The sequence below is a fragment of the Salmo trutta genome, chromosome 40, assembly GCF_901001165.1.
Source record: "Salmo trutta chromosome 40, fSalTru1.1, whole genome shotgun sequence".
Classification (NCBI taxonomy): domain Eukaryota; kingdom Metazoa; phylum Chordata; class Actinopteri; order Salmoniformes; family Salmonidae; genus Salmo; species Salmo trutta.
The window spans coordinates 20,455,258-20,527,346 of record NC_042996.1 but is presented as its reverse complement, the minus strand read 5'-3'; the positions used below and the strand labels follow the sequence as shown (position 1 = coordinate 20,527,346).

Here is a 72,089-nt window from a genome sequence, read left to right as displayed (position 1 = left end):
TATAATGTCAGCTCTGCTTCAAGGCCCCCCCCCATGCCAAGATTGATGTTATACCTTGGAAATGAACGATCGTTCACTGCTGGTGGGGTACACACACACACAACAATGGCTTTTTCTCTGACTGCAGACTCATTTCAACTGTATGAACAAAAATATCAACGGGACAAAAACCTGTCCGTGTGTGTGTGTGTGTGTGTGTCTTGTGCCAAACTGTCTGCTATTCAAATCTCTGACCAGACTAATTGTATTGTGTGTCTTCCTCTTGGTTTCCTCCTTAGTGACATGCTTGTGCCTCCGTCTCTCTCTGCCTCCACAGACAAAGGCCCTGTACTGTATACGATCCTCTCTCTCTCTCTCTCTGTGTCTGTCTGTCTCGTCTCTCCACTCCGCTGAGCCTAGACTCGTGTCAAATCAAAATAACATCTTGAAAGATTCAGTCAACATAGCCCTACAAACAGCAAGGCCCCTGGTTTTGTATTCATGTATTCAGGTGTACATTGTATCATGGTATAGGCCGTTCTGTTGCTCGGGAGAGGAACATGGCGATTCCCATCAAAATTTTATGTATTCAATTATAGTCACTAGTAAGTCTGTTTGTTTACAGATAACGGTGATGTTTACCGGTCCAGACCTGCCAGGAAGGAGTGACTACACACATGCAAATAGGTGTCTTATCGTACAAGTGGTCACCTATATACACACCTGCAGGTCATATGTCTTCTGGCGAAGAAGACAATTCCTACATTCTCATTTTCCAAATGCTCTCCTTCATCTCTCTCGCTCTCGCCCTCCCTCCCTCCCTCTCTTTCCCTGTGTCTGTCCCTCTCCCTCTGAGTGGAGGTCTGTCTATCAGCACATACCTGGGAGAGGCCATGACAGTGGAGCCAGGTTGAGCGCATACAGGCTGGTGTGTGTGTGTGTGTGTGTGTGTGTGTGTGTGTGTGTGTGTGTGTGTGTGCGTGCGTGCTTGCGTGCGTGCGCGCACGTCAAGATCCACAATATAGCCCCAACGCACGGCTGTGACAAAGACCAGATGTGCCCAGCGTGAGAATTATTGGCTCCCTCTCCTCCTTTCCCTCTCTCTCAGTGTATTTACATCCTTGTTTAGTGTCATCCTCCCAGGGTCAAAATAAAGTGCTTTGCCTGGGGCTGGCTCCGAGGTTTGTGTACCACTGTGTTTGCTGTGCGTTCGCACAGCCCCATCCTGCCTGGTTCTTTTCCTGACATTTTTTTTCTCAAATGAGTTATTATAAAATACCCGATGGCGGTCTCACTTTCAGCCTGCAAAGATCTGGAATAATATGTAAATAGAGAGTACTGAAAGTTCATTTAGTGCATTCGCAGACAGCTTACTAAATCAGGAAGGGGGAGCCCCCTCCTCTTGCCTGGCCCACATTTCCATTGTGCTCTTTTTTGGATCCATCCCAAAAATTCCTTTTGTGTCAAAATGCATTACGAACATCAAAACATTTCTGTTTACAGCATCACAGTCATGTCAATTAAATCTGATAAATTATTCAAACATTTATCTTTTCCCCGGCCTGGGGAATTTTTAATCAAGCTTCGGTATTTGCTTTAAATTAACACTGTCAAGTGTGCCTTTCTGTAAAATCCCTCGTATCATTAAAGATTTATCAATTGAAGTCTGTTTGGGTTTATTTTGCTGTTAATTGGCTAGCAGGCGTATGGAGGCTGACTGGGGCTCCATGTTCCGTGCCTGCTGCTGCAACAAGTGGCTCAGAGCCAGAAGCCAGAGCCAGACGGAGCATTGCAGTGGAGGACAGATGTAAACCACATGTGAGGGGTTGGCATGCAGGTCACACAAGGGTCAAATGCCATACCGGCTCTCTCTCTCTTTCTTCTCTCTCTTCTGTCTCTCTCTCTCTTTTTCTCTATCAAATTCAGATTGCTTTATTGGCATGAAGTACAATTTGTAGATATTGCCAAAGCAGTATAGTGGTACAGCATTTCAGAAAATACAGTACAATGTAATGAGGTTAACATCAAAATGTACATGGATGATGGTTGCACTATGCATTACTTGTAAGTTATATACAATGTAAATACTTCCGGGTATGAATGTTTTAATTCCATCTCTCTCTCTCTAAGGGGTTTTCTCTCTCTGTTTGTGCCTCTCCCTCTCTCTCTGCAGATCACACCATCCACTCATTCCTGCCCAAACGTCTTACATGATGTGTTGTGCAGTGTACTTCTTATACTTGGCATGTTTGAAGCAATATCAGTGATGATATGTTTTGACAACATTTCAAACCCCTCTCTTTGTAATGCTAATCTCACTGACTCAATAGGAAAATATGGACACATGCTAAATGGATAGCTGGCAGATGGTTGAAGTCTTAAACATTGAGGGTTGGACTCCACATTAGTGAAGGATAATAATATTAACTGGTTGTGAGGGTTTCACTGGTTCCTCTCACCGCCCGGACCCAGGGGTCATTGTTGGGGCTCCCTCCGTGTGCCCCAGACCTGCAGCTTACATCTGGCTGCAGCGCGGCTCCTGCTCCACTAAACGCGGCCAGTTGTTGGCCCACAGCGACGCTCACGTCTTCAGGCTCGCAGACACTGATGATTGCTCTTTTCATTGAACTGTGAAAAATGAAAAGGGAGATAGGCACAGAAGTGTGCGTGTGTGTGTGTCTGTTCAATGCCTGTGTCTGTTTGTGTGTGTCTGTCTCTATGTGTCATGTGAGTCCTCTCCCCAGAGAAACAAGGTGGCGTTGCACTATAGACGAGATGATGTGAGGGCAATATCAATTAATGTATTCATGATATTTATATATTTAAATATATTTATAAGGGAGTAACCCATAGGGGGTGGTGGCCTCCCATCTTCCTAATGATATGCAAATGGAGTGTAATACCTAATGTTTTGTTCTGTCTCAAGCTCATCCTAGTGTGTTCAATGGGGTTGTGAGTGACACAGCGGACAGCAGACAGAAGATGACTAGATGACTGGCCAATCCGATAACGCCACGAAAACTTGATGCAATGGGCAGTTAGGAATCACAAAGGAGCTTCACCAAAGCAAATAGCAAAACAACCATTTCTAATGCAAAACCATAGTAAGGAAGATATTGAATAATAATTTGTGAGTTAAATGTGTTTTATATTGCATGTAATTAGATCTCTTATCGATGGGTGGTCTTATCTCCTCCTGTAATATAATACAGCGTCATAAACACACACACACAAGCACACACACACACACACACACGCGCACACACACACACACACACACACACACTCACACAGTACACACACACACATACAGCCTCATCAGGATGCTGAACCGAACACTCCCAGGTTAGCCACATAGGGAGATATAATTAATCAGATGTAATCTTCATTTAACTGGAAACCACAGGGGATCTCAGACAGGTAATGCTGCATTCATCGCCTGGTGAATTAAGGATGTTGTTGTTCGTTTTAAAATGCAAGGTTCTCAAATCCAAATTTCATAGGGGGTTATTTGTCACGCCTGCTCCCGCTTCCCCTCTCTGGCGCTCGAGGACGCCAAGCTGCCCTTCATTACGCAAACCTGTCACCATCATTACACGCATCTGCGCTCATTAGACTCACCTGGACTCCTTCATGTTGTTGATTGCCCCGTCTATATCTGTCTGTTCCTCAGTTGTGTTCCCCGTGTCAGCATTATTGTCGTAATGTAATTTTGTTCCCCCTGTCCAGACGCTGTTCTTGTTTTTGTTATATGTCCGTTTTCCATTAAATGTTCACTCCTTGTACTTGCATCTTGTCTCCAGTGTCGGTCCTCACAGTTATTATTATAATAATTTTTTTAAAAGCTATTAACTCATTTTACATTACATTTTAACTCCAAAGTCAGACATCAAAATATCATAGGGTTTAAAACTGTAAACATTGAAGAGGTATTAGATTGTGTGACACAATATCGTCTTCCTCTGTTCCATTTTAGAGTGTGATCAATCTGCTACCAGGGATGAATGTCCTCTCGGTGAGTCTACCTGTGTGTTCTGTGTGTTGAGGCTGAGCTGTTGTGGTGTTAGTGTACAGTACAGTAGCTACAGTATGTGACAAGGGGAAAAAAAGGTCACCATGTTGGCTCCCTATCCTGGTCCCAGATCTGTCTGTTCTGTCTTACCAAGAAATGGCCATAAACGTTGACAAGACAGCACAAACTGATTATTTTACTGGAGCATAGGTTAGCCACATCTACATTCCTCTGTCGCCATGACGCTGGCAGGAGATACACACTAAACAGGAACAGAGCTGGAACAGACTCTGTTCTCTGTGGATCTGTCCAAAATGGCACACTATTCCCTACATAGTGCACTACTTTTGAAAAATAGTGCACTATATAGGGCAGGGATGGGCAACTCCAGTCTTATTGGTGTCACACTTTTGCCCCAGCCCCAGCCCCAGCTAACACACCTGACTCCAACGATCAACTAATTGTGATATTCAGTTTAGAACGCAATTAGATGAATCAGCTGTGTTTGCTAGTGAAGGGGGAAAAGTGTGACACCGAGGACTGGATATGTGGTGAGGAATGCCATTTCAGACACAACCAGGAACAGACTCTGCTCTGTGACCTGAGTGAATGGCTGCAGCGCTGCAGATAGCATCAGCCAGCAGCAGGGTTGTCATTTTGTTTTGTCAATGTGGTCATTGAGGATGTTTTCCAAAGAGCCCCCTCTTCCTTCTGATGTCTGATAAGATTTCTCCAGAGCGTTTTTTCAGTTCTATTCTGTTTCAACGTCCTTCCATTTCTAGGAACACATGAACAAAGCTCCTGTAATTAACAAAGACCATATTTTTGCAGAATCTTTGCTGAGGATCAAATTTATTTTATTGAGTTGTTCCTTTAATATTAATACATTTTTCAGTTCGCGGTCAATACGTATGTATAATTAAACCTCAAAGTTAGTATATTTTTTAATGATGGTTAATATTAAATATATTGTATTGATTAGGCAAGCTGATTGGTGATTTATCGTTTACCTTCTCAAATCCTAATCCTTTTTGTTAATGCTGACATTTGGAGAATTCTTGATTTACATAATTAGACATCTTTGATCTGAGATTTGTGAATTCCCCTCTTTCTCCCATCCTGCCTTGTTTCCTTCCACATCTCACAACCTTCACATTAATACTGTGAGTCCTTGGCTTAGATTTGACATTTGAAAAGGCATGTTTGACTGTATGAAAAGAGAAAAATAGCATCATCACATTCTGAATGGATACAGGCCAACTCAGGCTTGTATTTACGTGAGATGGCGCTGGCACACACTCAAGCGCACACACACACACGCACACACACGCGCACACACCTACACACAAGCACACATAAAAAAACACACTCACAAATACACATATAATCACAACATTGGGCCTGACTGCTTTGAATAGTGTAAAGATGCCCGTGGACTTATTTCCCCTCTAAATGAGTTATCAGTCTGTGTTGTGAGCAGGGGCTTCTATCATCCATAGAGAGAGAACACATACACACGCGCAAACATAAACCCACATTTCTACTCTATGAAGGAGACCACAGCTACAGTGCTTTATTGATTTTTTAGGTGCAGTCCTCTTATTCTTCCCAGAGGGTGCTGAGTGGTGCTCATCGGACACATACCTCGGACTGTGATCCCATGTCAGTGAGACCAATGCCTTCTCAACAGGCCACCCCTTACTATACTAATAATACCCATTCTACCTGTCAATAACATAAAGCACTGTGCATCAAGGTCAATGGATCTTTGTCATTGACAAACTACGGTAAGGTGTAATTGACTGGCGTGCATAGTAATGGCAGATAATGAGTTGAGAAGGAAGACATGGTTGGGGAATTTGGATGAACCTAGGTGCTTAAAGGTTTGTTTGGGGATTTTAGGACTCTAGTTTAAACATCTCACTCGGCGTGTGGAAGTGCTTGACCTGATTCTACAATCAAGGTAAACAGCCATCCGGACACTTAGAATGTCTCGTCAGAACACATCAAACATTCTTAACAGGAAATATCTAACTAAAATTCAACCTCAATGCTCCCACAGTATCAACTAGCTAATACTGTTGCGCTGTTGCGCTGTCCACTATCGTGCCAGCTATTCGTACCAAGCCATATGGATGTTACACCGTTTCGACATTGATGTCATTGGGTCTCACCTTTAGCTTGGTTTGTCTTTAATTATTGTCAGAGCAGCCCACAGAGCCAGACCTCATCAACTGGATCAATATTTGACTGCTATTCCATATTGCGTTGGGTTTATTTTATATCTGCACAGTCAGCCAAACCTAGACACAGTGGATTGGCTTCTTTGCAGGTGACCACAGTCCATCTCCACATGAGGTAAATTAAAAACCCGCATTTGTTAAAAATGTGATATTCCTTCACTTCCAGATTTGCCTTATTTAATTCCAATATATTTAAAAGTCTAATCTGAGGCTAAGGCAGGGCCATTCAATTAATCAAAAATAGGCAAAATTGTAGTTTTGTGGGATATTATGGCGGCTTCACAGCATTGTGTGTGTGTGATGATATGCCTCTAGTCTTGCCCTGCTGCACTCAGGGGGGTACACTAACAGGACTCTGGGGTATGTGTTTGGCACCGTGTGAGACGGCTCAAAGCTGGACACACCGACTGTGTGGCGTCACGCCTTCACAAGTAAGTAACCTACTGTGATTTTTTAGCCAGTGTCTCCACTGTATATCTTTGGCTTAGGTTTATGCTAATGATACGTCTCTGATGAATCAGAAAGATCCAAATATTGCGGTGGTGTTCAGCTTTGAAAACAAAGTCAATCAGATCCAGCCAAGGACAAGAAATGCTAAAAAAAACTGCTCAAAAACTTTAAAGGGGCAATCTGTGATTGCTACATCCATTTTTTGACTTTAAAAAAAATATAAACCCATTGATTCTTGACAAATATAACTTGTGAATGCCTCATGAGCTTAGTTCAACTGTCATACCCCATCAGAACCCAAAATATAAGCTTGTTTTACTCCATTGTTTGTAAATAATATACGGTAATTGTAAACGTATAGCCTCAAAACATGGTTAAAACTCTAATTTTGATATCATGGACAGTCAATCCTTGCATCCATAGCTCTGTCAATTCATTTGAAAGTGGTTACATCTCCTCAGCCCCACCCCGTTACCAAAACAGTGGTGGGAGAGTTTGCTTTGTTGGGGTTTGAACTGCAGATTGCCCCTTAAAGTTAACAAATTGTATATTTTATATTAAGTTTTACATATCTTTGGTTAGCATCGTGATGGAGTCATACTGAACATAGACAACATGTACCTTCATCATGACCACATCAGCTGTGACACGCTGTCCACATCAACATGCAATCTGTAGCTTATAAAAATAATGTTAACGTTAAGGAAATTAGCAACGCAACCCCTCACGTGTCAAACTCTCTCTTACTGTGATGTCATTGGACATGTTGTTGGTCTCACGTACTATAACTCTGCTGCAGCTGTGAAAGTGAGAAACTAACATTAGAGATACAGGCTGGTGGTGGTAGAGGTTAAGGGGGTTGGTTGTGTGTGTGTGTGTGTGTGTATACGTGGGTTTGGGGGTGCTGATGAGTGTTGCAATGATTCCCACAGCCAGGGGGTCCAGTTCCACATTTAGAGCTAACTGATACTGACTCAGATTGACTACTTTTTCACTCTCACTCTCCGCTCATCTGTATCAACAGCAGAAAATGAGTGCAGGACTGCGATGGATTGGATGATTTGACACATTCATCTGTGGCTTGGGGTAGAATGTCAACAAGGTTAATTTAGCAGCACATGGGCCTCAACTTTGATCTTTGGATCCCATCATCAGGAGCTGTCAGCCATATTGTTATAGCCTAACTGTCACTTTGTCCTGCTGCTGTACATGTGGACTATGAGTCATCTGGCCTTAGTTATCATCATGAAAACCTGCCGAGCTGTCTTTTGTTTTTTAAACATTAGTTTTCCATCAACTTCTCTTTTGCTCAGACCAAGGGCCATTTTTGATTGGAGAGAGGGATACATATTCATGAACTCATGACTAGTCTGACCCAGTGTGAACATTTGCTATTGATTACGTGCATTCTTCATCCATTCCAAAGTTTGAGTCCAGATGTGTACAAGGCAAGCGGAGAGGAATATTACTTCTTCTTCTTCTTACTTCCCTTGACGGAGTTGAATCACCAATCAATTATAGTAACTGCCCAACAGTGCTTATCAGCAGGAAACTTGTTTTTTAATGAGTTGCATATCTATTCATGTCATATTCGTTTCAAGCAGACAGCTCCAGACTTGCTCTGTGAAAACAAAGTCTGTCTCAGTGTCTGACAGTGCGACCAATATAAAGGGTGCAGAGTGTTGATCAGAGAGTACTTCAAACGCCGTCAGAAATGACCATAATGCCGTTAATCACACAGGGCGTCAAGGGTCAAACAATGCCACGGTCATCTTGGTCTGTGGATGGCTGGTGTTTATTCCTCTGTTAGCTTCAAAGCTCGACTTATTAAGTTCCTCTCATTCTAGCCATCGACTTCCTTGTGAGTCTCTTTGAAGGTTTGATCAGTTACGGGTGTGTATTGTGGCTGTGCCCTGGTGTTTTGGTTCAAAGTGTCACCTTCTCATTTTGCTTGGCCATTAAAGTCAAGACGAGGACCCGGCTCCGTCGGTAAGTTTCACATTTCTAGTCCAATCACAGCGCCGAAGAATAAGCTCATTAGGCATAATTACAGGTTTCCAGTTCCACTGCATTTCTTTTACACCGTTTGGTGTGAAACTTTAATTCCATAAGAAGAACCAAATGCGTCCACCACAGGCCGCTGGTGAGAGCGATGCATAAGGACCATGGTTTACCTCTTAGTTAACTATGAGTACATGAGCAGGTCCAAGTTAAGGGCTATTCAACTCTGCGCCTTAAAGTTCTCCTCAACACTGCTAGGTTTCCTTTCTTTCCCTCTAATCAGGGACTGATTCAGAGTTGGGAATGAGTGGACTTTCTGGCCAATCAATTACATTAATCCATTACTCAACCAATCATGAACTACCAAGAAGAGAATAAAAACAGCATGAGGCCCAGATCTGAATACCACTGACCTATTTCCATCCCCTAGCTTTAACAGTTTGTTCATACACAGGAGCAACAACATAGCCTACTGTAATTAAGTGACACTTTTCTCATTTGGCTTGTATAGTCATTGATTATCAGTTAGGAACCCGTTGCAAAGCACGTGCCTTGACTCTCAGAAAGAGTGGCAAATACAATGTAAATCAAATCAAATTGAATTTGCGCCGAAAACAACAGGTGTAGACCTTACAGTGAAATGCATCCTTACAAGCCCTGATCAACAATGCAGTTAAAAAAATAAAAATAATTAAAGAGCAGCAGTAAAATAACAATAGCGAGGCTATATACAGGGGGTACTAGTACAGAGTCAATGTGCGTGGGCACCGGATGGTCGAGGTATTTAAGGTAATATGTACATTTAGGTAGAGTTACTAAAGTGACTATGCATAAATAATAAAAGGGGGGGGGGGGTAATGCAAATAGTCTGGGAAGCCATTTGATTAGATGTTCAGGAGTCTTATGGCTTGGGGGTAGAAGCTGTTTAGAAGTCTATTGGACCTAGACTTGGAGCTCCGGTACCGCTTGCCATGCGGTAGCAGAGAGAACAGTCTATGACTAGGGTGGCTGGAGTCTGACAATTTTTAGGGCCTTCCTCTGACAACCCCTGGTATAGAGGTCCTGGATGGCAGGAAGCTTGGCCCCTGTGATGTACTGGGCCATACACACTACCCTCTGTAGTGCCTTGCGGTCAGAGGCTGAGCAGTTGCCATACCAGGCAGTGATGCAACCCGTCAGGATGCTCTCGATGGTGCAGCTGTATAAACTTTTGAGGATCTGAGGACCCATGCCAAATCTTTTCAGTCTCTTGAGGTGGAATAGGTTTTTGTCATGCCCTCTTCATGACTGTCTAGGTGTGTTTGGACCATGTTAGTTTGTTGGTGATGTGGACACCAAGGAACTTGAAGCTCTCAACCTGCTCCAATACAGCCCCATTGATGAGAATGGGGGAGTGCTCGGTCCTCCTTTTCCTGTAGATCACAATCATCTCCTTTGTCTTGATAACGTTGAGGGAGAGGTTGTTGTCCTGGCACCACACGGCCAGGTCTCTGACCTCCTCCCTATAGGCTGCCTCGACGTTGTCGGTGATCAGGCCTACCACTGTTCTGTCATCGGCAAACTTAATGATGGTTTTGGAGTCGTGTCTGGCTGTGCAGTCATGAGTGAACAGGGAGTACAGGAGGGGACGGAGCACAGATCCCTGATGGCCTCCCATGTTGAGGATCAGCATGGCAGATGTGTTGTTACCTACCCTTACCACCTGGGGGTGGCCCGTCAGAATTTATTTATTTATTTATTTCACCTTTATTTAACCAGGTAGGCAAGTTGAGAACAAGTTCTTATTTACAATTGCGACCTGGCCAAGATAAAGCAAAGCAGTTCGACACATACAACAACACAGAGTTACACATGGAGTAAAACAAACATACAGTAGAAAATAAGTCTATATACAATGTGAGAAAATGAGGTGAGATAAGGGAGGTAAAGGCAAAAAAGGCCATGGTGGCAAAGTAAATACAATATAGCAAGTAAAACACTGGAATGGTAGATGTGCAGTGGAAGAAAGTGCAAAGTAGAAATATAAATAATGGGGTGCAAAGGAGCAAAATAAATAAATAAATACAGTAGGGGAAGAGGTAGTTGTATGGGCTAAATTATAGATGGGCTACGTACAGGTGCAGTGATCTGTGAGCTGCTCTGACAGCTGGTGCTAAAAGCTAGTGAGAGAGATAAGTGTTTCCAGTTTCAGAGATTTTTGTAGTTCGTTCCAGTCATTGGCAGCAGAGAACTGGAAGGAGAGACGGCCAAAGGAGGAATTGGCTTTGGGGGTGACCAGAGAGATACACCTGCTGGAGCGCGTGCTACAGGTGGGTGCTGCTATGGTGACCAGTGAGCGGAGATAAGGGGAGTCTTTACCTAGCAGGGTCTTGTAGATGACCTGGAGCCAGTGGGTTTGGCGAAGAGTATGAAGCGAGGGCCAGCCAACGAGAGCGTACAGGTCGCAGTGGTGGGTAGTATATGGGGCTTTGGTGACAAAACGGATGGCACTGTGATAGACTGCATCCAGTTTATTGAGTAGGGTATTGGAGGCTATTTTGTAAATTACATCGCCGAAGTCGAGGATCGGTAGTATGGTCAGGTTTACGAGGGTATGTTTGGCAGCATGAGTGAAGGATGCTTTGTTGCGAAATAGGAAGCCAATTCTAGATTTAACATTGGATTGGAGATGTTTGATGTGAGTCTGGAAGGAGAGTTTACAGTCTAACCAGACACCTAGGTATTTGTAGTTGTCCACATATTCTAAGTCAGAACCGTCCAGAGTAGTGATGCTGGACGGGCGGGCTGGTGCAGGCAGCGATCGGTTGAAGAGCTTGCATTTAGTTTTACTTGTATTTAAGAGCAGTTGGAGGCCACGGAAGGAGAGTTGTATGGCATTGAAGCTCGTCTGGAGGGTTGTTAACACAGTGTCCAAAGAAGGGCCAGAAATATACAGAATGGTGTCGTCTGCGTAGAGGTGGATCAGAGACTCACCAGCAGCAAGAGCGACATCATTGATGTACACAGAGAAAAGAGTTGGCCCAAGAATTGAACCCTGTGGCACCCCCATAGAGACTACCATAGGCCTGGACAACAGGCCATCCGATTTGACACATTGAACTCTATCAGAGAAGTAGTTGGTGAACCAGGCAAGGCAATCATTTGAGAAACCAAGGCTATTGAGTCTGCCGATGAGGATGTGGTGATTGACAGAGTCGAAAGCCTTGGCCAGGTCAATGAATACGGCAGCACAGTATTGTTTCTTATCGATGGCGGTTACGATATCGTTTAGGACCTTGAGCGTGGCTGAGGTGCACCCATGACCAGCTCTGAAACCAGATTGCATAGCGGAGAAGGTGCGGTGGGATTCGAAATGGTCGGTAATTTGTTTGTTGACTTGGCTTTCGAAGACCTTAGAAAGGCAGGGTAGGATAGATATAGGTCTGTAGCAGTTTGGGTCAAGAGTGTCCCCTCCTTTGAAGAGGGGGATGACAACAGCTGCTTTCCAATCTTTTGGAATATCAGACGACACGAAAGAGAGGTTGAACAGGCTAGTAATAGGGGTTGCAACAATTTTGGCAGATAATGTTAGAAAGAAAGGGTCCAGATTGTCTAGCCCGGCTGATTTGTAGGGGTCCAGATTTTGCAGCTCTTTTAGAACATCAGCTGACTGGATTTGGGAGAAGGAGAAATAGGGAAGGCTTGGGTGAGTAGCTGTGGGGGGTGCAGTGCTGTTGACCGCGGTAAGGGTAGCCAGGTGGAAAGCATGGCCAGCCGTAGAAAAATGCTTATTGAAATGTTCAATTATAGTGGATTTATCAGAGGTGACAGAGTTTCCTATCCTCAGTGCAGTGGGCAGCTGGGAGGAGGTGCTCTTATTCTCCAAGGACTTTACAGTGCCCCAGAACTTTTTTGAGTTTGTGTTGCAGGAAGCAAATTTCTGCTTGAAAAAGCTAGCCTTGGCATTTCTAACTGCCTGTGTATATTGGTTTCTAACTTCCCTGAAAAGTTGCATATCACGGGGGCTGTTCGATGCTAATGCAGAACGCCACAGGATGTTTTTGTGTTGGTTAAGGGCAGTCAGGTCTGGAGAGAACCAAGGGCTATATCTGTTCCTGGTTCTAAATTTCTTGAATGGGGCATGCTTATTTAAGATGGTGAGGAAGGCTTTTTTTTTTTAAATAACCAGGCATCCTCTACTGACGGGATGAGGTCAATATCCTTCCAGGATACCCGGGCCAGGTCGATTAGAAAGGCTTGCTCACTGAAATGTTTCAGGGAGCATTTGACAGTGATGAGTGGAGGTCGTTTGACCGCTGACCCATTACGGATGCAGGCAATGAGGCAGTGATCGCTGAGATCTTGGTTGAAAACAGCAGAGGTGTATTTAGAGGGCAAGTTGATTAGGATGATATCTATGAGGGTGCACGTGTTTACGGGTTTGGGGTGGTACCTGGTAGGTTCATTGATAATTTGTGTGAGATTGAGGGCATCAAGCTTAGATTGTAGGATGGCTGGGGTGTTAAGCATGTCCCAGTTTAGGTCATCTAGCAGCACGAGCTCTGAAGATAGATGGGAGGCAATCAGTTCACATATGTTGTCCAGAGCACAGCTGGGGGCAGAGGGTGATCTATAGCAGGCGGCAACGGTGAGAGACTTGTTTTTAGAGAGATTGATTTTTAAAAGTAGAAGTTCAAATTTTTGGGGTACAGACCTGCATAGCAGGACAGAACTCTGCAGGCTATCTCTGCAGTAGATTGCAACACCGCCCCCTTTGGCCGTTCTATCTTGTCTGAAAATGTTGTAGTTAGGGATGAAGATTTCAGAGTTTTTGGTGGACTTCTTAAGCCAGGATTCAGACACGGCTAGGACATCCGGGTTGGCAGAGTGTGCTAAAGTAGTGAATAAAACAAACTTAGGGAGGAGGCTTCTAATGTTAACATGCACGAAATCAAGGCTATTGCGGTTACAGAAGTCATCAAAAGAGAGCGCCTGGGGAATAGGAGTGGAACTAGGCACTGCAGGGCCTGGATTCACCTCTACATCACCAGAGGAACAGAGGAGCAGTAGGATAAGGGTCCGGCTAAAAGCTATGAGAATTGGTCGTCTATGACGTCCGGAATAGAGAGTAAAAGGAGCAGGTTTCTGGGGGCGATAAAATAGCTTCAAGGTATAATGTACAGACAAAGGTATGGTAGGATGTGAATACCGTGGAGGTAAACCTAGGCATTGAGTGATGATGAGAGAGATAATGTCTCTAGAAACATCATTGAAACCAGAAGATGTCATAGCATGTGTGGGTGGTGGAACTGAAAGGTTGGATAAGGTATAATGAGCAGGGCTAGAGGCTCTACAGTGAAATAAGCCAATAAACACTAACCAGAACAGCAATGGACAAGGCATATTGACATTAAGGAGAGGCATGCTTAGCCGAGTGATCATAAATGTCCAAGTGAAATTCAGACAGCTAGCCGGCAGCTAGCAGGTTTACTCGCAAGCTGGCAGAAGATGGAGGGAGGTCTGTTTTTAGCCACCTCGTGCGTTTCCGTCTGTAGATTAGTGGGATTCCGTGTGGTAGGGGGGACCAGTCCAATTGGCAAAATAGTTATAGTTATAGTGGCCCAAGAAAATTGTCCGATCGACCTATTAAGATAGCAGCCGATAAGACAGCTAACGATTAGCGGGCCGCAGAAGTCCAGGATCCAGTTGCAGAGGGAGGTGTTTAGTCTCAGGGACCTTAGTTCCCTCAAAGCTCATCACTAAGCTATGATGTTGAACGCTGAGCTGTAGTCAATGAATAGCATTTGCATCACCTGTGGATCTGTTGGTGCGGTATGCAAATCGGAGTGGGTTTCTGGGTGTTGATGTGAGCCATGACCAGCCTTTCAAAGCACTTCATGGCTACAGACGTGAGTGCTACGGGTCGGTAGTCATTTAGGAAGGTTACCTTAGTGTTTTGGGGCACAGGGACTATGGTGGCCTGCTTGAAAAATGTTGGTATTACAGACTCAGACAGGGAGAGGTTGGAAATGTCAGTGAAGACACTTGCCAGTTGGTCAGCGCATGCTCGGAGTACACGTCCTGGTAATCCGTCTGGCCCTGCGGCCTTGTTGACCTATTTAAAGGTCTTATTCACATCGGCTGCGGAGAGCGTGTTCACACAGTCGCCCAGAACATCTGATGCTCTCATGCATGTTTCAGTGTTGCTTGCCTTGAAGCGAGCATAGAAGTAATTTAGCTCGTCTGGTAGGCTCGTGTCACTGGGTAGCTCTCGGGTGTGCTTCCCTTTGTCGTCTGTAATAGTTTGCAAGCCCTGCCACATCCAACGAGCCTCCTAGCCGGTGTAGTACGATTCGATCTTAGTTCTGTATTGACGCTTTGTCCGTTTAATAGTTCGTTGGAGTGGGATTTCTTGTCAGCTTCCGGGTTAGAGTCCCGCTCATTGAAAGCGGTAGCTCTACCCTTTAGATCAGTGCGGATGTTGCCTGTAATCCATGGCTTCTGGTTGGGGTATGTACGTACAATCACTGTGTGGACGATGTCATCGATGCAATTCTTGATGAAGCTAGTGACTGATGTGGTGTACTCCTCAATGCCATCAGAAGAATCCCGGAACATATTTCAGTCTGTTCTAGCAAAACAGTCCTGTAGCTTAGCAGCTGCTTCATCTGACCACTTTTTTATTTGATCGAGTCACTGGTGCTTCCTGCTTTAATTTTTGCTTGTAAGCAGGAATCAGGAGGATAGAATTATGGTCAGATTTGCCAAATGGAGGGTGAGGGAGAGCTTTGCATGCGTCTCTGTGTGTGGAATAAAGGTGGTCTAGTGTTTTTTTCCCTCTGGTTGCACATTTAACATGCTGGTGGAAATTTGGAAAAACGGATTTAAAGTTTCCCTGCCTTAAAGTCCCGAGCCACTAGGACCGCCTCCTCTGGATGAGCATTTTCCTGTTTGCCTATGGCGGTATACAGCTCATTGAGTGCGGTCTTTGTTCCAGCATCGGTCTGTGGTGGTATGTAGACAGCTATGAAAAATACAGATGAGAACTCTCTAGGTAGATAGTGTGTTCTACAGCTTATCATGAGATATTCTACCTCAGGCGAGCAAAACCTTGAGACTTCCTTAGATATTGTGCACCAGCTGTTGTTTACAAATATACATAGATCGTCGCCCCTTTTCTAACAAGAGGCTGCTGTTCTATCGTGCCGATACAGTGTAAAACCCGCCTGCTGTATGTTGTTCATGTCGTTGTTCAGCCACGACTCGGTGAAACATAACATATTACAGTTTTTAATGTCCCGTTTGTAGTTTAATCTTGCTCGTAGGTCATCGATTTTATTTTCCAATGATTGCATGTTTGCCAATAAAGCTGATGGTGGTGGAAGTTTACTCGCTCGCCTATGAATTATTTTTTACTCGCTCGCCTCCGCCCCCTTTTTCTCAGTCTTCTCTTCATGAAAATGACAGGGATGAGGGCCTGTTCCTGGGAAAGCTGTATATCCTTCACATAGGACTGGTTAAAGGAAAAAGCTTCTACCAGTTCGTGGTGAGTAATCGCTGTTCTGATGTCCAGAAGTTATTTTCTGTCATAAGAGACGGTAGCAGCAACATTATGTACAAAATACATTTAAAAAAAAGTTACAAACAACGTAAAAAAAACTAACAGAATAACACAGTTGGTTAGGAGCACATAAAACGTCTGCGCCATTCTACTCATACAGTAGCTGTCAAAAGTTTGGACACACTTACTCATTTCAGGGTTTTTCTTAATTTTTACTATTTTCAACAAGTGCTCAGCAAATGTGGGAACTCCTTCAAGACTGTTGGCAAAGCATTCCAGGTAAAGCTGTTTGAGAGAATGTCAAGAGTGTGCAAAGCTGTCATCAAGGCAAAGGGTGGCTACTTTGAAGAATCTCAAATAGAAAATATATGATAATTTGTTTAATAACCTGTTTGGGCTAGGGGGCAGTATTGAGAATTTTGGAAAAAATATGTGCCCATTTTTAACTGCCTCCTACACCAACTCAGAAGCTAGAATATGCATATTATTGTTCAGGTTTGGATAGAAAACACCCTAAAGTTTCTAAAACTGTTTGAATGGTGTCTGTGAGTATAACAGAACTCCTATGGCAGGCAAAAACCTGACAAGGTTTCATGCAGGAAGTACCCTGTCTGACAAGGAGTCGTGCGTCTTGCATCTGTTTATTGAAAAGTAAGGATCTTAGCTGTAACGTGACAATTCCCAGGGCTCCGATAGGCTCTCAGAACCCGGGAAATACCTGAAGGTTGACGAGGCAGCCTCAGGCTGAAACACATTATCGCCTTTGGTAAGTGGCGGATCAGAGGACCTTTGAATGAGGCGCGTTCACGATTCGCCCCTGTGGAGAAATTTAACTCGGCTGTTTAGGCTCATTGCATATTCCCGGTCGGAATATTATCGCTTTTCTACGAGATAAATGGCATAAAAATTGGTTTTAAACAGCGGTTGACATGCTTCGAAGTACGGTAATGGAATATTTAGAATTTTTTTGTCAAGCCATGCGCCATGCGCGAGACCGTGATTTAGTATTCTGATAGTGTCTAGAACTCACGAACAAAACGTCGCTGTTTGGATATAACGATGGATTATTTGGGACCAAACCTACATTTGTTATTGAAGTAGAAGCCCTGGCAGTGTATTCTGACGAAGAACAAGCAAGGTAAGAACATTTTTCTTATAGGAAATATGATTTTGATGAAGGCTAATCTTGCCGGGTGTCTAAATAGCTAGCCCGTGATGCCGGGCTATGTACTTAGAGTATTGCAAAATGTGCTTCATCCGAAAAGCTATTTTAAAAATCGGACATATCGAGTGCATAGAGGAGTAATGTATCTATAATTCTTAAAATAATTGTTATGCTTTTTGTGAACGTTTATCGTGAGCAATTTAGCAAACTGTTAGTAAATTCCCCGGAAGTTTGCGGGGGTTATGCTTTTTCTGAACGTCACATGCTAATGTAAAAAGCTGTTTTTTGATATAAATATGAACTTGATTGAACAGACATGCATGTATTGTATAACACAATGTCCTAGGTGTGTCATCTGATGAAGATCATAAAAGGTTAGTGCTGCATTTAGCTGTGGTTTGGGTTTATGTGACATGATATGCTAGCTTGAAAAATGGATGTCTGATTATTTCTGGCTGGGCACTCTGCTGACATAATCTAATGTTTTGCTTTCGTTGTAAAGCCTTTTTGAAATCGGACAGTGTGGTTAGATTAACGAGATTCTTGTCTTTAAATAGCTGTAAAATAGTCATATGTTTGAGAAATTGAAGTAATAGTATTTCAAACGATTCAAAAATCGCGCCACTGGATTTCAGTGGCTGTTACGTAGGTGGGACGAGTTCGTCCCACATGCGCCAGAGAGGTTAACACTTTTTTGGTTACTACATGATTCCATATGTGTTATTTCATAGTTTTGATCTCATCACTACTACTCTACAATGTAGAAAATAGCAAAAATCAAGAAAAAAACCCTGGTATGAGTAGGTGTGTCCAAACTTTTGACTGGTACTGTATTTCTGTATCAGGACTTTATAACTTTCTCTAAACAGTGGGCCTGGGCTGCACAGTATGTATGTTGTGATGTTTACAACATTACAACACCGGATGGCCTTTTATCACTAGAGTAGTGGCGGTGGTGACAGATGGTTTGGCTGCATTTTTTGCACTGTGAAGTAATGTGTTTTGGACAGTGGATTCAGACAGTGAATAGGGATTACTGACTGGCTTTGTCTGGCTCTTTTCTACTCCAGCAATCAGGCAGGCTGCCAAACAAACAGATGAAGTCAATAGAGACATTTCCTATGTCTTCTGAGATGTGACTGCAACAGATGCACAATGCTGACACGGCGCTGACACAACACAATGTGACAACCTGCTGTGATGTAGTGTGTACACAGAGGATTCCACCTCGCCTTATTTAGGCGCTGATACCGCACATGATCCCACACAAGCTAATGTTTGTCAGCGTGTGTCGCTCTGTAAAAAAAGGGGAAAATAGATTTTGCAATGTAGTCTGAATGAGTGAAAAATCACTGTCTCAAAGAGGAAGCTTGACTTGCGCAAGAAGTTATACATCTGAGATACAGCATTTGAGATATTTGCAGTGCACATCATTCAATCTTTGACTTGTACAATATCCATTCCACCAAGGTCAGTGGCCTATTACTTTAATGCGATTTATCCATATCCGTTCCCAGTTACCATCCATTGAAACACCCCAAACCGACAGGGGAAATAGCTTGGAAGCACAGCAACTGTGGTTTTCCGAGTTTTTACCTTTAGCAGGGAGTCAGGGTGTGTCTGTATACAGGTAATTACCATCTGTGAGGCACAGAGATTACAGATGAGCCCAGTAATAGATTCGACACTTAGAAACGGGGAATGCTGCATTCCTCCAGTCCGACTGCAAGCTGGGTAGGTATCTGCAAGATGGATTATGTGGGGTTTGTGAGTTCAACATTGACACAGATTCATCGTAAATCATTATGCCGGAGACCCAGAGTGATTTTTGCATTAGGAGCAGAAAATAGAGTTCACCCAGTCAATGTGGAGGGCATATTTCACATCAGTCACCCTACTTTCATGTTACATTTCCCTTCCGTTACCAAAAGGGTTCATATATAATAGCAATCAGCATGATACTGCGCTAACAATAGGCCCTATACGGCTCCTGCACAGGGGTCACTGCATGGGGTGCCATCTTTCTTTTAAAGCAAAGACAAAGTTCAAAACTAATGTTTAACTGAATAAATGCATGTCTAATGTAAAATCTTTAGTAGATGGTTTAGAATATAGCATATTGTCTTTTTAAGGCATTTGGCACAGAGATGTGAGGACAGTTCCCACTAAGCACGGACCAACGTCAGCGTCTTTTGGACGTCTTTTTTTAGTCCTGTCCGGACCGCCTGTCTTTTTTGGGGAGTCTTTTTTTGGTGCGCTCCGGACAGACCTTGATTTCAATGTCCACAGATGGTGCTTTTTGGTTCGGTCCGGACCAAATCTGAACCAATCTTAGACGTTTCTGTGTGGTTCAGAGTCGGTCTTGATTTCAACATCCACAGACGTCTGGTCTGGTCCGGACCAGCCTATATTTGGCTCAAACATAGTAGTCTATAATTGTTTCAGATTTGGTCCGGACCAAATCTGAACCAATCATAGACATCTATGCTTCACAAGTTTGGATAGCACAGTACAGTAGAGCACATTACAGTACACTATAGTACAGTACAGTTACGAAAAGTAGAGTATAGCACAGTACAGTAGAGTATAGAACAGACTACTAGAGTATAGAACTAAACTGTACTGTACTCTACTGAATTAAACTAGTCTGTACTACTGTACTGTGCCATTCTGTACTCCACTCTACTGAATTAAAATATACTGTACTGTACTCTACTGTACTCTACAAATACAAATAAAAAATCTAATCAATATTAAATCAAATGTTATTTGTCACATGCTACGTAAACAACCGGTGTAGACTAACAGTGGAATGCTTACTTACAGGTCCTTTTCCAAGAGTTAAAAATAAAGATTAAAAAAATAATAATAATAATAATAGTGACACGAGGAATAAATACACAGTGAATAATGAATAACAATAAAAAGTAAACATAGCATGGCTATATATAGGGAGTACCAGTATGTGCAAGGCTACGACGTAATTGAGGTAGATACTGTATCTATATATACAGTGCATTTGGGAAGTATTCAGACCTTTACTTTTAGCACATTTTGTTATGTTACAGCCTTATTCTAAAATAGATTTTCTTTTTATCCTCATTAAACTACACAAAATACCTCATAATGACAAAGTGAAGTGTAAAAGTGGACCTAGACTTTGCGCTCCGGTACCGCTTGCCGTGCGGTAGCAGAGGGAACAGTCTATGACTAGGGTGACTGGAGTCTTCGGCAATGTTTAGGTCTTTCGTCTGACTCTGCCTGGTATGGAGGTCCTGGATGGCAGGAAGCTTGGCCCCAGTGTTGTACTGGGCTGCCAGGATGCTCTCAATGGTGCAGCTGTATAACTTTTTAAGGATCTGAGGACCCATGCCAAATCTTTTCAGTCTCCTGAGGAGGAATAAGCTTTGTTGTGCCCTCTTCACAACTGTCTAGGTGTGTTGGGACCATGATAGTTTGTTGGTGATGTGGACACCAAGGAACTTGAAGCATTCAACCTGCTCCACTACAGCCTTGTTGATCAGAATGGGGGCGTCCTCCTTTTCCTGTAGTCCACAATCATCTCCTTTGTTTTGATCACATTGAGGGGGAGGTTGTTGTCCTGGCACCACACTGCCAGGTCTCTGACCTCCTCCATATAGGCTATCTCGTCGTTGTCAGTGATCAGGCTGACTTACCACTGTTGTGTCAATGGCAAACTTAATGATGGTGTTGGAGTCGTGCCTGGCCATGAAGTCATGGGTGAACACACACACCTGAGGGGCCCTGTCATGCCAAATAGTGTCCCCTGGCCAAATAGTGTCCCCCTCTATGTCACAATAGGATTCGATGAGTTGTAGTTTCTGTTGCTAGGGCGGTTGCTAGAATTTGCAACATTCTGACCCGATTACATAATGAACCAACACGTCCGTTGCAATGGTGGTTGCTTGGCTCTATTTGAACTCGTAGGAGGATGCGGGCAGTTCTAGTTCTATTTCACTGCATAAACGCTCACTCAGTCCGCACAAAATTATTACCTCAGAATTGTTTCCAAGGACGGTGTTTTTGATGGTGACAACCTGCTGACTTCCTGCTGCTTCAGAGGACCGAAAAGACTGGAAAGAGAACACTTTCTTACCATGTAGAGTTGAGGTCGGAAGTTTACATACTGTACACCTTAGCCAAATACATTTAAACTCAGTTTTTCACAATTCCTGACATTTACCACTTTATTTTAAGAATGTGAAATGTCAGAATAATAGTAGAGAGAATGGTTTATTTCTGCTTGTGTTTCTTTCATCACATTCCCAGTGGGTCAGAAGTTTACATACACTCAATTAGTAGTTGGTAGCATTGCTTTTAAATTGTTTAACTTCAATACTCCAATACCTTGACTTTGTTGTCCTTAAGCCATTTTGCCACAACTTTGGAAGTATGCTTGGGGTCATTGTCCATTTGGAAGACCCATTTGCGACCGAGCTTTAACTTCCTGACTGATGTCTTGAGATGTTGCTTTAAATTATGTGGATATATTTCCTCCCTCATGATGCAATCTATTTTGTGAAGTGCACCAGTCCCTCCTGCAGCAAAGCACCCCCACAACATGATGCTGCTACCCCCGTGCTTCAAGGTCGAGATGGTGTTCTTCGGCTTGCAAGCATTCCCCTTTTTCCTCCAAACATAATGATGGTCGTTATGGCCAAACAGTTCTATTTTGATTCATCAGACCAGATGACATGTCTCCAAAAAGTATGATCTTTGTCTCCATGTGCAGTTGCAAACCGTAGTGTGGCTTCTTTCTTGCTGAGCAGCATTTCAGGTTATGTCGATATAGGACTTGTTTCACTGTGGATATAGATACTTTTGTACCGGTTTCCTCCAGCATCTTCACAAGGTCCTTTGCTGTTGTTCTGGGACTGATTTGCACTTTTCGCACCAAAGTATGTTCATCTCTAGGAGACAGAACACATCTCCTTCCTGAGCGATATGACAGCTGCGTGATCACATGGTGTTTATACTTGCGTACTATTGTTTGTACAGATGAACGTGGTACCTTCAGGCGTTTGGAAATTGCTCCCAAGGATGAACCAGACTTGTGGAGGTCTACAATTTTTTTTCTGGAGGTCTTGGCTGATTTCTTTAGATTTTCCCATGATGTCAAGCAAAGAGGCACTGAGTTTGAAGGTAGTTCTTGAAATACATCCACAGGTACACCTTCAATTGACTCAAATGATGTCAATTAGCCCAACAGAAGCTTCTAAAGTTTCTGTACATATAGTATATGAGCGATGCGAAATATATAACATTTCAGGACTTTTGAAATTATATTATTTCATTGTAGATACGGGAAGGGCAGGTTAAAATAAAAACATGACAGCCAGACAAGCCAGTGTATGAATCAAATGGATTTACATATGAATGGAGTGGAAATTAGCTGACTTCGTGATCTGCAAGGTAATTAACTTTAATGTGTCAAGCAGATTACACGTTTTCTTTGCCATTTCCGAAACGTTGCAATGTTTAAGACATGGATTTCATGTTGTAATGTTAACAAGATACCCAAAAGTAGTTTGAATTAATGTTTTCTTTTTATTAGCTAAACAAAACTTATTTAAACAGGAAATTGTCACGGAATTCAGCCTTGTTTAGATAGCGATGATGAAAAGAGCGCCGTTTAGACTGTAATGATCTCCAAAATTCTAATCATTAGGTCATCACACTGTTGATATAACAACAGACGCTAATAGTTTATCAAACCCCATTGTGAAGTAGAAGGGGTGACTATCTGGCCGGTGGACAATATTTGGCATGACAGCTCCCGTGTTGAGGATGAGCGTGGCAGATGTGTTGTTACCTACCCTCACCACCTGGGGGCGGCCCGTCAGGAAGTCCAGGATCCAGTTGCAGAGGGAGGTGTTTAGTCCCAGGATCCTTAGCTTAGTGATGAGCTTTGAGGGCACTATGGTGTTGAACGCTGAGCTGTAGTCAATTAATGGCATTCCCACATAGGTGTTCCTTTTGTCCACGTGGGAAAGGTCAGTGTGGAGTGCAGTAGAGATAGCATCATCTGTGGATCTGTAAGGGTGGTATGCAAATTGGAGTGGGTCTAAGGTTTCTGGGATAATGGAGTCGATGTGAGACATGACCAGCCTTTCAAAGCACTTCATGGCTACAGACGTGAGTGCTACAGGTCGGTAGTCATTTAGGCAGGTTACCTTAGTGTTCTTGGGCACAGGGACTATGGTGGTCTGCTTGAAACATGTTGGTATTACAGACTCAGACAGGGACAGGTTGAAAATGTCAGTGAAGACACTTGCCAGTTGGTCAGCGCATGCTCGGAGTATACATCCTGGTAATCCATCTGGCCCCATGCCCTTGTGAATGTTGACCTGTTTAAAGGTCTTACTCACATCGGCTACGGAGAGCGTGATCACACAGTCATCTGGAACAGCTGATGCTCTCATGCATACTTCAGTGTTGCTTGCCTTGAAGCGAGCATAGAAGTAATTTAGCTTGTCTGGTTGGCTCGTGTCACTGGGCAGCTCGGTGCTGTGGTTCCCTTTAGAGTCTCTAATAGTTTGCAAGCCCTGCCACATCCGACGGGCGTCGGAGCCGGTGTAGTGCGATTCAATCTTAGTCATGTATTGACGCTTTGCCTAGTTGATAGTTTGTCTGAGGGCATAACGGGATTTCTTATAAGCGTCCGGGTTAGAGTCCCGCTCCTTGAAAGCGGCACCTCTACCCTTTAGCTCAGTGAGGATGTTGACTGAAATCCATGGCTTCTGGTTGGGGTATGTACGTACAGTCACTGTGGGGATGACGTCCCCGATGTACTTATTGATGAAGCCAGTGACTGATGTGGTGTACTCCTCACTGCCATTTGAAGAATACTGGAACATATTCCAGTCTGTGCTAGCAAAACAATCCTGAAGCTTAGCATCTGTGTAATCTGACCACTTCTTTATTGACCGAGTCACTGGTGCTTCCTGCTTTAGTTTTTGCTTGTACGCAGGAATTGGGAGGATAGAATTATGGTCAGATTTGCCAAATGGAGGCCGAGGGAGAGCTTTGTACGCGTCTCTGTGTGTGAAGTAAAGGGCTTTTTCTGGTTGCACATTTAACATACTGGTAGAAATGAGGTCAAATGGATTTAAGTTTCCCTGCATTAAAGTCCCCGGGCCACAAGGAACACCGACTCTGGATGAGCGTTTTCCTGTTTGCTTATGGCCTTATGCAGCTCATTGAGTGCGGACTTAGTGCCAGCATTGGTTTGTGGTGGTAAATAGTCAGCTCCAAAAAATATAGATGAAAACTCTGTTGGTAAATAGTGTGGTCTACAGCTTTTCATGAGATACTCTACCTCAGGCAAGCAAAACCTTGAGACTTCCTTAATATTAGATTTTGTGCATCAGCTGTTGTTTACAAATATACACAGACTGCCACCCCTTGTCTTACCGGAGGCAGCTGTTCTATCTTGCCAATGCAGCGTAAACCCCGCCAGCTGTATTTTATCCATGTCATCGTTCAGCCACGACTCGGTGAAACATAAGATATTACAGTTTTTAATGTCCTGTTGGTAGGATATTTGTGATTGTAGTTTGTCTATTTTGTTATCCAATGATTGTACGTTGGCTATTAGGACTGATGGTAGAGGCAGATTACCCACTCGCCGTCGGATCCTTACAAGGCACCACAACCTACGTCCCCAATATCTCTGTCTCTTTCTCTTGCGAATGACAGGGATGTGGGCCTTGTAAATCCTTCACATCCGACTAGTTAAAACCTTTTAAGGATAAGCCCCTTTTTCAATTTTTGCCTAAAATGACATATCCAAATCTAACAGCCTGTAGCTCAGGACCTGAAGCAAGGATATGCATATTTTGGATACCATTTGAAAGGCAACACTTTGGAGTTTGTGGAAATGTGAAATGAATGTAGGAGAATATAACACATTAGATCTGGTAAAAGACAATACAAAGAAAAAACAATGCGTTTAAATTTTTTTGTACCATCATCTTTGAAATGCAAGAGAAAGGCCATAACGTATTATTCCAGCCCAGGCGCAATTTAGATTTTGGTCACTAGATGGCAGCAGCATATGTGCAAAGTTTTAGACTGATCCAATGAACTATTGTATTTCTGTTCAAAATGTTGATTCAAGACTGCCCGAAATGTGCATAATTGGTTTATTAATGACTTCACAAGTTCATAATTGTGCACTTTCCTCAAACAGTAGCATGGTAGTATTTCACTGTAATAGCTACTGTAAATTGGACAGTGCAGTTAGATGAACGAGAATTTAAGCTTTCTGCCCATATCAGATATGTCTATGTCCTGGGAAGTTTTCAGGACAAGTCTCTGAATGTCCTTGAGTGGCCCAGCCAGAGCCCGGACTTGAACCCGATCGAACATCTCTAGAGAGACCTGAAAATAGCTGTGAAGCGACGCTCCCCATCCAACCTGACAGAGTTTGAGAGGATCTGCAGAGAGGAATGGGAGAAACTCCCCAAATATAGGTGTGCCAAGATTGTAGCGTCATACCCAAGCAGACTCAAGGCTGTAATATTACTGCCAAAGGTGCTTCAACAAAGTGCTGAGTAAAGGGTCTGAATACTTCTGTAAATGTGATATTTCAGTTCGAAAAAAGTGTAAATGTGAGAAAATGTCAAAAAATAGTTTTTTTGCTTTGTCGTTATGGGGTTTTCAATCCATTTTAGAATAAGGCTGTATCGTAATAAAATGTGGAAAAACTTAAGGGGTCTGAATACTTTCAAATGCACTGTAGGTAGGGGTATAGTGTATAGGCAACAGGATAGATAATTGACCGTAGCAGCAGAGCGTGTGAGTCTGTGAGTGTGCGCACATGTTATGTATGTGTGGGTGTTTGTAGTGTGTGTATGTTTGTGTTGGGTTGTCAGTGTAAGTATGTTTGAGTTTGTGGGTAGAGTCCAGTGTGTGTGCATAGAGTCAGTGTAAGAGAGTTAGTGCAGGTACTCCGGGTAGTCCGGGTAGCCATTTGATTAGCTGTTCAGCAGTCTTAGGGCATGGCTGTAGAAGTTGTTCAGGTTCCTGTTGGTTCCAGACTTGGTGCATTGGTACAGCTTGTCGTGCGGTAGCAGAGAGAACAGTCTATGGCTTGGGTGGCTGGAGTATTTGACACCGCCTGGCAGAGAGGTCCTGGATGGCAGGGAGATCGGCCCCAGTGATAAAACTCTACTGTCCTGTACCGTACCATACCATACAGTACTGTACTCTACTGTGCTATACTGTACTGAACTGTGTCAAACTTTACTGTGCTGTTCAAACTTGTGAAACATAGGCTAGAGGTCTATGATTCGTTCAGATTTGTTCAGGCCAGAAACATCAAAATGTGTACTTGTTTGTAGGGTGGAGCTTATTAGAATAATACCCAACATGCTTTGCAGGGCTTTACTTTTTTAATTTACATTTGGACATTCAACAGACAATCTTATCCAGAGCAACTTACAGTGCATTCAAGGTAGATAAACAACAACATATCAAAGTCATAGCAAGATTAGTTTTTTTCTGTAACCGTTACTGAGAATGCTATTGTAGTTGAAGTGGTCTGTTGGTTCATTCTTAGGTTGGACAATTTAGGAAATCATTGCTGCCAGTTTTAAAGCCCCCGTGTAGTCTTTTAAAATCATCACTGTATATCTAATAAATCACAGTGTGTGTTTATTTCATGACAATAACTCAACATATATTGTACATAATTTATTTTCTGAGCCTCATTTTGCCATTGCTCAGTCTGATTTATTGGGGTTGTTTTTATTCTGTTTTTAGTACTTTTTACCCCTTTTTCTCCCCAATTTGTAGTTACAGTCTTGTCTCATCGCTGCAATTCCCGTACAGACTCGGGAGAGGTGAAGGTCGAGAGCCTTGCGTCCTCCAAAACACAACCCTGCCAAGCCGCACTGCTTCTTGACACACTGCTCGCTTAACCCGGAAGCCAGCCGCACCAATGTGTTGGAGGAAACACCCCGAAGTCAGCCTGCATGCGCCCGGCCCGCCACAAGGAGTCGCTAGAGCACGATGGGAATAGGACATCCCTGCCGGCCAAACCTTTCCCTAACCCAGACAACGCTAGGCCAATTGTGCGTCGCCTAATGGGTCTCCCCATCGCGGCCGGCTGCGACACAGTCTGGGATCGAACCCAGGTCTGTAGTGACTCCTAAAGTGCCTTAGACTGCTGCACTACTCGGGAGGCCCTTTGTGGCCTTGTTGATATACATTTAAATATATTTACATATTTGATTGGCAGATAGGATCATCTCGACTAGAGCCTACCCCTCTTACCCTTTCAAAGTAGGAGGATACAGCGCCTTCAGAAAGTATTCACACCCCTTGACTTTTTCCACATTTTGTTTTGTTGTTTTTTTGTCAACGATCTACACAAAATACTCTGTAATTTTTTTTTAAATGTAACTAATATATGTTGATTAGATAAGTATTCAATACATGTTAGAATCACCTTTGGCAGCGGTTACAGCCGTGAGTCTATCTGGGTAAGTCTCTAAGAGCTTTGCACACCTGGATTGTACAATATTTGCACATTATTATTTTTTTAATTCTTCAAGCTCTTTCAAGTTGGATGTTGATCATTGATAGACAGCCAGTTCAAGCCAATTTAAGTCAAAACTGTAACTAGGCCACTCAGGGACATTCAATGACGTCTTGGTAAGCAACCCCAGTGTATATTTGGCCTTGCGTTTTAGGTTATTGTCCTGCTAAAAGGTGAATTTGTCTCCCACTGTCTGTTGGAAAGCAGACTGAACCAGGTTTTCCTCTAGGATTTTGCCTGTGCTTAGCTCTATTCCGTTTCTTTTTATTCTAAAAACTCCCTAGTCCTTGCCGATGACAAGCATACCCATAACATGATGCAGCCACCACCATGCTTGAAAATATCAATAGTTTTACTCAGTGATGTGTTGTGTTGGATTTGTCCTAAACATAACGCTTTGTATTCAGGACAAAAAGTGTATTTATTTACCACATTTTTTGCAGTATTACTGTAGTGCCTTGTTGCAAACAGGATATTTTTATTCAGTACAAGCTTCCTTCTTTTCATTCAGTCATTTAGGTTAGTATTGTGGAGAAAGTACAATGCTGTTGATCCATCCTCAGATTTCTCCTATCATAGCCATTAAACTCTGTAACTGTTTTAACGTCACCATTGGCCTTATGGTGAAATGGTTAAAATTATAATCCTTACTTTACCAGGTAACTTGACTGAGAACACATTCTCATTTACAGGAACGACATGGGGAATAGTTACAGGGAAGAGCAGGGGGATGAATGAGCAAATTGGAAGCTGGGGATGATTAGGTGGCCATCATGGTACGAAGGCCAGATTGGGAAGTTTGGTGGCACTTTAATTGGGTTGAACGGGCTTGTGGTAATGACTGAAGCAGAATAGTTGGAATGGTATCAAATACATCAAACACATGGTTTCCAGGTGTTTGATGCAATTCCATTTGCTCCGTTCCGGCCATTATTATGAGCCATTCTCTCTTCAGCAGCCTCCTATGCCCTACTCTTACAACAAGTACAATGGGATCTTTCGTGACCACAGAGAGTCAGGACAATCGTTTCACATGTATGTGCCTTGTATTTTAAATAAATCACTGACAGTGTCACCAGCAAAGCACCCCCACACCATCACACCTCCTCTTCCATGCTTCATGGTGGGAAACACACACGCAGAGATCATCCATTCACCTACTCTGCGTCTCACAAAGACACAGCGGTTGGAACCCAAAAAATTATAATTTGGACTCATCAGACCAAAGGACAGATTTCCACCGGTCTAATGTGCATTGCACGTGTTTCCTGGCCCAAGCAAGTCTCTTCTTATTATTAGTATCCTTTAGTAGTGTGTTTCTTTGCAGAAATTCGATCATGAAGGCCTGATTCACGCAGTCTCCTCTGAACAGTTGATGTTGAGATGGCTGTTACTTGAACTCTGTCATGCATTTATTTGTGCTGCAATTGCTGAGGCTGGTAACTCTAATGAAGTTATCCTCTGCAGCAGAGGTAACTCTGGGTCTTCCTTTCCTGTGGCGGTCCTCATGAGAGCCAGTTTCATCATAGCACTTGACCATTTTTGCGACTGCACTTGAAGAAACTTTCAAAGTTCTTGACATTTTCCACATTGACTGACCTTCATATCTTAAAGTAATGATGGAGTGTCATTTCTCTTTGGTTATTTGATCTGTTCTTGCCATAATATGGGCTTGGTCTTTTACCAAATAAGGCTATCTTCTGTATACCACCCCTACCTTGTCACAACACAACTGATTGGCTCAAATGCATTAAGAAATAAAGAAATTCCACTATTTAACTTTACCCCTGTTAATTGAAATGCATTCCAGGTGACTACATCATGAAGCTGGTTGAGAGAATGGCAAGTGTGCAAAGCTGTCATCAAGGCAAAGGATGGCTACTTTGAAGAATCTCAAATATAAAATACATTTTGATTTGTTTAACACTTTTTTGGTTACTACATGATTCCATATGTGTTATTCATAGTTGTGATGTATTCACTGTTATTCTACAATGTAGAAAATAGTAAAAAATAAAGAAACACCCTGGAATGAGTAGATGTGTCCAAACTTTTGACTGGCACTGTATATATATATATCTACCAATAGGTGCCATTCTTTACAGGGCATTGGACAATTTCCCTGGTTAAATCTGTATTGGAATTGCACTGCTTGACTGAGGGACTTTACAGATTATTGTATGTGTGGGTTACAGAGATGTGGTAGTAATTCAAAAATAATCTTAAACACTATTATTGCACACAGTGTGAGTCCATGCAACGTATTATGTTGTAAAAGTACTCTTCAATACGTTTTAAACTTCAGTAGAGATCAGCTTAATAGTTAGATAAAAAATAAATAAAAAAATAGTCGTGTGATGACTTGGAGGATGATCTGCATCATTATTGGACAAGGTGCATCGATGCATATCAATATAATGATAGGTGACAAGCAGATAATAATCTTCAGAGCAAATAAGCAGCAGTTGTACCTCGAGGACACTTTGTTTAGGATACAGTCAAGTGGCAATAGTTTGTTTACACGTCAAAGTAGATTTTTCCAACATTTTCCCATGGTCCTTCAGACACTGCACACGAGCTCTCTACTGTAATTTCTGCAGCTGGCCGAGTGGTTTTCAGAATCCGGATATGATGAAAATGTTTTAGACCAAACTTTTATCAAGCGAACCAGCAGAACGTCGAGGACATTAGGAGTAATATTACAACTTTTCCCGCGCGATAATCGGAATAAAGCGAATCATTGGAAACGGATTGATAACTTTTGAGATATTTGAATTTACAACTAGTGCAGAATTTTCAAACGAGAAGGCGTTTCACTATGGAGGAGGGATGGGAATAAGTCAAACTTGAGGCAGGGAGTTGTCATGTTTGTAAGGTACTTATCAACAAACGTATTATGCATGTGTTTACAGTGCAGGCCTATGTGATTTATTCGATAATAAATAACCATATCTATAAATGTAAACGACTTAGTTGTAGGTTTCCTTGCCGTTTCTGTAAGGCAGTAAAATGGGAAAATTCCACTAACTTTAACGACATATTGTGGGTTGACGTCACTCATACTCTGCTCTCTATGAGAGAGAACCAGCATTGTCGTTAACTTGAGTGGTAATTTGTTACTCAAATCTACATTCAAATTCCCAGGGTTAGGGGCTAAGGAGGAAAAGGAGGCTCATCTTTATCTGTCGTGTATCTCTCCAAGAGGACTGTCTCATGTCCACGGAGACTGTCTTACCTCCGGAAGGGCCTGCTGGGCCAGGGAAGAACCTTCAACAGGAGACAAGTCCTCTTCTCCCAAACTCTCACGGTATGACAATATACTGCTTATAAAGGCTGACAACATGACTCTTATGCAATTGTTGTTTTACTTGTTCTGTGAAGGTGTTGTACTTGTGCTCTACATCTCTTTCACTTTCAATGAACACTGGTGTCAATTTACCATTGAGGGAATATTCCATCAATACTAACTTGGTCAAGATGGAAGATTAGTCATCATTGAAATCATGATCTTATTTTCCTTGCATGTCAAAATCCATCAGCTCACTCAGAACAATAATAACAACCAACATGAACCCATTCCCCTAAATTATATTCCTGTCGTTTTACCAGACATCAGTATCTATACACCAGCATTAGGCATGTTAATGTTTTCATTATTTCGCAATAAAGATTGAAGGAACGCCTTGGTGACTATTAGCAGGAACCACAGCCAATTATAGTTTTTAATTAACTCTCTAGTTGCCCGTAAGATTATAACATGTAAAATAAGCTTGGCCCTGTTTTTTCTTTTTTCTTCTTTCAAACAGCCCGTGAACCGTTACCCATCCTATTTATACCAAGCATCATTACAGCACTGTCAAAAATAGCAAAGTAGGACAGAGTAAGCAATCACAGGGACGGGTGGCAAATGGATTTCCACTGGACCTTCAAAGCCTTTCTCAGTTAAGACTGGATTTCCCCTCTCTCAGGAGGCTGTAGATGTTTTGAGAATAGGCAAATGTATTTCTAACTGTAATCACTAAATACAGCGATGCATCACACACTGCTACTGTAAGTGTGCATCGATCTGAGAGGGAGGGAGTCACACCAAGACTAAAGACTGGCCATCTATCAGCCCCTGCCTCTGGCTAAGATTGGGCCATATCTATCTAGAGCCACTGTGGCTCATTCATCTATCTGCCATTGCTTACTAAACAGAGCGGCAGCATTACAGGCCTGCGACAAATACATCATCCGGCTAAGGAAAATAACATTTGCCATGTTGTGCTGAGCCATTCGTCACCTTCTTTTCCAGAACCAAACAACATGAAAGGGCTATGGTTACAACCAAAACATAACACACCCCCCCCCCCCAAAAAAAACTTTCAAAAACAGGAATTGTCTGAAGCGAACGGAATTTGTTTTTTCAACTATGTCATAAAGACTCCCTGACAAAGGTCATGCAGCCGAAACGCGTGAGAATTTTTGAACTTTGTTTCCATTGAACATGCTATACAAATAAAGGCCTTTTAATTGCATGAAGAGTGCCTTGGTCCTCACTTTTTTTTTATGTCATAAAGACATTGTAGATGTTTTTGATGTTGTAGCCAATTAGCTAAACATAGCAGGAATGGAGATGATCATTTAATGTACAGTATTTGATGAGGGATCACATAGTACTAATAATAACGTCACTCAGAGAGATGGGTCTGACCTTTTTGCATAGTTATCGGAGCAGGTTTTTGCCTACGTCCGTTTTTCAATATAGATGAAGGCTGTCTTTATGGTTGTAACAACTTTGGCAGGTAGTGCGCACCCGAGAGTAGAGAAAATGAGATCCAGAAATCTGGCGTTGGCTTTTACCTGAACCGCCTTGCTCCCGACTCTGTTGTGTAACCTTTCGAACAAAGGACAATGTTTTCTCTGGCAAAAATAAGGCAACCCTGACTTGGCTTGTCCTTCTGTCCTTGATATTAGTATTACGTCCACCGAAGTTGACCTTCTCATCACCGTTTACATCTGTTTCTGAGTAGAAGTACATAATGCAACTTTATTTTGACCAGTTGAGTTGTTCAGTGGGAGTACATGCTAACAATCTCTCTGTCTCTCTCTCCCACCTTCTTTTTCTGCTAAACAGTTGTTCATTTTCTTATGTTCTGTGCTTTGAACCTAGATGCTTGTGACAGTAACGAATCATCTGAAACTACAAACCCATCCGGAACATCGTGTCCCAGTGGCACGTCCACTGAAGTACAAAGTCACGTGACGGGGGACAACACGACCTATTGTGACCCTGTTCGAAGTAAGTGTTACAATGAGGGGCACCTTGGGAAATCCTGCTGTTACATGTTTGCCCAGATCCTCATCTGGGATCCACATAAAACACAATACCTAAAAATTGTATTATACACATTGACAGAAGCACTCTAAACATGTATAGCCTTGTGCAGTAGCCAAGCTCAGCTATCATACCTGAGCAATGTTTTGTCAGGACCTTCAGACTTGTCATAAGCTGGCATCATCAATCAACACTTGTTGTCACTAGGCCATGTGGCAGAGTAACATATTTATTTAACCAGGCAAGTCAATTAAGAACAAATTCTTATTTTCAATGACAGCCTAGGAACAGTGGGTTAACTGCCTTGTTCAGGGGCAGAACAACAGATTTGTACCTTGTCAGCTCGGGGATTCGAACTTGCAACCTTTCGGTTACTAGTCCAACACTCTAACCACTAGGCTACGCTGTATGCCCGTTGACAGATGGTCCCTGTGAAAAGTTACCCTCCAAGTTTCAGAGAGAAATGGCAAGATAGTTTTGAAGTCTAATACAATGGTCTTGTGGGATTAAATAACAATCACATGGGAGGAAGTAACATGCGTGTTCTCTCATTCTGCTATAATGACCAATAGTTGGCATGGTTGCTCTTCTAACCCTTCAGCTTGCTGTAGTGTGAGTGAGGAAATCCTGTTGTGGTTTGGCTTTGACTGTCTAGGCCCACTTGTTTCAGCTTTCAGTGCACTTTAATCTTTTTAGAAGGCAATCATAGTGTTATACATGGCGTGTTTGCACTGTAGCCATGTTTAGGTTGAAGCAGATAACATGCTTAGTTGTCCTTTATTTGTGAGATAAGAAATCTCCCTTACTAGCACTGACTTTGCTGATAGCTACTTTGAGGAGAAATGTACTGTGATATGTGGTTGTCCCACCTAGCTATCTTAAGATGAATGCACGAACTGTAAGTCGCTCTGGATAAGAGAGGCTGCTAAATCAGGGTTTCCCAAACTCTCTGGTGGGGCCCCCTAGGTGCACGTTTTGGTTTATGCCGTAGCACTACACATCTGATTCAAATTATCACAGCTTGATGGTGAGTTGGTTATTTGAATCAACTGTGTAGTGCTAGGGGAAAACCAAAACGTGCCCCGGGGGGGCAGGACTGAGTTTGGGTAACCGTGTGCTAAGTGACTAAAATGTAAATATGCAACACGCCTGACATATCCAGTTACTAATGAAAGAAGGTGCCATAGCAACAACAAAGGAATCTGTGGTTATTTTGCAGTCAAGGTGATACACACTTGGTTGTTTCTTAACCCTTTACACTCATACCAGTATACAAGTTGAAACTAATAAGCATCTAAATTGGAACGTAGCGGCTGTACAGTAACACGCTATACATAACGTCAGAGTTCTGGCTCTGAGCTTCACAGTGCTGTTTGGGTTTTGACAGACAGACGTTCTGAGGTTGAGCACCGCACGCGACAAGAGTTAAAGACTGTTCTTTGCGTTATTAAAGTGCATTGAAATGACTTAGGAACTGTGCACACTTTGGAGAGGTGTGTGGCCACGTGGAAACACCAGTTAGTCATCAACCAAACTCCTGTCATTTTTTTGGTCTTATGATGCACCTAGCTCACGTTTTCCAGGAATAGTCTTATCATGTTACTGAATGTCTCTTGAGTATTTTCAGATTTCGTTATCAACAGATGCGGCAAAATGTACAGTAAATGTGAAACGCAGATAAAACCACTAGTGTAATGGTTGGATTCAGTCTTGTCAGGTGAACTGTGTCCTCACCTTTTAGTGTAATAATTGTCCCGTTATCGCCAAACTGTTCCCTTTCAACTGCTTCCATGGTTATGCATATGCTTTTCATATTTCTTCTGTAAAACATTTCAATTCCCACGAGTGTAAAGGGTTAAGCAATGTAAATGTTGTGCCCTTTTGTTCAGCAGAAATAATAGGGGAAACAACTAAATTGATTGGGAAGTTCTCACCGTTTGTTTTTGAATGGAAAGTGAATGTCAACCTATTTCCAACTCTGAGTCCCACTGAGTTAGAACAGAACAGGTTGTTTCTATTATCACAGTTCTTTCCAGAATGTTCTGCCAATTCACTGCCAACCAATCTCTTGTCTTGAGGTGTCACTATTAACCCACTCACAATGCCTCTTACTGCTCGTCATTTAACCTGCCAAGTTTGCCAAAGCAATATTTTACACTTAAATCACACTGCCTTCTGCCAAGAGACTTAAGCAATCTCATTACCTGAAGATTGACTGTTGTTTGAAACAAACTTGATTATCCACATTCCAGGTCAGAATAGTACAGCAGTAGAATCAGAAAAAGCAGCAACTCGAACTCCACTAAAAACTTATTGTGTTTCCAACTCCATCGGGAGAGTGTGTTGTCAGGCAACACTAATAGCAACAACAACCTGATTGCTTCCATCCATGTAGCTGTAAGAGGATTGTTTACATTCTGAAGCAGCAGCTATTTGTTTCTAGGCTGTTAAACTTTTCCAGGGCGCCTTTTCGCTAATGACTTGCCGTTGGTTTGTTTACCGGCGCAGTCTTCGAACAGGGATTTTTAAGCAAGAACTTGTCAAACTAAGGTCTCTACTGTAGCTAGCAGGTGTAAGTAGGTGTTCTGATGGTCATGGAATTTTGGATGATGGTAATTGGCCACCCAAATGACCGCGGTCACCGTAATAACGGAATGGCAAAAATAAGTGTTTTTAAAAAACATTGAAGTACATTTTCTCCTCTCCGTTCCTGACAAAAATACGTTCCAATGCATCAGCCACGTCTGTTAACATAATTTTTATGGACTTTCTACATTACCATTACAATTATTGCATCACAATACCAGGCAGCCATTGCGAGTGTACATGAGTTTACCAGTCAAATTGCCACACTAATGTAGGCCGTCCTGTCTTCAGTCAGCTGTTCGTTCCACACCCAAATAAAAAAATATGTGTATGTACATATTTTTTAAAGGGTTATGACTGTTAATTTATTTTCATGTAGTTCTTCATCCGTAACTTTCGGTTACAAGGTTATTGTGCCAACCCTAAGTGTAGGCTATGTAGTGTACTGTATGGTGTACTGCATTACTTGCATGTGAAATGCATCACTTTCATCTAAAAATAAAGAAGTCTGTGCCAACAGTTTTAATGTAGCAATTGTAGTCACCCCCCACAGACTGTGTTTGGGGAATATGAAAGTGAGGGAGACGACAAATCTCCTTTTGAGCGAAAGGTACAGGAACATGTTTTAGTCACTTCAAATAATGATTAAAACCTAATCTGTGTATAGAGGGCCTGCTTGACTTTAATGAAGCCCTCGCTTACTGAAACAGGAAATCATCTTACTGACCACGTAGTGCCACTTTATTCCTTTTTCTTTCCTCCCGCTGTCCGATTTTCAACTTGTTGGGTGCCCTAGGCTGCATGGGATCTGTCTGGGTCTGTTGTTTTTTATTAGCCTGAATCAAAACAGAAAAGCTGGTGCTTGTTATTTGAACTTGTCTATTTCTGTCTTAAAGGGTAACTTCAGCCCCAATTTCAGCCTTTGCCTAACCCCTCCCCCCCCAGAAATGATGCATTCAGGTGAGAAGTTGTGGGTGGGGGGATGCTCATAAATATTCATTTTGCTGGTGGGTAAACTTAGTTGTACCTATTCCCAACACTTTCTCAACAAAGCATACTTACCAGAAGTCCACTGGCACTCTGATAATGCAATTCTGTGCATTGCGAGTATATTAGGCTCTGGATAGTTGTCCCAGATTGGTAAGGCGCTGAGTTCTTTATCTATTGCCACCTGTGGTGTAAGTTCAAATCCCCCATGGGGCACAAATAAAATTGAAATGTGGACTCTAGATGTCGACCGATTTAATCGGAATGGCCGATTTCAAGTTTTCATAACAATCGGTAATCGGCATTATCGGACACCGATCATGGCCGATTACATTGCACACCACGAGGAGACTGCGTGGCAGGCTGACTACCTGCTATGCTAGTGCAGCAAGGAGCCAAGGTAAGGTGCTAGCTAGCATTAAACGTATCTTAGAAAAAACAATCAATCTTAACATAATCACTAGTTAACTACACATGGTTGATGATATTACTAGTTTATCTAGCTTGTCCTGCGTTGCATATAATCGATGCGGTGCCTGTTAATTTATCATTGAATCACAGGCTACTTGGCCAAACGGGTGATATAACAAGCGCATTCGTGAAAAAAGCACTGTCGTTGCACCAACGTGTACCTAACCGTAAACCATAAACATCATCATTGTTAAAATCAATACACAAGTATATATTTTTAAACCTGCGTATTTAGTTAATATTGCCTGCTAACATGAATTTCTTTTAACAAGGGAAATTGTGTCACTTATCTTGCGTTCTGTGCAACAGAGTCAGGGTATATGCAGCAGTTTGGGCCGCCTGGCCCGTTGCGAACTGTGTGAAGACTATTTCTTCCTAACAAAGACAGCCAACTTCGCCAAACGGGGGATGATTTAACAAAAGCGCATTTGTGAAAAAAAGCCCAATCGTTGCACGAATGTACCTGACCATAAACATCAATGCCTTTCTTAAAATCAATACACAGAAGTACATTTTTTTTAAAAACCTGCATATTTAGTTAAAAGAAATTCATGTTAGCAGGCAATATCAAACTAGGCAAATTGTGTCACTTCTCTTGCGTTCATTGCACGCAGTCAGGGTATATGCAATAGTTTGGGCCGCCTGGCTCGTTGCGAACTAATTTGCCAGAATTTTACGGAATTATGACGCAACATTGAAGGTTGTGCAATGTAACAGCAATATTTAGACTTAGGGATGCCACCCGTTAGATAAAACACGAACGGTTCCGTATTTCACTGAAAGAATAAACGTTTTTTGTTTTCGAAATGATAGTTTCCGGATTTGACCATATTAATGACCTAAGGCTCGTATTTCGGTGTGTTATTATATTCTAATTAAGTATATGATTTGATAGAGCAGTCTGACTGAGCGGTGGTAGGCAGCAGCAAGCTTGTAAGCATTCATTCAAACAGTACTTTACTGCGATTGCCAGCAGCTCTTCACAATGCTTTTAAGCATTGAGCTGTTTATGACTTTAAGCCTATTACTCGTGAGATTAGACTGGCAATACTAAATTACGTATTAGAACATCCAATAGTCAAAGGTATATGAAATTGTCCTATAATAACTACAACCTAAAACTTCTTACCTGGGAATATTGAAGACTCATGTTAAAAGGGACCACCAGCTTTCATATGTTCTCATGTTCTGAGCAAGGAACTTAAATGTTAGCTTTTTTACATGGCACATATTGCACTTTTACTATCTTCTCCAACACTTTGTTTTTGCATTATTTAAACAAAATGTAACATGTTTATATATATATATATATATATCAGCCGATTTAATCGGTATCGGCTTTTTTTGGTCCTCCAATAATCTGTATCGGCGTTGAAAAGTCATAATTGGTCGACCTCTGGTGGACTCGCATTTATTGCGTTCTTGCTTTGGGAAGAAAAGTGCAATCATCACCTTCAAAATGAAAATCAGGGAATCAATTCAATCCAACCCGCATTGCAGTATTTATGCAGTAGCTCTTTTTGGGGGGGGCTCACGAGTGGCGCAGTGTTCCAAGGCACTGCATCTCAGTGCTAATTTGTTCTTAACGACGTGCCTAGTTAAATAAAGGTTAAATAAAATAAAAAAATCAATTCCAATGGTCAAATGAACTCTAATTGGTTTTGGGCACTGTAAAAAAAAAAAACTACTACTACCAGGGAGACCCCCCTGTTACAGGTATGGTTTCACTTTTCAGAATTAAAAGTATATGGGCACAGGAAAAATATCTGCCCCTTGTGGGATTTGAACTCACAACCAGTGAACTATGTATGAGCCAACTGTTTTAGCAGACTGTGCCAGTCATAGCGATTGGGAAAATAGTTGGCATGACCACCATTGTCATCTGTCTTTTGACAATGGATGTAGCAATGAATATAAACGTATAATCCTCATAGCCTACACTACCGTTCAAAAGTTTGGGGTCACTTAGAAATGTCCTTGTTTTGATTGAAAGCCAATTTAAATTATTTAATTTTAATTTTAAAATAACATCAAATTGATCAGAAATAGTGTAGACATTGCTAATGTTGTAAATGACTATTGTAGCTGGTAACGGTTAATAAAGAAAAAAAAATGGAATATCTACATAGGAGTACAGAGGCCCATTATCAGCAAGCATCACTCCTGTGTTCCAATGGCACGTTGTGTTAGCTAATCCAAGTTTATCATTTTAAAAGGTTAATTGATCATTAGAAAACCCTTTTGCAATTCTGTTAGCACAGCTGAAAACTGTTGTTCTGATTAAAGAAGCAATAAAACTGGCCTTCTTTTGACTAGTTGAGTATCTAGAGCATCAGCATTTTTGGGTTCGATTTGATAAAAAATCAGCTGTTTCTAGCCACAATAGTCATTTACAACATTAACCTTGTCTACACTCTATTTCTGATCAATTTAATGTTATTTTAATGGACAAAAAAGTTGCGTTTCTTTCAAAAACAAGGACATTTCTAAGTGACCCCAAACTTCATAAAAGCACATAGGCATGTGTGAAACAGTAAGCAAAAATGTTGAATTTGATCATATGTGGAAACGTGCCTTACTGCCTTTTGAATTTCGTGTAACGTCAGTAGTCAAGGAAGCATTTAGCTAAATATATTGGCACACTCCACATACCAAGACCATTGCCAAATAAGGCACGCTGTCATCTGCTTTTATAGTAAGCCTTGAGGTGGTACCACCCAGCACATCTAGAAGGGAGTGGATTTCATACTGAACCTCTCCCTTGAGATGACATAGAGGAACCTTCTCAAGCTAGAGTAGAGTTGATCCGCTTGGGGTAAAAAGAGCTAGATTTACTGCTAAAAGACAAATATATTGCTTTTGCAGCAAACTGTTAAAATGAAGACCAGAATTGAAGTGTTTCACTACAACTTAACCTAAAACAACTGGTTTCAGATATTTTTTTTAAGTTACTCTTCAACAGTTAAACTTGCGTTATTTAGCTGAAGTTATTTCTGACCTTAATTATGCAAAGCGTGAAGGGCATGTATGTTCAGATCACTGTCTTTTGTTAGAGCCCTTCACCTATAAGGCCCCAGTATGTGCCAGCTAGCAGGGTCTTGTGTGGCTCGGCCCCTAGGGGAATACACTCAGGTGATATCTCCTCCAGACTGGGCTTTGGCTCTGCAGGCCCGGGCCTTAAATAAATTGCCATGACCTAACGCCAGTTTTAGGTGTTTAATCGCCACATTATTCACTGTGATTGTCAAATAGTTGAAGTGCTCTCGCTGTGGATAAAGAAGAACCCTGGCTGCTGAACTGATTATAATTTTTATTTTTTTTTATCTTGAGGGAAATTCTGAAGTGAAGTCGTGAGGTCAAATAACATGGCTGTCGCCTTGAAAAGAAATACATTAGTGTGGCCTTTGTGTGAATCCCTGATTGTGCTTTTACTCTGGAAGCTTCAAGGTTATTACCCGGGTGCAGAAATTACCTTTAGGTAGTTCATATTTGACACTTCCAATGGTAGATGTATGTTGATGAATTGTTGCAGAAGAGCTTGCTTATTGATGCCTCAATATAGCATCTATGAAATGAATGCAGAATAGTGAGATATCCAGGAATCGTCATTGTTTTTAATAGAGTTGTGTAAAGATGAGTTAGACGCACATGCAAAATGTAGCACCCTAGTAAACAGGGTAAGATCCTGTGAACTTCAGAAACATTACTATATTCAAAAAATGTGTCATTTATTTTTTTGTGCTATTCTTTCTTCCAAAAAGAACAGCATGGTTGTTGTTATCCAAGAGCTAAATCTTTATTGCAATCCAGCAGACCCCTGTCTCTACTGAAAAAATGTGTCTAAAGCATGAGCGCATTAAAAACAGAGGCGTAATTTTCAAGTGATTACTTACCAGTGGGTCATGGAATCAAAACAGTATAAATAGGGTGAAATGGTAGCACAGAGGTTGATTAAAATGGCCATTGTAATTATTTCCTCATTGTCTTGCTGTAGATGTATTTCATATGGAACATTTTAAGCATTCAAATGAGTATTTCCAGAAGTGTTGAAGCATTTTCATTGTGGATGTTTTAAACAAAAAAAGAGATTGAAAATAATGATTAGATACAGTGCCTTCGGAAGGTATTCAGACCCCTTGACTTCCACATTTTGATAGGTTACAGCTTTGTTCTAAAATTGATTCGTTTTTCCCCCTCATCAATCTACATACAATACCCCATAATGACAGCAAAAACAAGTTTTTAGAAATTGTTGCTAATTTATTACAAATAAAAAAAATATCATATTTACATAAGTATTCAGACCCTTTACTCAGTACTTTGTTGACGCACTTTGACAGCGATTACAGCCTTGAGTCTTCTTGGGTATAACGCTACAAGCTTGGCACACCTGTATTTGGGGAGTTTCTCCCATTCTTCTCTGCAGATCCTCTCAAGCTCTGTCAGGTTGGATGGGGAGCGTTGCTGCACAGCTATTTTCTGTTCTCTCCAGAGATGTTCGATCAGGTTCAAGTCCGGGCTCTGACTGGGCCACTCGAGGACGTTCAGAAACTCCTGTTTTGTCTTGGCTGTGTGGTTAGGGTTGTTGTCCTGTTGGAAGGTGAACATCTTGAGGTCCTGAGTGCTCAGGAGCAGGTTTTCATCAAGGATCTCTCTGTACTTTGCTCCGTTCATCTTTGCCTTGATCCTGACTAGTCTCCTAGTTTTTACCGCTGACAAAACATCCACCCAGCATGATGCTGCCACCACCATGCTTCACTATAGGGATGGTGCCAGGTTTCCTCCAGATGTGACGCTTGGCATTCAGGCCAAAGAGTTCAATCTTGGTTTCATCAGACCAGAGAATCTTGAGAGTCTTTAGGTGCCTTTTGGCAAACTCCAAGCTGCTGTCATGTGTCTATTACTGAGGAGAGGCTTCCATTTGGTCACTCTACCATAAAGGCCTGATTGGTAGAGTGCTGCAGATATGGTTGTTCTTCTGGAAGGTTCTCCAATCGCCACAGAGGAACTGTAGAGCTCTGTCAGTGACCATCGGGTTCTTAGTCACCTCCCTGGCCAAGGCCCTTCTCCCCTGATTGCTCAGTTTGGCCGGGCTGCCAGCTCTAGGAAGAGTCTTGGTGATTCCAAACTTCTTCCATTAAAGAATGATGGAGGCCACTGTGTTCTTGGGGACCTTCAATGCTGCAGAAATGTTTTGGTACCGTTCCCTGATCTGTGCCTTGACACAATCCTGTCTCGGAGCTCTACGGACAATTCCTTCGACCTCATGGCTTGGTTTTTGCTCTGACATGCACTGTCAACTGTGGGACCTTATATAGACAGGTGTGTGCCTTTCCAAATCATGTCCAATCAATTGAATTCACCACAGGTAGACTCCAAACAAGTTGTAGACACATTTAAATGTAAACAGGATGCACCTGAGCTCAATTTCGAGTTTCATAGCAAAGGGTCTGAATACTTATGTAAATAAGGTGTTTCAGATTTTTATTTGTAATACATTTTCAAAAATTCCTACTAACTTGTTTTCACTATGTCATTATGGGGTATTGTGTGTAGATTGCTGAGGATTTTTATTTAATCCATTATAGAATAAGGCTGTAATGTAACAAAATGTGGGAAAAGTCAAGGGGGTCCGAATACTTTCTGAATGCACTGTATGTACACCTCCATCTATGTTCTGAAATCGTATACACAAGTATTTCTAATGTGTGGATATCTTCTCACCGCCATAATGCAAACAAACAAGGTTATTGGCTATGGAGAACGAAAGAAACAGACTATGGAGAACAAAATATTGTTTTGCAGTGTTGGAGGGAGGATTTGAATACTCAAACACATTCAAATTGTCAGTTTTGTAATAATAGTAAAACACACAGGCCTAGATCTCATTCCCTAGTTTACCTGTCTTCTTGGAGCAGTCGGAGCAGGTGTGCACAGAGCTCCGCTATATCAACTCTACTGCAAAGGCTCTGCTGCATTCCCTCAACAGCAATGCCCTAGTGCAGCTCCACTCTGTTGGTTCCCAAACCAACTTCACAACACAGCACAGAGGTAGTGCCTTGGAGAAAAGAGAAGGAAGGCTCGCTCACTCGCTCGCTCACTCACTCACTCACTCACTCACTCACTCACTCACTCACACACACACACACACACAGGGTCCCACTTCAAATGAGAGCGGTGCAGGGGGGATTACTTTGCTTCTAACAGGGTTTTGGCTCCAACATTAAGGTTAAAACCCTTTTCTATTACAGAGATCTCTAGTGATGTTGCCCCCACGGTGTTTGCAGGTTCACCACCTCTCTGGTAGGTCATTCTGCCAGGGCTCTGATCACTGGACTGTGACTGGGGACCCGGCTGGGCTGGCTCCATTCAGACACAGTGCAGACGGCGCTCCCTGGCTAGAGCTGAAATCAATACGTCCGTCTCCGTTAAAAACCCACTCAGAGTCAGACTAGCACCTCTGTACCCTAGTCTGATCACACAGCTTAAAGCCCTGATTGGCACCTCTGAAGACAAAGACCATTGACCCACAGCTGTCCCATTAGCTGTGGTTAATGCTCAGATTGATACTGAGCAAATAAAGGAACCATGTCTATAGATATTTTTTATAGACTGACTGCCCCATACAGACCCTATACTAGTTGGCCTTTATGGACAGCTCAGTTTTGCCTAGTTTCTTTTGTCATTTGTTGTTTTTACTGTGTGTTGATTTGGAATGCATCTGTCCTCCTCTCAGGTGCTGTTAGTACAGTAATGCCCTCCCTCCAGATGCATTGTGCCCCGTTTGAATTTCAAACAAGTCTGTTTCCTGTGGAATTTGTAGCTAACATCAGCATACAGATTTAGACATTTGTGGAATCTGTGAGTCATCAATGTAACTGAAACTGAAAATAATCTCCTCATCCCCCCCTTCACTCCACTTCGCTGTTGCTTAATTTTGGTTTTGAGTCGTCGGAGAGAGGGTGGAGCACTCTGAGTATGGAGTCTGGCAGCTCCCCTAGGCCTGCTCTGAGTCACGTCATAATTGATCTTTCTAGAAAATGTGGTAGATGCCTGTGTAAAGTATAAATCTGTGCTATATGTGAATTTTCACAAACTTGTGAAGACATGTTTACATTTGATTTTACTATGTTCCTCTCTTGCTCTCAGATGGAAACAGATTGGGGAAAAATGTTGATTTTATAAAGCTTAAGACAGAATCACAGCACAGGTTTCTTTTTTTATCTTAGATGAAAAGGAGGGAGAAAAGTGTAATTCAACAGTGCTCAGATTTTAAGGCTGTGGTGGATGTCCTTGATCTGTTCTGTTATGCTACATTAGCACCACTCAAATTAGCAGCACACCAAATTCCACACAACACAAGAGGGGGAAAGAGAAGAACTTCAACGCCTGTGAGCTTTTGGCGTTTGCACAATGTGAATGATTTTCCTCTTTGTGATTCATTTAAGAGAAAACGGCATCTCAATGGGTGTTTTTAATGATTTAGATAGCAGTCAGACATATTAATCTCACCAAATGTTCCATTTTGAAATCGAAGGATAATTGATGATAGCCTCCACCTCCCCCAAGAGCGCCTGAAAGGTTCAGGTCGTCGAATCAAGCTCTTGTCTTTCAAGTGGCCTTCTCCACTGTAAAATGTAATTAAGCAGAACAAGGTCCGAAGGGGTTATTTCCCCCCCCCCCCTCAATCAGTGGCGAAATGACCAAATTGGAAATGAGTAAATCCCAGACGCCCTGCTTTCCTTGTCATTGTTATCAAGAGGGTGAGAGAGAGGCAGTCTAAAAGAGGGAAGGAAAGAGACTGCAAACAAGGGAGAGAGAGGATGGCTCAGAATATTAAAACACTCAAGTGTCAGATCACTACAGCAGGTTACATTTGAAGACCCAAATTTGAATGATAATTTGTCACAGAGAATTAAGTGTGCCACAGTGAGAACCAGCTGAGTAGTAGTAACTTTCCTCATTCAAAACAGCAAGAAAATAAGACATTACTGCAGATATGGATGTTTCCCCAGGAATTAGATGCTATATTATAAAATACCATCAGAATAGAGGGTAGGAGGGCTAATGGAGTTAAAACACTTCTGTCGCATAACATGTCACATCCTGCTGATAGAGTATCCTATCAGAGAAGGTCATTTAGTTCCCTCAACGGGCACAGATGACCCGTCGTCACTAGGCTAAGATGAATAGAGCTGTGTGTGATCAGTTGGACGGTTACCTTTTTAGTATAGGAGTGATCTTTACCACGACAACCACCACGGAGTCATCCTGAGATTGTCACGTTTTATTCTGTTGAAGCATGATACATGTTCCTGTTACGCTGCATGTGTTGAATGTCTTCCTGCTTTTAGATGAATGCTAGTCTGTCTCCATTAATTAGTTAGACTAGGCTAGTTGGACTAGCTTATCCAAGCTATTCTGAGCTACAGCACACTAACACTCATCAACATTTTCACGCTAGATTTTCTATTTAATCAATTTGAATGCAATTAAAATGCAATTTTTACGCCTGATACTCACATGTACAATGATCACAGCCTGGGTTGTGTTGAGTAGTAGTTGAAAGGACAATTCATGATGATTCTGACATTGCATGTCGCTTCCAACAACCTGTCCTCTGACACAATAAAGTCCTTGTCACAGAGTTGGAAGGTCAAACTGTAAATGAGCTTTGATATGCCGAAGGAAAATTTTAAATCAGAGCCTTTGTAATAACATTCATGGTGCTATTTTTTCCCCCCCTTCTCTACATATAATTCCCCTGGTTTTGCGTCTATAACTATGGGAATGGGAGACGTATCATTTCTAATGAGAAAATATATCCCTTTGGATTGAGCAACCCAGCCAGCCAGACATTACAGGGGTGTTTGTTAGGAGGGGAAACGCCACCCCGGGCTGTTTAGGGGATGATGAGACCGCTGCTAGGTCATTGGCACATTCCCAAATTAGCATTTCGATCAACCAGGTATAAGGTCGGAACATGTATAGGAAACATGTTTATAATATGTACATATGTAATGAGTGCAAAGATAAACAAACAAGTTACTTGAAGAATTACCATTTGAAGTGTCTTTCAGTGTTTTTGAAAGAGATGCTCCTGTTGGATTAGTTTACATCTTGTTTGTCATATTTGTCTTTTTTTTTTTTTTCCTGTGAGTATTCCACAGTGCATTTGACAAGCATGCTGTATCTGGCTAGCTATTAGGAGATGGGGCTGGATGGATCTGTTTAGCCTGCTGACATGTGACATTTGAATAACTAACTGTATGTTCCTTATGATAGGCATCCTAATAGGTCTCTGCAAACAGAACTCTCTCTCTCTCTCTCCCGTTAATATTAAAAAGGATTGAGCCATAGAAGCACAGCGTTCTAGTTTTTAATCCAGCTCATGCCTTACCTATGATTTACAGTGTAGTAATGTGCAAATTACAATTTCCAAGCTGCCCTGTTTTGACCTCTTAGTTATATTATTGTTTATACAGCACATTTGAGTTGATGTTCATATTCCTGTGTCTTCCTGGTGGGTCAGTGTGATATACTCGTGTCTTTTGGGTGCAATTTTGAATTCTTCCTATAGGACCTATTTTCTGGCACACACAAAAAAAAGTAGGTGTTTATACACAGTTTTACATACAGAGCGATCCCGCACACAGACCGTAGTGCGCTCTAGGCGCACCGGCGCTGCTGTCCCCATGGCGTGGGGTACTACTTGCTGAAGACTTGGTGACAAATGGCAATTATATTTGTGTGTTCTTCATGAATCCATCAAACACTGGCCTTTTAAAAAAATGCTCCCGAGATATTTGAGCCTGTCAGATATAAGGGACCAAATTGGGATGCTGCTTAGACAGTCAAGAACCACTCACCCCCAGTTCCCTCTGATATGTTTGACAGCCTGTGTAGAGGAATACTCCATGTATTATTCAGCTACAGATGTACACTCTCAACAGTTGTTGTGTTAGAAATAGGGTGGTTAGAAGTCCAATTTGAAGTGTGTTTTTTCTTCCTCTCCTAAACATGTTTTTTTAATGCCATCTGTCAGGTTGTGTACGTCCACCAGCTCCGAACAAGTTTTTGTGGTAAACCACTCAACTGTTCAATTTTAATCGCTTATGATTATTTAAACTTCTGGGAGGATGTATTTTTTATTTGTATGGGGGTATGTTTCCTTGTCTGGATAGGAACATTGACTTTGCATTGCATTTATATTACATAGGCATTTATATTGTATACCCGATCTATAGAGTATACAGTTGTTATCCAAGTTGATGTTTTACTGTTATTGTCTATTGCTGCTAGTTCTATTTCTCTATTATTACCAGAAGGAGTTCTACAGTATATTATACGTTCTACTAGCTAGCTTGGTTCAGTGTGGTTACATGGTTCATCATGCCATCATCTTTGGCAGGATCATCATTAAGGTGATCAATGATACTGAATATTACCCTGTTCCTGTTAATTCATCTTTGTCTCCCATTGCCTTCTCTGGATAAAAATAAACATGTCTGCCAGAGACACTGGGAACCTGTCCCTGGAAATGTGTCTTCCTAGACTCGCACTTGAACCACTTTCTAGGCTTTCTAGTGTGTCGGAAACCCAAACCGCTGCTTTTTTATCTGCTGGTTTCCTAATAACTATTTATACTTTGTAAATTGAAAGCTTGACTTTCTCCAAAGGGAAAGGTAATTATGCTGGCTGAGGCAGAGAATAGACAGACTGTGCGTTGGTCGTTTGTGGATGCCTCCATGACCCCTGTATGAGAAAAGAGACTGCTTTATTATACAAGCTGCTATGGATAATTTATTTCATAGGCAAGTGTCATCTTTTAGGCCAGAGTGTGGCGTCACATAGTCCTGCCTACATACTGTGTTTGTACCTACCCAGTAGGCTATGTCAGTAAAGGGTATTGAGCTTATTATATATCATTTTTTACATTTACCCCTTTTTCTCCCCAATTTCGTGTTATCCAATTGGTAGTTTGTCTTGTCTCATTGCTGCAACTCCCCTACGGACTCCGGAGAGGCGAAGGTCGAGAGCCATACGCCGCACTGCTTCTTGACACACTGCTCGCTGAACCCAGAAGCCAGCCGCACAAAATGCCGTCCAACTGACAACCGAAGTCAGCTTGCAGGCGCCCGGCCCACCACAAGGAGTTTCCAGAGCACGATGAGACAAGGAAATCCCGGCCGGCCCGAACCCTCCCCTAAGGCGGACAACGATGGGCCAATTGTGCGCCACCTCATGGGTCTCCCGGTCACGGCCTGCTGTGACACAGCCTGGGATCGAACCCGAGGCTCTAGTGACGCGATGCAGTGCCTTAGACCGCTGCGTCACTCGGGAGGCAAGCTTAAGATAACTTTTGTACTAGTTTATATTATGGTGTGTTTGTTGCCGATTCTGAATTCCACTGTTACAAAATGTGCCTTAGTACAGAATAGATTGTTGATGTTCACTATAGAAGAACAAAGTTGATGTTACATGTGGATATGGTGAAAGAAAACAACAAGAAATTGTTGAATCTCCTTTTTAGCCACCGTAGTTTACTAACAATGTCACGTAAAAAGCTGTCAAATTCATCAACCTGGGTTTAAATCAGAGCATAATGAATTCTCCTTTGTGCTAACCAGTTGTCTAATTCAAATTGCATTGAAACCTGATCCCAAAAGTCTATTTGTTTATAGAGGCAGCATGCGGACCACTGTACGAGGAGACAAAGCAGTGTCTGTTTTTAATTGCATTGTTTTGCATCTACATTCTCGTCAGAGAGGTCTCGCTGGGTGCTGAGAGTGTTGTAAAAAAAAAAAAAAAAAAAAGGTTGGCAAGATCTCGATTTTCCTTTCTCTTGTTATCACTTTGCTCTAGTTGGTGAGCAGACAGGTATCGAAAGAATGGGCATTTTCAGATCGTTGTTTGGTGCATCCACTTTGACTTGGAGAAGTTCAGGTACAGTAGTAGCACTCTGCAAATCAACACTACATCGTGTGGCTGTCGCCAACAAAGTTCCCCTGTGAGTGTTGTATTGCCGTATGGGCCGCCGCTTGTACAGCACTCGCACCCTAAAATGCAGAGTTTGTGAAAAAGAAAGGGGGAGAAACTCTAAAGAGCTGAATAATTCAACGGAGATCAATAAGTCACCATGCTGCTACTTGTCTCTCCTTTGTGATGCAGATAGAAGGTAATGCAGGAGCTAGCTCCCTGTAGAGCTGAAGGTGCAGGAGTCTCTTCCACTGGAAATGTCAACGCTCCCTTTATTTTATCAGATGCCCGACATTCATTTGTTCGGGGGTTGACTCTTCATGGCTGGCTGCTACCTGTCACACGTGGAGCGACTGTAAGAGTGTGAAGAGCCAGAGCTTTGAGAATGGGGAAGGGAAATCACTACTCTACTGTAGCAGAGGCAGGAATGCATGATCAGTCTCTCTCTCTCTCTCTCTCTCTCTCTCTCTCACCTGGGTGCTTCTCCAAGAAAACGCTTGTTCACTCACTGTACAGGGATACTGTACTGTGTGATCATTTGGCTGTGGTGAAGGTTGCATCCTCTTCTGTGCTCTTTTATTTGTTAAGGCTCCATGATGGCAGTACAAAAAAAGGGCAGTTGTTGAAGGTTTAGCCTCGGGATTCCCATATCTGTTCTGATGGTATGAAAAGATCAAAATGAGAAATCTTGAGGGTTACAAAAAAGTAATCTTAAGTGACTTATTTGGTACTTGTCATGAGCACCCAACATAACAAAGACATGCAGTACCTTGAACCTTCTAAACATCCTTCTCTATAAAACCTGAGTAGAGAATAAATGCCATGTTTTCAGTCAAACATGCTGAAAGCACAGTAAGTGCTCTGTAACTGAAAAGAGAGGAGTGTGACATTTAAAAAAAATAACTTTTCCCATCCAGCTCAACCTCAGCCGCTGCCCCAGCCAACCGCCTCTGCGCAGAGAGAGCCCGACGAGGGAGGAGAAGATGCTGCTTCTGCCAGGAGTCAAAATGACCACCAATCCTCCACCGGCCTGAGTAACGGCAATGGAATCCGCCGGCAATGTTCCTGTGGGGCGGAGCAGCACAGGAAGCAGCACCCATCGCCCGGCATCTCCCAGAAGATGCAGAGCCAGCTTCGTTCCAGCCTGTCGGTCAACAGCGACAGCAGCAGACGGAGTAAGGGAAGCTCCACCGGATCCAACAAGCCTGGGACGTTACCAGAGGGTGAGTTATAAGTACTGGGCGCCGGCTGTACACACACATACTGTCTTATATAGAACACACACTCTCACCAGTAGGTAAGTACTGTGCTCCAACTTAAGGTCATTCGAGTCACTCACACACTAATAATCACACAATGAACACACATATCCTTCATCTGCTTTGCTTGACTTTCCCCTAGCACTTCATCAACACCTTTAGTGCAGGTCTTCCACCATTAACATGCCATTTGTGGAGGGGACAGAATAGATAGTCAAAAATGGACAGATTCTGTCGGTTGTCTTATTTTAATGATGAAAGTACACTTTCATTTGGCCAAGGCCTACTTCCAATGGCTTTATTTTCCTCAACAACAATCGAAAGGATGGATTTTACAATTCAGGGGGAACCATCATTTTCTCTGGTGTTGTGCGGAGGTGTGTGTAATGAAGGTGATTGGTGTTCTGAATGACTAATGGTCAGTAAGGTGTGACCCGCTAATGAGGCTGAGCCGCCCAGGTTGCCTGCGAAGTGTCATCCCTCCTTTCAAACCTCCCTCCCTCTGCATGGGCCCATGTCTGTCCTCCAGTCTCCAGCCCCACTGTGGCTCCTCATTAACAGTGGCTCTGTCTGTCTGGGAGTCACACACACGCACATCCTCTTTTTTATCTCGTAACAGCTGTCTGCTATCCATTATCTAACCTGCCTGCTGCTCCCTGCTTATCATCGCCTCGTCTCTGACTCCGCTCGCTTTGTCTTTTACTTTGTCTTATAGAGGAAGAGGGAGTAAAAATAAGATGGGATGATAGGAAGTGTGAAATGTGTGACACAGTGAGTTCCAAAAGTATTGGGACAGTGACACATTTTTTTTATGTTAGCTCTGTACTCCAGCACTTTGGATTTGAAATGATACAATGACTGAGGTTGAAGTGCAGACTACCAGCTTTAATTTTGGGGTATTTTCGTCCATATCGGGTGAACGGTTGAGAAATTACAGCACGTCTTGTACGTAGTCCCCCCCATTTTAGTGGACCAAAAGTATTGGGAAAAAATTCACTTGTGTGTTAAAGTAGTCAAAAGTGTATTATTTGGTCCTATATTCATAGCTCACAATGATTACATCAAGCTTGTGACTCCTACACACTTGTTGGATGCATTTGCTGTTTCTTTTGGTTGTGTTTTCAGATTATTTTGTGCCCAATAGAAATTAATGTTAAATAATGTATTGCCATTTTGGAGTCACTTTTATTGTAAATGAGAGTAGAATATGTTTCTAAACACATCTTCATTAATGTGAATGCTACCATGATTATGGGTAGTCCTGAATGATACCCTCAAATTAAAGCTAACAGTCTGCACTTCAACCTCATTGTATCATTTCAAATCCAAAATGCTGGAGTGCAGAGCCAAAACAAAAGACTTTTGGAGCTCGCTCTGTGTTTTTATATGGATTGGGAAATTTGAGATTGTCATCACCAAGGTTAAGCTATTTGAAATATGCAGCATATTAATGGTAGGGCTAAGACTAACAAGTGATAGAGTTCCCTATAAATATAAGATATGATACAAGTTAAATATTCACCAATGATGTATTCCACCTGTGTCATGTTTTTCTTCCACGTCTTAATTGGCAAAGAGAAATAGCAGCAACAGTTCAATAAGTCTGTCTCATTACAGCTTTTGTGTTGCTTATTTTTCGACTTGTGTTTTCTTAGTCAATATGTTCACACTCAAGTATTTATCTCCCGGTGGAAAACAGCAAGCTGTTGTGTTTTAATGTTTACACGGATTACCATAATCTGTTTGCCTGTGAAATGAGCTACTAAACAGCTCTTCTGGAAGAGAACCTAGCTCAGGGGATTCTTGGCACATGTTCTCTAGCACTGAAATAAAGCTGTGCTAAGTTCTGTATACGCTACTGACTGAAGAGTTGTTTACCGCTCGTCTTTTAGTCAGGCTGGGGGTCGGTTGGGGCCTTTCTGTGGTTTTTATTTGTTGTATAATCAATTATGATTTGAGCTCCTTAAGTCCCATTCAATACTTTTTAAGACCTTTGTGGTGACTGATTTGGAATGCTGTCTTTTGCTTTCTTTGCTCTGTCGTCACACCTTGGTTTGTGTGTATATTCCCCGTATCCACAAGTTTGACCCTCATTCATGCGTTATGGACTTGCACTCTAAAGGCTACTGCATGGGGTGGGCCTCTCCTCTCAATCGCTCTCTCTCCCTCCCTGTGCTTGGCAGGCAGCTAGGCAGTGTCCTGGCCCTCCACCCAACAGTCTCTCTTCATTTGAATGTTTTCGTTTGGCTCGATGGTGTGCACCCATTCCAGCTTGTTTTATGTCATGCTGCTCCTCTTTTTGATGTGAGCCTTTGGAGTTTTTTTTTTTCTCCAGATGTCTCAAACAATTTCCTCTCATGCGCTCGCCGCTGTTTTTGGCCCTCCAGAATCTGGGCATCTTCGCCGTGTCCTGACATTAAACATGAACGATCTCTCACTGAGGCGGTGTCAATTTGCGCCGTATTTTTCTTTTGTGGTAGGAGAGATGTCTGGCGTTCTTGTGTACATGACCCAGCCAACTTCTGTACGCTTTCACTAATCGCTGCCGTTGAATTATACATCCAAGTGAATAGCTAACTGCTTGATGCTATGTACAGTATTTAGTATCACCAAATGTAAATGTATAATGTATCAGAACAGTGTACTGTTCTGGTACTAGCTTAATTATTGCAAGGCGTCTTTCAAGGTTTGAGAGGCTTTGAGGATTCATCATTTGACATTGGCAAAGTTCTGCTCATTCCACTTTCTCTAGTAGTACACAAGCGCTTTCAGTTCTAGAATACGGTGCACAATATGTATAGGCACAGTATCATGAATTCATGTTTTTTTTCAATAACTTAATGTCATCGTTTCAAATGCTGACAAATGAAGCGTTTCTTCGAAAGTGTCTCCGTTGTAGTTTTGCCTATGGTTTATCTGCGTTCAAACATCTTTGGGAACACAATTGTATCGTTTCATGTTGGCATTCTATCTGGTTTGTATCCGATACAGCGCTACTGGTCAAGCTTTGCGGCCTGCCTGTGTGAGGAAGGGGAAAAAACTACTTTGATTGCTCAAACATGAGCATTCAGCATTCCTCAGCCCGTCCCATCCTCTCCTCTTTTCCTTCTCCTTCGTTCTCTTCCTCAAACCAAGTCAGAAAGGAGCCCTGTCTTTCTGACAGGCTGAGATGGTCTGATGAAAGTTCTGAAAAGGCACTCTGTTTGTACTGGCATTTTTCTGCATCCATATCCATATCTTGCAGCTCCAAAGCTCTGCTGGGCTTTGACTACAGTGTGGGTAGAGGTGCATGTTCTTGCCGGACGCGGTGGTAGGGACAGCCTTCTCAGCTCCTTGCATGGTACAGAAAACAGCACGGCAGAGGAGATCTGTGACGTAGTACACAGGACTTAGTACAAAGATGTTTATTCATTTCAACTAACATTGTTTAAAATGCTTGCATGTGCTTTGATTATTTTAATTCTACATGTTCTTTACTTATTGTTTTGTCTAAATCTGTTGTCCGTCCGTGTATTTTTGTATTTTTTACTGTGTACCACCTGATTTTCATGTAACGGACGTTAGTGCATGACATCACTTACATTCTGAACAAAAAGCTGAACAAAAAACGGAATAATAAATTCCATAAAATAAAACGACAGCTGTCTCATTGGTGAAGCAGAGAGGAGGGTTCTCCATCCTTTTATTGGAAGACAACAGTGATTTGGCGTTGTGCTCCCCAGCCACGTAAAAGGTCGAAGAAGAGGTTGAATGTTAATCAGTGATGAGGAAAACGGCAGCATTGGCACAACAATTTGCCAGGGAGAAGAATTCGGACTTTGCTAATCAGCTTTACGTAATCATGTCTGCATTTGCATGATAATGCCCCAATTATTTAGAAAGCTGCTAATCAAAACTCAGAAGTGGAATTCAGTCCCTTTTGGAATTTTCCCTGATTCCATTTGTCTCTCCTTCCTCCTCCCTGCTTAGTCTGCACCATCTATTCAGTTAATACTCTCTCTTATGCACCTGAATGCACATGCACACACACACACACACACACACACACACACACACACACACACACACACACACACACACACACACACACACACACACACACACACACACATATATATATATATATATATATATATATATATATATATATATATATATATATATATATTATATATATGTGTGTTCATGCCCACACAATACACACACCCAGTCATGGACACAGTTTCATCCAGAGACAATATTCTACTATTGACTATACTACTGTTGTTCCATTTCATTCTGTGGTTTTGTCTGTTTTGCACATTATTTTGTCAGTTAATAGTGATAGTCTGTTATCTTGCCCTATTTACTGTTAGGACATTATCATACTGTACGTGTCTGAGTAATTGGCCAGTCTGATTTGTGACTGTATAACTGCCTGAGCCCTGCTCAAGGCTTCTGATTACAAAGGACCAGGGATTAACTTGCTCTGTTCCAGGCAGGGGTTTTAATCAGATTTTTCCCACTGGCTTTTAATAGGCTTTAGTTCTTGTTTTCTGCTTGTTTTCTTTGTATTTGATCATGCTTCGTGTGGTTTTCGGTGTTTTTTTCATCCATCCTTCATCCTCCACCCGTCTCTGTGGACATGGTGTGTGTTGGACCCAGACTGCTGTGTCCACTGCATCCTGGCCTGTCTGTTCTGTGAATTCCTGACCCTGTGCAACATGGTGGTGGCCCAGGCTAGCTGTGGCACCTGCACCTCGGAGGTCTGCTGCTGCTGCTGCTGCGCTGAGGACATGGGAGACGACTGCAATTGCCCCTGCGACGACATGGACTGTGGCATCATGGATGCCTGCTGCGAGTCCTCCGACTGCCTGGAGATCTGCATGGAGTGCTGCGGCATCTGCTTCCCCACATAGGAAGGACCATGATGGGGATGGGATTGGGAATGATGGCCGTAGTGCTACTGTTACCTGTACTTTACACTCCAGCAAAGGGAGGGAGAGAGGGAAAGTGTGTGTGCGTTAATGGTGGGTGCGGTGTGTGTTAGCATATGTGCGTGTGTACAAGTGCGTGCCTTCGCTATAAGCCCACACAGAGAGATCTATTAATCTACACTGGGCCTCTCTGCCAACATGCCCAAGCGGGGGCCAAAAATAGTTTAGAAATGCTTTTGTTATGTACCACAAGTATAAAAATGTTATTTTAATTGACCAAAGTGTGTTTTCTGTTGACAAATATGTTAATCAGCTCTTTAAAAAGAATTACTTTAGATGCCTTATTGGATTGAAAGATCATCTCTATCATTTCAGGAATCCTATCCGACTGACATCTTTGCCTTAAGTGTTTTTTCACTACCAAACTGTCAATTCCTGACGCAAAATCAAAGGAATACATATATTTTACCTTGATATTTAGCAGCCTTTTAGTGTGTTTAGTCAGTACTGTATGACACTGTAATAACGTTGATGTTTCTGGGATGTGTTTTTCCTACTCATATTAATACACCTTCATGACACACATTCATGAACAATCTGCGTCAACCGATCAGAACAGCCGTAGTTCTAGTCCATATCTACTGTAGTTTGCAAAACGATACATACTGAAAAGCTTCATGTAAAGAAAGTTTGAAGATCAGCACTAAATCAGGTAGATTAGTGTATACCTTTTCTGTTAACAATGTATTTAATCACTTTTTGTTCTGTATGTAAATAATGTACGTGCTTTGTAGGACACATTTTAGTTGTCTTTCGGATTCAAGTGTGCTTGAGTTACTTACAAAACTGCACAAATTAAACTCCATTATGTATAACCAATGCTAATCTCGGAAACCTAGAACTAAAATCTATTGCTTGTTAGTTGTCCCATCCCAGTGTCTTTTGACAGATGTTACGATACTATTTATGCTACGTAGTCTAATAGCAAAATATCTAACTGTGTCAACAAATCTCTTTGAGAAGAATTGATGGATCACAGGCAGGGTTAACTACAGGGTTAACATGGAGTTAAAGGACATCTGGGTTGTCAGGCTTTGGAGTATGCTGCCATTGCTGTTATTAGATCAGAGGAGATTTTGATTTAGGCCTACTGTCAGCAGTTCACTCCAGATATGAGTGGTATTATTCTTGTCAGATTGTTCCTGATTGTTGGCCTGATATAACTAATGATTTAATGAACATTTGAGTTATACTGTAGCGTGTGCCCTTACGCAATGTTAAAGCCATATTGTTGGAAATAATGGTTTTAGTCTATCCTGAAGACTCTCACCATGGTTTTCACCTGTCAATCTTTCAAGCCGTGAATATACTGGATATACATTGGAAATACTGGCTTCCTGGAATATACAAGGGATAAGAAATTTGTCCGACTGGTGAATTGCACATTTTCTTATTGTAGGAAACAATGTTTTTATATTGTTGACGATCAATTATTTGCTCAGTCTTACACTCACTTTGATTACATACTGTGCGGTACGACTGTTACTTCTGTGACGTTATTTAGCATGTATTTTGGATACTGCCTCCAGTATTACTTGTTCAACTGCACTCTTTAGGAACAGAAAGTGATAAGGAATTATAACATGGCTGACCCTATTTGCCATAAGCGGCTTTTGGATTACAAGTGAATGACTCGCAACACAATAAGGAAATATTCTTGACTGTCAGATTCGGAGGAGAAGAGAATCCTAAACTAATGCACAACTTTTTTTCAGCAGATTTTTTTTTCTCTTCTTAATTCTGTGTATCAAGTTGAGTTTGTGGTGAATCATTTTCTCGGTCTCGAAGAAAAGATTTGCTTTGATCTTGTTTTAGTGATACTTAACACGGGGACTCATTAGTGTGTTGCTATTCTAAATGGTAATGTTCCTTCTCTTCACACCATCAAAGATAATGTGCTGTCAAATCTTAGGCTTGCTTCTCTAATGGTGGATTGTTATTATGTTTAAAGGAGTTGGAAGGACACCTCCGCAGCAGATAGCGTTCCGTCGCGCTCTGTATGAAACTAAGCCGCAGACCTCTTAACATTCGTATGATGAACTAACAGTCTTTCTCTGGATATGCAGGCCTATTAACAGGAACAACACTATAGATAATGTGAAGACATAGTATTTACATGTATTTATCTTTTTCTAAAACTAGTATGTTTTTATATTCTGTCCATGAGTTGATGTGTATGTGATATACTGTACCGTCTTCACCGTTTCTATCTTCTAGAAGACCTCTTTTCACTGCATTTAGCATACAACACACTTTGTAGGTTGTTATACATTAATTCAGAATCATGTCTGAAATAATAAAACATTTAAAAATAAGTATGAATGTTGTAAATGAACTTTTATTACTTGTCTTCAGATTTGCTTTTGAGCCATTGTGTAACACTTTCCTGGCATGGAAGCAGATCTGTTGGCACTTTAGCCAACTGTTTTGTCACTCCTTGTCATGCCGTACCTAGCCTTGGCATGAGATTAACAGGATGAACACATGGCTAAAGCACATACAGTGCATTTGGAAAGTATTCAGACTTTGTTCGTAGAGCTCCAAGACAGGATTGTGTCGAGGCACAGATCTGGGGAAGGGTACCAAAAATATTCTGCAGCATTGAAGGTCCCCAAGACTACGTTGGCCTCCATTATTAAATTGAAGTTTGGAACCACCAAGACTCTTCCTAGAGCTGACCGCATGGCCAAACAGCAATCGGGGGAGAAGACCCTTGGTCAGGGAGGTGACCAAGAACCCGTTGGTCACTGACAGCGCTCCAGAGTTCCTCTGTGGAGATGGGTGAACCTTCCAGAAGAACAACCATATCTGCAACACTCCACCAATTAGGTCATCACGGTATAGTAGCTAGAAGGAAGCCTCAATAAAAGACACATGACAGCCTGCATGGAGTTTGCCAAAAGGCACCTAAAGGACTCAAGGTTCTCTGGTCTGATGAAACTAAGATTGAACTCTTTGGCCTGAATGCCAAGCGTCACATCTGGAGGAAACCTGGCACCATCCCTTCCGTGAAGTATGGTGGTGGCAGCATCATGCTGTTGGGATGGTTGGACGCTACCCATCCAACCTGAGAGAGCTTGAGAGGATCTGCAGAGAAGAATGGGAAAATCCCAAAATACAGGTGTACCAAGCTTGTACTGTCATACCCAAGAAGACTCAAGGCTGTAATCGCTGCCGAAGGTGCTCCAACAAAGTACTGAGTAAAGGGTCTGAATACTTATGTAAATGTGATGTTAAAATGTAGTACTTTTTTTTTTTTTTGCAAAAAAGTGGTTTGCTTTGTCATTATGGTGTATTGTGTGTAGATTGAGGAAAAAATACAGCGTTATTCTAAAATGGATTAAATTGTAACAAAATGTGGAAAAAGTCAAGGGGTCTGAATACTTTCCGAATGCCTTGTATGTCATAAGTACCGTACACCCTTATTTGGTTGGCAGCAGTCAATGTGTGGTGGTCTCCAAGTCAGGTCTGTGTGCTTTCTACTTTGACCAACTTTATTAGCTGGTGTACTGTAATTGTACTGTCTGCTTTCCAAAATACTTATGAATTGGTAGTTACAATATTAAGCAATTTATAGTGTTATAGTATTTTTTTTTATCAATCTATAGTGTAACATCAAATGACACCAGTGTGTCGTGGGGGGTCAGTAGTATGACTACAGCACCGACCAGAGACCCTATGATACTCTGTTACGCTACTGTCCTTTTTCATCTTTCCCACTATTCATCACTGAGACAATAAGTAGTCTGTAGTACGGCTCAGTGTGGCTCCCCTCTGCTCTACTCTCAATTAGAGAGCCTCTCACGTAGACGCAGCGGAGGAACACGGAAACACGGCCACCAACACTCGGCGAGGTTAGCAGGGACCATGGAGACCACGGGCCCCCTGCCGGGTAGAGCACAGCACTGACCTTTGACTGACACAACCTCCTGTTAACCTCTCAATTAACCCCTCCGCCTAGCCCACCTGGCAATTGGGTGATGGCAGGCGAACCCGCTGAAAGCTAACCGAGACAGGGAGGATCATTCCCTTTTGTAATTTTCTGCCCGGATACACACTGCCCACGAAATTACCATCTTATTTCACTAATGCATTGTAAAATATCATCCCGAAACGCCTTTCCTTTCTCTTTTTATTACATAGGAGTTTGTTCTTTGTCTTTTTTTTCTCTCTTTTTTTGAGAGGAAAATACGTGAAAACCCCAGGTGTATAAGTGTGCGATGACCTTTTCACAAAGTCACCCACCTTTCCCGTCCTTTTAATCAGTCCCCCTCTGTTCCTGGCTGTGCGAGTGCCTGTAATGTCACAATTAAGACGAATCCATTGTTTCTGTTTTCAGTCTTAAAATTTGGCGCTTCTTGGACCTGGGGTCATCTCTCTTATAATATTAAATAAGTCAGAGTGCCTTGCCACCCCTCTTTCTCTTCCTTGCTCTCTCACGTGCACGCTCTTTCTCTCTCTCTCTTCCTTCCTCTCCTTTCTGGGTGGGATGGAATTGTCACTTAGAATATGAATGTCTGCTGCCCTTAGCCATGAGAACAAATTTATACTGTCACTTTTTATTGCATAAAGGGACGGGGGTTTAATGGTGTTTTTAGTTGCATCAGTTTCACATTAGAGGTAGACTTCATTCACATATTGATAAGATTAACCATACCGGTAATTATATCTAATACAAGTCATTTGATAGGAAACAAGAGGATGGGTGCATTACATGGCAATTTGCCGTAGAGGACTGTGTCTTCCAAATGGCTCCAGTACTCTTATGTTTAGCATTAGTCTTTTTTGTGCTTTTGTACTGCTGTCCTTTTAGCCTGTGCAAATTTAAACCTCGCTACATGGTAATTAGAACAGAGACGCTACATGTTTGGTAATAAGGCACATCTCATGTTCCATTTCACTGATGAAGCTGGGGTATTATTTTATTCTCTGCCATGGCTAGGAACACCATGCAGCCCGGTGATGCACCTGCTCCGAACATCACATGTAATAATGCATAATGCAAGCAACGTCCTTTCTTCTCAGAGCCCGTGTCAAAGTTTGAAGGACTCCTGCTATTTAGGCTTGTAGCGCGGTAGAAAAATAATATGAGGCAGATCTTTCGGAGGGGGTAAGCAAGAAAGAGGGGAAAAAAATGGAGTTCAAGTCATGTCACTCTCAATTAATCTCCTCAGGTAGTGGCCCCATTAGGGTTCACACAATCGGGCCCGGTTTACTATGCAAATAGGGTCATTACCTGGAGAAGTTAATTGACTCTGACACAGGGCCAGAATGATGAAATCACATGATGTTTATTTTCTTGTTTTGAAAATGCTTGAGAATGTGGCTTGAGTCTGCACACATGAAAATGATATTGATGGAATAAGATGAAAAGATAGTGGAAGTCACGTAAAAGGGGTTTTTGAGATAAAGTTTGCCAATTTATTTTATTTTGTATGTTTTTTATCATTTTAATGGATGATTATTTATAGAAATGCCTAGATATCTGAGCCTTTATAGATGTATTTTTAACAGTGATTTGATGTATGTGGATTTAATGATGTATGAACGCTTTTATATTTAACATGAATATTCCACCATTACCTCACACAGGATATCACTGTCATACAAACAAATGTATTATCTTGTACAAAAATGCAATTTTTGCAGTTTTTCTAAACCATAGTTGCCTACAAAACAGACACCCAGGAATTAAATGTAAATGGTTAGATTTGTATTATTTTTTTTCTTTTGCACAGCAACGTGTCATTCTACTCATAACCTAAATATTTAAAGACCCCCTTCACTAAAGCTTTGCTGATGTACGAGGGCATCTCACTGTGCTTAATCTCTCTGTTACCTGGAGGCGCTGCTGACAACATGTAAAGACAGCAAGAGCCAGGCGCTTACAAAGATCACGAGCTGAGCCCAAAACCTGCCAGATGAATGGGGCGCAGAGGTTCAAAGTTTCTGCCACTTGACTCTGTGAAGTGGGGACTGACAACACCTGCCTGAGAGAATGAAAGGAAGAAATGAAGGAAAGAAAGAAGGCAAGGAGGGATGGAAGGAAATGGGGTAGACACATTGAGATGTTTTCAAATCATTTCCGCTCGATTGCACAAAGTGCCCCCCCCCCACCCGTTACAGCCTTCTAGCCCCCCACCCTCTGTGGGTTGTATCTGTAAGTAAGCGTGCATGTAAATGGACCATTTGTGTCAAGGCCTGTCAGCTTGTTTCCTTTGTTGGGGGGGGGGGGGTAGTTTAAGACTGGTGGGCTGCAGGCTCAGGCCTCTGCACTGCAAGTGAGACATCAGCCTAAAGTTGTGCACTTTCAACTTTTTTTTCCCTTCCATAGGCAATGAACCGTGGGAGAGGCAAATTGAGAAGGACGTGTGGAACTGAAATGCCTGTTTGTTTGCTTGTACACGGTCCTTGAACTATAAATTAGATGTCACCATTGTTACCCGTCATTTACTGATGTGGATGTGTTGTATTTTCTCCCCGGGTCGCTGGTTTGATTGTTTGATCTTAACATCACTTAAATGAACGGCGCCAAGTGGCCTCCAGTCATCTCGTTGGGATTGACTGTTTGTTTGGAACGCTGAGTGCTTGCTTCATTATACTCAGGGTATTTACAACCAGGTAATGCTGCCATGCTTGTCAAAGGTACGTAACTAACTAATGCAGACAATAATATCAGATATGTACAGTGCGGTATCCCTCAGGGCAGTTGCCTTGGGCCGTTACTCTTCTCTATTTTTACAAATGACTACTGTAAAACATAAATTAAACGCAGTCTCAAATAGCCACCTGTCCCTTTCTAATAGCCCGGAATTGGCTCACATTTGAGCTAATAAATGCCTGTTTCTAACAAACACTGGGTTTAAATGAATTGTTTATGAGTTGAATGAATTGGTTGAGGTTTGTTTGATTTCTTACATTAAATAATTCAGTAATGACAGCAAAAATCTGTTTTTATTGCCAGTGATAAACTGCTAGCCATTGGCTGCTAACAGCTGAGAACTGCCAGCTAACTGGCAAACATAAAAAGTCAACTACTTCGAGAGTTAGAAATTGTCTGATCGCCCTCTAGTGGCGGAAGTAAGAACTGTTAAATGCACAGTCAGTCGTCAGGTCAGCAGCATACCACCCTGCATCCCACTGCTGGCTTCCCTCTGAAGCTAAGCAGGGTTGGTCCTAGTCAGTGCCTGGATGGGAGACCAGATGCTGCCGGAAGTGGAGTTGGCAGGCCAGTAGAAGGCACTCTTTCCTCTGGTCAAAAATAATAATATCCCAATACCCCAGGGCAATGTGATTAGGGACATTGTAATGTGCAATCTTTCGGTTGGGATGTTAAGTGAAGGTTTTGACTCTGTGGTCACTAACGATCTCATGGTGCTTAATGTAAGAGTAGGGGTGTTAACCCTGGTGCCCTTGTTAAATTCCCAATTTGGACCTCATACCATAATAGCCACATAAGCTTCCAATTGGCTCAATAATCTCCCTCTCTGCTGTAACTATTTAACCAGGTTGTGGCTGTAAATGAGAATGTGTTCTCAGTCCAATTTACCTGGAAAAATAAATTAAAATGTTGGAATTTACCTTTTTAGGATGGGGGCAGCATTCTGAATTTTGGATGAAAAGCGTGCCCAAAGTAAACTGCCTGCTACTCAGGCCCAGAAGCTAGGATATGCATATAATGTGCATATAATGTCTGTGAGTATAACAGAACTGAAATGGCAGGCGGAAACCTGAGGAAAATCCATCCAGGAAGTGCTATTATTTTGAAATGGGTGTTTTTCCATTGAAAGTATATCCACCATATAAATGGTTATGACCCAGATTGTGTTCCCTATGGCTTCCACTAGCTGTGAACAGTCTTTAGACATTGTTTCAGGCCTTTATTCTGAAAAATCAGGGAGAATGAGCAGTTTCAATGAGAGGCCAGTGGAAAGTCCCCAACCTATTTGGTGCGCAATCCCGAGAGCGCACCTTTCGTTGTTTTTCTTTTATATTGATGACGCTATTATCCGGTTGAAATATTATCGATTATTTAGGCTAAAAACAACCTGAGGATTTATTATAAAAATCGTTTGACAAGTTTCTACGAACTTTACGGATACTATTTGGAATTTTCATCTGCCTCTTGTGACTGCATTTGAGCCATTGGATTACTGAACAAACACGTCAACAAAATTGAGGTTTTTGGATATAAAGAGGGACTTTATCGAACAAAACAAACATTTATTGTGTAACTGGAAGTCTTGTGAGTGCAACCATATGAAGATCATCAAAGGTAAGTGATTCATTTTATTGCTATTTCTGACTTTCGTGACTAATCTACTTAGCTGCTAACTGTTTGTAATGTTTTGTGTGCTGAGCGCTGTCCTCAGATAATCGCATGGTTTGCGTTCGACGGTAAAGCCTTTTTGAAATCTGACACGGCGGCTGGATTAACAAGTTAAGCTTTATTTTGATGTATTGCGCTTGTGATTTCATGAAAGTTAAATATTTATAGTAATTTAATTTGAATTTGGCGCTCTGCAATTTCACCGGAAGTTGTCGAGGTGGGACGATCCATAAAAGTTTTAAACAATGAACTATGCAAATGAGCAAAAGCTTTGTGCATTAAGGAAATGGAAGCCTGGCTCTAAGTGCCTGTTGTGTTCAGTGATTTAAGGAAATAACGCCTGGGCTATTAATTAAAGTGCTGATTGCACACTCTACACATCAGCACCTACAGCCAGTGAAGTCATTGAGACTCTTAGCAAGGAGTTACAGTCAGTGTCATGATGGGTAATTAAGAATAAACTGTTCTAAAACTGTTCTAATACATCTAAAACTTAAAGCATTGTATTTGGTTCAAAACATTCTCTAAGACCTAAACCTCAACTGGAGTTGTACGTAAAGGGTGTTACCATTGAACATGTCGAAGAAGCTGAACTTCTGAACATTTTTGCAAACTTATAAATAAATAAATAACTTTTGGTAAACTCCAAGCAGGCTGTCATGTGCATTTTTACTGAGGAGTGGCTTCCGTCTGGCCACTCTACCATAAAGGTCTTATTGGTGGAGTGCTACAGAGATTGTTGTCCTTCTGGAAGGTTCTCCCATCTCCACAGAGGAACTTGAGGCCTGTCAGAATGACCATCACGTTCTTGGTCACCACCCTGACCAAGGCCCTTCTCCCCCGATTGCTCAGTTTGGCTATGTGGCCAGCTCTAGGAAAAGTCTTGGTGGTTCCAATCTTATTCTGTTTAAGAATGATGGAGGCCACTGTGTTCTTGGGGAGCTTCAATGCAGCAGAAATGTTTGGGTACCCTTCCCCAGATCTGTGTCTCCTCATGGCTTGGTTTTTGCTCTGACATGCACTGTCAACTGTGGGACCTTTTATATAGACAGGTGTGTGCCTTTCCAAATCATGTCCAATCAATTGAATTTACCACAGGTGGACTCCAATCAAGTTGTAGAAACATCTCAAGGAGGATAAATGTAAACAGGATGCACCTGAGCTCAATTTCGAGTCTCATAGCAAAGGGTCTGAATACTTATGTCAATAAGGTATTTCTGGTTTTGCTTTGTCATTGTGGGGTATTGTGTGTAGATTGCTTAGGATTTTTTACATTTATTTTGATTTAATCAATTTAAGAATAAGGCTGTAACATAAAACAATTTGGAGAAATTCAAGGGGTCTGAATACTTTCTGGAGGCACTGTATGCCACCTTTCCAACAAGTCAGTTCGTCAAATTTCTGCCCTGCTAGTGCTGCTCCAGTGAACTTGAAGTGTTATTGTGAAGTGGAAATGTCTAGGAGCAACAACGGCTCAGCCACGAAGTGGTAGGCCGCACAAGCTCACAGAACGGGACCACCAAGTGCTGAAGCGCGTAAAATCGTCTGTCCTCTTTTGCAACACTCACTGCCAAGTTGCAAACTGCTTCTGGAAGCAACGTCAGCACAAGAACTGTTCATCGGGAGCTTCATGAAATGGGTTTCCATGGCCGAGCAGCCGCACACAAGCCATGCGCAATGCCAAGCGTCGGCTGGAATGGTGTTAAGCTTGCCACCATCAGACTCTGGAGCAGAGGAAACATGTTGTCTGGAGTGATGAATCACGCTTCACCATCTGGCGGATGCCAGGAGATGCTACCTGCCCCACTGCATGGTGCCAACTGTAAAGTTTGGTGAAGGAGGAATAATGGTCTGGGGCTGTTTTTCATGGTTTGGGCTAGGCTCCTTAGTTCCAGTGAAGGGAAATTTTAACGCTACAGCATATTATGACATTCTAGACGATTCTGTGCTTCCAACTTTGTTTTAACAGTTTGGGGAAGGCCCTTTCTTGTTTCAGCATGACAATGCCCCTGTGCACAAAGCGAGGTCCATCCAAAAATGGTTTGTCGAGAGAGGTGTGGAAGAACTTGACTGGCCTACACAGAGCCCTGACTTCGAACACCTTTTAGATGAATTGGAACGCCGACTGCAAGCCAGGCCTAATCGCCCAACATCAGTGCCCGTCCTCACTAATGCTCTTGTGGCTGAACGGAAGCAAGTCCCCACAGCAATGTTCGTTATCTAGTTATAGCAGCAAAGGGGGACCAACTCCATATTAATGCCCATGATTTTGAAATGAGATGTTCGACGAGCAGGTGTCCACATTCCTTTGGTCATGTAGTGTATGCATATTGTGTAAAAAGTATTTATTTCCAAAATATAACTTGTATTTAATTTTTTATTTTGAATTTAAACCTCTTCGGGATCGGTGTCCCTACGCTGGGACGGTTGTTGCTAATGTGACAATAATGACGTTGTAAGTAACATCCAACTTTCCAGGACACAGACATGTCTTATATGTGTGGAAAGCTTAAATTGTTGTTAATCTAACTGCATTGTCCAATTTACAGTAGCTATTACAGTGAAAAAATACCATGCTGTTGTTTGAGAAGAGTGCAGAACAACAACTTTTATCACGGCACTTGGTTTGATACATTCACCTCTGAAGGTCAACAATGTACTTACATTCAGTAATCTTGCTCTGATTTGTCATCTTGAGGGTCCCAGGAATAAAATGTAGCATAGTTTTGTATGATAAAATAAATTTTTAAATTCAAATGTAGGAGCTGGGTTCTAAAGTTTGAAACCCTGCTGTTTCTGGCCTCACACCCACCCTGACCGGCCATCTAGATGTGTGTAGGTTAGTGTCTTTTCTGTAGGGTAGCTAATTCTCAATCATATATGACCTCTCTGGGAGTGTGTAAACTTAAATTTGTTATTACCATATCATTTTTGTATGTACTTAAATGTATAATTTGACCAATTCGGCACATTTGGGCAGACTTGATACAAAATGTTGTGCAGTATTGCAACGCTTCACTGGATCAGTCTGAACTCTGCACATACACTGCTGCCATCTAGTGGCCAAAATCAAAATTGTACATAAACTCCGATATTATATTATGGCCTTTCTCTTGCATCTCAAAGATGATGGAACAACAACAAAAAATAGAAAACGCATGTTTTTTTGTTTGTATTATCTTTTACCAGATCTAATGTGTTATTCTCCTACATAAATTTCACATCTCCACTAACTTCAAAGTGTTTCCTTTCAAATGGTATCAATAATATGCTTATCCTTGCTTCAGGTCCTGAGCTACAGGCAGTTCGATTTGGGTATGTCATTTTTGGTGGAAATTGAAAAAAAGGGTCCAATCCTTAAGAGGTTTTATCTTGTCTATAACTGTTCTGTACTTTGTCATGTATTTGTACGTTTTATGTGGACCCAAGGAAGAGTTGCTGCTACATGTGCAGTAGCTAATGGGGATCCTAATAAACTAAACACAGACAATGGTTTCTTTTTAAGATTGTTCTTAAAAATACAATCTTCGCTTTACTACGTATCCTATTTTCAGATCAATCATTACTTTGTCCCATTTTTATTAATAGTAAATTGACGGAATGTATAAATAATTAGCATAATTAACATTCATGTTACTATGTAGATTCTTCATTGTGGAATGTCTTCTTTCATTTCAAAACTATCACTATGCAACAATGCTTTTAGAATCCTGACAGGAGATGGAACATCATATCTAATGGTGTGTAATAACAAAAACCTTTGTGTGTGTAGATACACACCAGGCTGGCGTTACCCCCCCCGCCCCCGAATAAGCCCAGCGGAGCGACTATACACAGGCTGGTAGTTAAGAGAGCGTAGTTTACCTCCTCCCATGCAGAAAAAAACATGGGCGGATGGATAGAAGGTCTTAATACTACCAGCCCTGTGCTGCTATAGGACTCAAATTTCCGCTTGGAGCAGCCCTCTTCACATTGAGTTAACATGACTGACAAGTGAAGTCTCATATACACAGAGGAAAGCACACACACAGCAATGTGGCTGCACATTCAGGAAGGCAGTACAGAGATGAATAAATGCCTACTATGGTTTTAGTTGAGATTAATTGTAATAATTGATCAATCGCCGCATACCTATTGAGTCGTTTCATATAGCACTTTTAACAATGCATTTTTAGTCTTTCAATCTTACTGTAACAGAGATACCACCTAATGTAGGCACACATCTACACCTGATACTCTCAACTCACAGATGCATCGCCTTGATGTGTTTGTTTCCTTGTCAACCTCTTAATCGTCTCATCCAAAGTCAACAAATACATCTCTGTTTACATCCTTGTTTACCAACCATTCGGTAATAGCCTGTCACTGTTACACATAATGACTTTGTTTGTGATGGTGAAGTCAGCCCCATAACCTGAAGAAGGAATCTACAGGTTTCATGCATGTGTAACCTAGGGGAATAATAATATGTGAGAAACTTTGCAGGTGTATGTGCATCGAAACATCTGTCTTCACACTTGGGACAGACTTCTTTGTCACAACATACTTGATTAATATATGCAATGTTTTATGGCCCCATTAGTAGTACTGTAACATAATTGTAACAATGTGAACTCTGTGACCCAGCCTCTTGCTTGATTGTTTGTCAGCGCTCTGCAAGTGTTAACTAGTTTCTACGGTAAGATACTTTGTTTATTGGTTTTCTTTCACGCCTTTATCTCTTTTCTTTTTCAATTGTATATTTTGTCATCCGTTAATCAGTACCTCATCTTTCGGGTGTGTTCTTTATTTCTTTACTTCATGGACACGTCGTCTATATGTTTGCTACAGTTGAAGACGGAAGTTTACATACACTTAGGTTGCAGTCATTAAAACTTGTTTTTCAACCACTCACCAAATTTCTTGTTAACAAACTATAACTTTGGTAAGTCGGTTAGGACATCTACTTTGTGCAAGTAATTTTTCCAACAATTGTTTACAGACAGATTATTTTACTTATAATTCACTGTATCACAATTCCAGTGGGTCAGAAGTTTACATACACGAAGTTGACTGTGCCTTTAAACAGCTTGGAAAATTCCAGAAAATTATGTAATGGCTTTAGAAGCTTCTGATAGGCTATCATTTGAGTCAATTGGAGGTGTCCCTGTGGATGTATTTCAAGGCCTACCTTCAAACTAAGTGCCTCTTTGCTTGACATCATGGGAAAATCAAAAGAAATCAGCCAAGACCTCCACAAGAAAATAATTGTAGACCTCCACAAGTCTGGTTCATCCTTGGGAGCAATTTACAAACACCTGAAGGTACCACGTTCATCTGTACAAACAATAGTACGCACGTATCAACACCATGGGACCACGCAGCCGTCATACCGCTCAGGAAGGAGATGCGTTCTGTCTCCTAGAGATGAATGTACTTTGGTGTGAAAAGTGCAAATCAATCCCAGAACAACCGCAAAGGACCTTGTGAAGATGCTGGAGGAAACAGGTACAAAAGTATCTATATCCACAGTGAAACGAGTTCTATATCAACATAACCTGAAGGTCTGCTCAGCAAGGAAGAAGCCACTGCTCCAAAACCGCCATGAAAAAGCCAGACTACGGTTTGCAACTGCACAATAGGGACAAAGATCGGACTTTTTGGAGAAATGTCCTCTGGTCTGATGAAACAATAATAGAACTGTTTGACCATAATGACCATTGTTATGTTAGGAGGAAAAAGGCGGAGGCTTGCAAACTGAAGAACACCATCCCAACCGTGAAGCACGGGGGTGGCAGCATCATGTTGTGAAGGTGCTTTGCTGCAGGAGGGACTGGTGCACTTCACAAAATAGATGTCATCATGAGGGAGGAAAATTATGTGGATATATTGAAGCAACATCTCAAGACATCAGTCGGGAAGTTAAAGCTTGGTCGCAGATGGGTCTTCCAAATGGACAATGACCCCAAGCATACTTCCAAAGTTGTGGCAAAATGGCTTAAGGACAACAAAGTCAAGGTATTAGAGTGGGCAGAACTGAAGAAGCGTGTGTGAGCAAGGAGGCTTACAAACCTGACTCAGTTACACCAGCTCTGTCAGGAGGAATAGGTCAAAATTCACCCAACTTTTGGTGGAGGCTTGTGGAAGCCTACATGAAGCTTTTGACCCAAGTTAAGCAATTTAAAGGCAATGCTACCAAATGCTAATTGACTGTATGTAAACTTCTGACCCACTGTGATGAAAGAAAAAAAAGCTGAAATAAATCATTCTCTCTCTCTCTCTCTCTCTATTCTGACATTTTACATTCTTAAAATAAAATGGTGATCCTAACTGACCTAAGACATGGTATTTTTACTAGGATTAAATGTCAGGAATTGTGAAAAAGTGAGTTTAAATGTATTTGGCTTAGGTGTATGTAAACTTCCGATTTCAACTGTATAAAGTCCTTGATCCTTCATACCAGTTAGTTTAAAACCTGTTTCTGTAGGTGCCTGCTTCTTTTAGACAAACAGCTGCAGAGACAGGATTGTGGGGCGGAGGAGCTTTCAGATCATATTGCCATAGCTCATATGTTCTAGGTGATGAAGTGTTGATATCTGCCCTTAAAGAAGTGGCCTGCGGACATTCACACAGATTTGTCTTTCTCCTATTTTTTCCCCCACCCCATCCTTCAAAATTCGAACGTACATAACAAAGAGAAATATTCCTCATGCCTGGCTGGCAAGAATATTCATGATTCGGCTTCCAGGTTAAAAATGTATATGCAAATGTGCCTACATTAGAGCATGCATAGATTGTTAATAAATTAACACGTGGCAGAAATAATTCAGTTTTAGCGTGATGCTCCTTGACGTGAGCTGTCAGCTGTCGCATTGTTCCGGAATGAACGTGACTGAGGCGGCAACACAGTGCAGTGAACTATGATTTTTTAGTGTACCTAACTCTCAGGGCTCAGTCTTTCTGAGAGACACGCACACACACACACCCACTGAATTGGGATGTGTTAGTGTGCCTTACTGTTAACTCTTGGGGCTCTCTCTGCCTCAACTCCTGCCTTTTGCTCCCAGAGTTTTTATTTTTCTTGATTCATTCTGAAGGTGTAAATTATAATATTCCCCTTTCTCTGAATGTTCTTATGAATGATTGTGTCTGCTTACAAACACAGCATCCCACAGCCTTGTTTATGCACAAGCTAAACCTTCATGCGAAACAAAATACTTTTGGGGTTAAGCATCTGCGGCTGAGATTTGTCGCCAGTCCAGAGATATGTTACGTCTAACGTTACAAACATTAATTTCAGCAATTAGATGAGTCAATGCATAGTGAACTGTAAGAACTGTGTTTTTTTTCCTCTTCGGTTGCTGTGGCAGCCACACTAAGCCCCTGATTGTAGGAAGCTTTAACATTTTGATGTGCCAGTATGGTGTGACGCATGGCACTTCTCTTCTCCATCTCCTCGCTTTCTCCCATCCCAAAGATTTACATAGTGGAATCCAGGGACTGGCACCATGTGACAATCTGTTTGTGTAGCTCTATGTGCAAGATGTGTGTTTTAATAAGCACCATTTGTTCAATCTCCTGTTTAAACACTCCTCTTGCCTTAGCGACGTATCCTTAGACTATGGCCCTATCTTTTAATTAACTCCCTGGCTAATGTGCCACTTAATTGGCTAATCAGGAGATTTTGTTTTCTCTAATTTACTTGAAAACTATCTCCGGTTAAGCTTTTTAATATCTGTATGACGGGAACGGATACATACCGGTGCCTCTCCGAAGGGGAAGGCCTACTGTAGCAGGGGGAAAACAAAGTACAGTTAATTCCTTATCAAACTCTCTTGGTTCATGCTAACAAGGCCTAGGTGTGATTCTTGGGCATCTTTTCTTAAATGCCTATGCAGTTTTTTGTAACAAAAGCTTCATGTTCTATGCAGTGCTTGAGATTCTTGATATTGCACTGTTGTAATGGTTTTATCAAAACCTGATATACATTAGTAAGCCATACAGTTCCTGGTTGGATTGCATTTTTTCTGAGGTAGAAGTGTATTCTCTGCGGCCGGCAGTGAAACAGAAGGCTAATTCAACAGTAACTTTTTCCAGGGGTGTTGCCAACGTGCTCTGGGAACATTACCCGGCAGCCTGCGATTCCATTTAACATTCCAGTGAGGTGTATGTTTGTATTTACTTGATGCATTCTGAAGTGGTAAAAATGTTTGGTCCAGAAAGACCTGTAACATTTAGCCCTAATATGTTTT

General features: G+C 41.9%; 1 protein-coding gene across 2 annotated transcripts; it reads left to right on the top strand.

Moving 5' to 3' along the window:
- The first annotated feature begins 30,418 nt into the window (after positions 1–30,418).
- LOC115180060 (myoD family inhibitor domain-containing protein) lies at positions 30,419–57,844 on the top strand. Of its 2 annotated transcripts, none has more exons than XM_029741956.1 (5): positions 30,419–30,829; positions 31,157–31,261; positions 33,107–33,235; positions 50,212–50,517; positions 55,198–57,844. In XM_029741956.1, the coding sequence occupies exons 2-5, from the start codon at positions 31,168–31,170 to the stop codon at positions 55,449–55,451; spliced, it is 783 nt and encodes a 260-aa protein (XP_029597816.1). In that variant the 5' UTR covers positions 30,419–30,829; positions 31,157–31,167; the 3' UTR covers positions 55,452–57,844. The 2 variants fall into 2 exon arrangements, with proteins under 2 accessions (XP_029597816.1, XP_029597815.1); XM_029741955.1 differs by having other exon boundaries at positions 30,423–30,829; positions 31,099–31,261.
- The last annotated feature ends 14,245 nt before the right edge of the window (positions 57,845–72,089 follow it).

Excerpts from the sequence above, each read along its gene's own strand:
- LOC115180060 (XM_029741956.1), top strand. The coding sequence starts at position 31,168 with ATGTCCACGGAGACTGTCTTACCTCCGGAAGGGCCTGCTGGGCCAGGG. Across the intron at positions 31,262-33,106 it reads TCTTCTCCCAAACTCTCACG|ATGCTTGTGACAGTAACGAA; the intron begins GTATGACAATAT and ends CTTTGAACCTAG. Across the intron at positions 50,518-55,197 it reads GCCTGGGACGTTACCAGAGG|ACTGCTGTGTCCACTGCATC; the intron begins GTGAGTTATAAG and ends TGTTGGACCCAG.